Source organism: Cetorhinus maximus, chromosome 18, assembly GCF_964194155.1.
Source record: "Cetorhinus maximus chromosome 18, sCetMax3.hap1.1, whole genome shotgun sequence".
NCBI lineage: Eukaryota > Metazoa > Chordata > Chondrichthyes > Lamniformes > Cetorhinidae > Cetorhinus > Cetorhinus maximus.
In genome coordinates this window covers 45,589,980-45,662,068 of record NC_135896.1, presented here as the reverse complement: position 1 = coordinate 45,662,068, position 72,089 = coordinate 45,589,980, and the positions used below count along the sequence as shown (strand labels likewise).

The following is a 72,089-nucleotide window of genomic DNA, read 5'->3' as shown; positions in this document are numbered from 1 at the left end:
AAAGAAAAGACTACTCACCAGACAAGCCACTCTTTGACAGAATCGATTTTTATTTCGTTTCTCTTTCATAGTGAACGAAATTACTGCGGAGGAAAAGCAGAAAGCCATCCTTTCGAGTGTATGTGGTAGCAGTCTCATGTGCAGTCTGATGGCCCCGAACGTGCCCAATTATAAGTCCTTTAATGAATTACTGGACCTCGTGAAAATACTATACCATCTGAAGTCCTGCGTAATAATGCAGAGATTTAAGTTTAATCCCAAAGCTATGGCCCTGGGAGAGACCATTGCAATCTACATAGCAAATTTGAAGCAGTTGACAGAACACTGCAACATCAGAGACACCCTAAGCGATATGTTGTGGATCTGATTAGTTTGTGGAGTTCACAACGACACCATTCAGCGCCATTTACTCACAGAAGTCGACATCGATTTGAAGCGTTCCCTGGAAATAGCACTAGCCATGGAAAGCACTGCGAGAGACTCATAGAAACATAGAAACTAGGAGCAGCAGTAGGCCATTCGGCCCTTCGAGCCTGCTCTGCAATTCATTATGATCATGGCTGATCACCCAACTCAATAGCCTGCTCCCGCTTTCTCCCCATACCCTTTCATCGCCCCAAGAGCTGTATCTAACTCACAAGCTTTACAACACGTATGCTATGACACTGTTTTTCACGTGGGGCAAGAACCTACCGCTGGGCGTGGCACGAGAACCAGAGAACAGCAGCGAAGCAAGGGGCAATGTCCGCTGTTAGAAACACAAAAAGGCCTAGTAGAAACATTTCAGCAGCGACTCCAAGGTTAATCTCTTATAGATGTGAGGGTGTCCACGTACGGACACCTGCAGATACAAGGAGGCAGAATGTCATTACTGCCATAAGAAAGGTCACATAGTAAAACAATGCAGGGCGAAGTTGAAACAGCCCAAAAGCAGCAAACCAACATGATTGAATAATACAGCAGAACCTGAAGCTGCCGATACCGACATCTATTCCCTGTACACCGTGACAGCTGTAAAAACTGAATGTATCACTGTCACAATCCAAGTTAAAGGGAAGCCACTAATAATAGAGGTAGATACAGGAGCCTCAGCAAAGTGGTGGGAGAGCACACATTTAAATGTCTAAATGAAGGTACCCAGCCACTGAATCTGGAACGGGCAACTGCTCAATTGAAGACATACACTGGAGAATCTATACAGGTAAAGGGCATCACCACAGTACCAGTGTCTTATAGGCAACAGGCGGCTCAGCTTCCAGTGATCATAGTGACAGGTGAAGGACCTAATCTTTTGAGCTGACACTGCAGAAAATCAAACTTAACTGGTCTGAAATATTTCACTTGAGAACGGGAGGAGTTCCTGAACTGCTAAGGAAATACGACAGTATATCTCAGGATGAGTTAGGAGAATTGAAGAACCTTCACATGCTGGAAGGATCCTTCAGGTCAGAGTTGATTCCTCTGGAAAATCATGAAGAGCAACAAAATGAATTTATTGCCACTCTGAACGAACTGAAGAAACAGCAGGCAGAGAAGACTCAACAATGTTCAATGTTCCAGGAGGAAGCCAAGAGATACAAGAAAGAGACTGAACAGCTGAAGAGCCAGCTGAATGAAACAAAAGAGGCATTAAAAGGAAAAGTCGTGGAACTTTCCAAGATGTGAGAGAATAATGAAGCCATGGGTAGCTCAACTGCCGAACTGAACCAAGTTAAGATTTCACCAGAGAGAAATTTGGCTGACTGTGAAATCAAAATGAAGGACAAGACAAAACTCTGCGGCGAACAGAAAAAGAAAAGACAGAAATTGGATCAGAAAGGCCAATTGGCTATGTCTTGAGAACCCTCTCCACAGACGAGAAGGGTTATTCCCAGCTAGAAAAGGAAGATTTATCAGTGGTATTTGGAGTGAAGAAATTCCACCAGTATCTGCATGGATGACATTTCACCATAGTCTCGACCATAAACCATTAATGGATTTATTCAGTGAGGATAAGGCCATTCCGCTAATAGCCTCAGCAAGAATTCAAAGTTGGGCTTTGATATTATCTGCGTATGAGTATACCTTTATGCTCCATCCTGGCTTCTGTTTTGCAAATGCAGACGTGCTCAGTTGTCTCCCGTTACTAGATAGCATTGTACATGCTCCAATGCCACAAGAAATTGTGATTGTACTGAATTTCTTGGATTCTTCACCTGTGCGTGCGAAGCAAATTAGAAATTGGATGAACCGAGATCCAATTTTGTCAAAAGTCAGTGACCTTGTATTGCAAGGGTGGTTGAATTCACCAGTGTCTGAAGAAATGAGACCATTCAATGCCCAAAAAACAGAGTTAAATGGAATCTTGTGGCAGGAATCAAAGGTTGTCGTCCCGTTGCAAGGAAGAGCACCACTTTTGACAGAGCTTCACAGTGCGCATCCAGGCATATCGAAGAAGAAAATGCTTGCACGAGGCTATGGCTGGTGGCCAGGCATAGACAGTGACATTGAAAGCATAGTCAAGCACTGTCTCCATTATCGGCCACAACAGAAGTTGCCTATTTAAGCTCCACTACATCTGTGGGAGAGGCCTGGTCGACCCTGGGTTAGACTACATATTGATTATGCAGGACCATTCTTAGGTACCATGTTTTTATCGATCATTGATGCACAATCGAAATGGATGTATGTGTATGAAGTCAGATCACCGACATCGAGCGCAACTATTGAAAAGCTGCATCAATGTTTTAGTAAACGTGGCCTACCGGAAGTCATCGTTCCTGATAACAGTGCAGACTTTACCAGCACAGAGTTTCAGAGATTCATGAGTTTAAATGGATTCAGACATATTAAAACAGCACCATGCCAATCCTCGTCAAATGGCTTAGCTGAGAGAGCTGTGCAAATTTTCAAATCTGGAATGAAGAGGTTATCAGAAGGTGCTGTAAAAACTTGACTTTCCTGCTTTCTTCGCATTCAACTATGGGTTCAATGCCGTTTGAATTATTGATGAAATGCCACCTATGTACAAAGTTAAGTCTGGTGTTTCCAAATGTAGAAGGGAAGGTAGAGAAGAATCAGAGTAATCAAAAATTGAATCACAATATTCATAGCAAAGCTTGCAGATTCACTGTAGGAGACACAGTTTTTGTGCGGAATTTTGGAAGTGGACCTTGTTGGGTTCCTGGAACAATTGTCTCAGAAATTGGTCCCTTATCCTTCCAGGTGGAAGTGGAAGACCGAATTGTTCAAAAACATGTGGACCACTTTCAGGATAGAGTGACATACCAACAGCCAGCTATTGTGCCTGTGGTTAACATCGGACCATCAATCCCTAAGGTGACAGATCAACCTAGAATAGACATGCCCGATGTCTCTGTAGTGTTGTTTAACCCTGAACTGCCACTTTCTAATGATGTATCTGGTACTGCAGTTCATGATCATGTTCATACTGTGGAAGAACCTCAAGTGGTAGAGCTACACTGCTCTAACCAAATAAGGAAAGCACATCAGCGACTTAGGCAAGAATTTTGACGTCGGCGTGCGGAAGCGGGCCCGGCAAGCCAACACATAAAACGACGCACAGTGACGTTGGGCGTGTGTCCCGACATCACCGCGCGTCATTTAGATCTTTCGTTCGGTGGGCACACGCCAGAGGCGGCTGCACGCCCGCCAAGCTGACAAAGGCCATGAGGTAAGTAATTAAGATAATTAGCAGCGCTGCCCGTACAACCTTAAGGCTGACGGGGAGGCGGAGAGCCCAAGCGGCCTTCACGTTTTTCAGGAAACCTCATTCACGGGTGGGATGAGGTTTCCTGTAGATTTAATAAAATCAATAAATAATTTCTATAAATTGACAAACTTGTCCCAGCTCATGTGACACTGTCATGTGTAAATAATTTTTATCTTTCTTTATTAAAAAATTTCAAAATGAACTTAATCTCCCTGAGGCAGCTTTATGCCTCAGGGAGATTTTGGTGGTCTTTTGCGTGCGCACGATAGAGCGCAGGCCCCAACTTTCCCTCCCCCCCCCCGCCCACACAGGACATGCAGGGCGGGCCTTAACTGGCCCGCCCACGTAAAATGGTGGCGGGCAACCGATCGCGGGTGGCAATCGGCTCTGTGCCTGCCCACGCCCGCTCCTGACTGACCCACCCGACATTCAGAAAATTCTCCCCTTAATCTTTAATTACCTGAGTTGTATATATGTATATGTTGTTAGATATTCTTTAAATAGAAACTGTAAAAAAAAGCTAAAGGGGGAGGAAAAGTAGTAACTGAAGATGTAGCTTCTCCTACTGTCTATCAGGGTCACGTGATTGTTCTTGGAAGCTCTGACCAATGAGCCCTAAGTGGGAGGGGCAGGGGTGTGTGTCCTGTCGAGGACCTGGTTCAAGCATGTAGCATCTGAAAAGCTCTCTATAATAAAGTTTATCTGTTTCATGCTGAAACCTGTCTGGTACGTCAAGGCATTACAAACAAAATGGTAAAAGTGGTCAAAATCAAATTATTTATGCTGAGTTTTAACATAAGAGCACATGAAATGGGAACTGGATTGCCTGCTCCTCCATCTAATAAGATCACCACTGAACTTCTATAATTATTTCCCCACAGTATACCTTGATTCCCTTTGTACACGAAAATCTATCGATCTTAGTCTTGAATATACGCATTGACTACGCATCCATGATAGAGAATTCTGAGTGAAATTTCTCCTCATTTCAGTCCTAACAGGCCGACCCTTATTCCAGCACTATAATTCTGAGTTCTAGACACTCCAGCCAAGAGAAACAGCCACTCAGCATTTACTCTACCAAGCCCTCTAAGAATTCTCCATTCTTCAATGAGATCACCTCTCATTCTTCCAAACTGCGGAAAATATTCACCCATTCTACTCAGTCCCTCCTCATAGGACAACCCTCTTAACCCAGGAATTAATCTAACAAACATTCATTGTCCCCTCATTAAAGCAAGTATATCCTTCATCAAGTAAGGAGTTCTCTGGGGGGGGGTGTGGTTTCACCAAAACCTGTGATGGGTACAAGGACCCCAAATCTCTATCAATATTAATTTTACTAGACTCTCACCTTTAAAAAAAAATTCTGCTCATTCATTCTTCCTACCAAAGTGGATAATTTCACACTTCCCCATTGGATATCCACCATCTTCTTGCTTAATCAATTAAGCAACCTCTTTACATCCCACTCACAGCATTTCTTTCCCACTAGATTTGTATCATCAGCATGCTTGGATATGTTGTACTTGGCCACTTCACCACTAATCCTTCCAGTGCTGCAATTTCCTAGTTTTAGCCTATAATTTGCCTTGGTTATTATTTACTGTTTCACCTCTCCCAGAACAGGAAATTGGTGCTGCAGTCCTTCCAGAAGGTCCTGCTCTTCACCAGCTGTTTTTGTGTTTATGTTCTGACATACATATGCAATTACACCAACAATTTATAATAGAATGCAAAATATACAAGCAAAAGTGGAAAATTCATTTGTCACATTGACAGATCTGAAATGGGCTCCTTGCTTTAAGCCCAACATAGAGTTGAGTGCGAAGTGAATTGAAGTGAAATCACGTAGGAATCTGGATCCAGTCAGAATGCCAACATTCAATCCAATTTGATGTGAAGATAAGCACAAATGCAGTGCTGATGGACTGGTGCCTGTTTTCTGCTGCATCATTCTATGATTCTAGGCACAGTACATGGATTAAGAAACCCAGTTCAACATTAAATTGAGGGGCATTCAGCTCAGAAAATCCTAGCTGCTAGACAGCTCTTGGAATTCAGATCAATCTTGTTACTTTAACCCTAGGTGACAACAAGGCCAATTACTCCATGGCTGTGATCAGTTAACTCAGCACAGACTGGGAGATTGAACCTGGGACATTGCTGCTGCATTGGATTCAATCATTATTCCTTATTGGTTTCACCACTATAGCCAGCTGTTTACAATCATCATCTAGGCATGTGTAGCAAAAAAAAAGATGAAATAAGGGCCTTTAATGGAGGAACAGAAATATCTTAGCAATTTAGAATTTATTTCACAAAAATAAAAATTCCATGAAAATAAAAATAGAAAACTACCTTTCTTTGATGAAACTCAAATAAGCATAGAAATCACATAGAGCAATTTGACAACAGACCATCCAGTTGCTTTCTAAATCAATAAGTGAGCTGATTATTTTATTTTGTATATTGTGAAATAATAAGAAGCTGAGAGCTGGAAATAGTAAGGTCGTCTGACATATTCCCACTGTGATTGTGGCAAATGAACCACGAATTACGTTGAGGTTCAGTATGCTGAATCCTACCATTCCCTTAGGGTGACTCTGAAGCCTTGTAAGGGCAAGGATTTCGAGCACTACCAGGGGGTGGAAACGAAGGCAGCGGAGGCCCGAAAATATTGGCGACAGTCAGCGTGTTGGTTTCCCATTGCTGTTTCTGACATTGGACATTTTAGCACAGGCATGATCAGGGTTGCCTGCCTCCAACAAGTGGGTAGCCAAAGGGGCTCATCAAAAGCCTTGTTAACTCCAATTAAATGAGGTCAACTGGAATTGAAGATGTCTGAAGGTGGGCACCCTTTGCTAGGTTGGGGGCCAGCATTCCAGGCAGGCCTAGAGGCTCACCCTGCCTGCTTGGGTGAGAGACCATCAACATGCTGTCTTACTGAGGGCCTCCCACCTTTGCCATTCCCCCGCCCAACAATAGTGGTTGATTGCAAGATTAATTTTTTAATTAAAAAAACTGGTGAGAGGCCAGCTCCATGATGAAGTACCCTCTCTCTTACTTATCTGCCACCACAGCTGGCTGCTCCTCTCAAGCTGATCAGCTTCTGATTGGTCCTCTAGCTTTGGAAACCCACCCACTGCCCTTCATTTGACAGGAAACCTGTCTCCGGGCTAATTAAGGGACCTCTTCTGTGAAAATCCCAATGAGTGACTGTTTCCCCAGGGGAAGGGGTTGGGGGGGCGGGGGCAGGGTCAGGCCCCAAAACCAGTTCTGATTCCTATTTCCAGGCCCTGGAGGGAAAATCTAGTGCAGAGTCTCTGCCAACTCCAAACCAGCCTATGATAATATAATTGGGTGTGTCTGGCAAAGAACTGGTGGGTTGGAACACTGTGAGTCCAGGCCTACCAGGAGCCTATGTTGGAGTTAAGCTTGAATTTTGGCCTAGACCCCAAATATACCAGGTAATTATTCTTTCCATCTTTTTGTCTCCTTTACAAAAGATACATTGTGCACTTTGCTCGTGCAGAATTCAGCAGCTCCCCTCAGAACTGGCATCGTCCTGTCCCCTGGCACTCCCTATCACTCTCTGTGGCCTTGAGATGCACCCTTAAGAAGATTAGCATTCACTTTAGATACTTAATTTGAGTGACCTCCCAGAAACCCACAAACTGAGATGCATGTGGGACATCTGGCACTTAACACGTGGGAATTTTAGGGCTGTGGAGTTTACGTCTCTGCTTATTTGTGGCAAAGGAAATTTATGCTTGTCTCAGCATAGCTTTAGATGTGCTGACCAGGCAGGACACTGATAGTTCAAATAATGAAATATTTCCACAGTCCACAAAGAATTTGAATATTTTGTGTATTTTGACTAAGTGGGCTGCCTGCTTGAAATATTGTAGACTCCACCAGCCAGCACAAAATTTGAAAACAGATACTTTAGTCATTCTGGGTAAGGAAATTTTATCATAACACTATTCTTCCACACCCTCTAGAGGCCAAGACTAGCATAATGAATTAATTTCTGAATAAAAAACACAATTTGGAACAAGTTTGTAGATTTTTAATCAATTGTACCATAAATAGCAATCTTTGTTAATCTTGGTCAATTTCCTGAACATATTTTTAAAATTAAATGTATAGCTTCACCATAATTTATTTTCCTTTGTTGCAGATTTTGCATTTGGGAATTATTTTTTGAATTACAAAATGATTCTAGAATTACTGAGCAAAGAAATCCGAGTGATGCTATTAACAAAGAAATACATTTGCAGAGTTGATTTCAGAAGTTTATAAATCACTTTTTTAAAAATGGCAAACAAATGAAACCCAATAACTTGAGAAAGATCACCTTGTGGTCTGATCCAAAAAAATAATGGACCATGAGCACTGTTGTTTTTATGTAGCTCTCTTCTCGGTTCCATCTGTCCCACCTAAACCGCACCACCACCTTGCTTGACCCATCCAGCGCATGCCTATTGACAAATTTCTTGTCCCATATCCAGTCCTGGATGAACCACAGTAACATACAGTTAAACACTGGGAACACCAAAGCCATCATCTTCAGTGCCACCACATAGTCCATGCTCTCGCCACCAACTCCATCTCTCTTCAGACACTCCCTTTGGTTGAAACAGAGGCCAGAGTGGGCCCGAGAACAGTTGCAAAGTCGACCACCGCCCGCCATCGGTCCCCGACGTTGATTTCACGCTAGCTGGCCCAATTAATGGCTAGCCAGCGTGAAACGCGTGCTGCAGCGCTGCTGAGGTGGGGGGCAGGAGGAGGGTGAGTGCAGATGTTCGCACATGCGCATGGCACAGAGCTGCCTCAGGGAGCTGAAGATTTATAAACTTAGAAATTAAAAACTTAAGCAATGTTAAAAACATGTCCCCCCCCATGTGACTCTGTCACCTGAGCAGGGACATGTTATGAATGAAATTTAAAAATTTTTATTTATATTTTTATTTGTCATTGGAAACCTCATCCCGCCTAAAAAATCCAAAGGCTGCTTGGCGTTTTCACCTGCCCGCCAACAGTAAGGTTGGACGGGCAGCGAAAAATTTCATTTAATTGTTACTCTAATGGCCTTAATCGGCCTATTAAATGTTGGCGGGCACGCTGCCGATTCCCGCAAGCACCTGCCAACCGAAATATTGCACAAGTGCACAGTGCCATCGGGACACTCGCCCAATGTCATCGCGCATCATTTTATGCTTGAGTGGGCCAGACGCGCGCCCGCCCGCTCAGCGCAAATTTCTTCCTAGAATGCTCACAAACAAGGGTGGCGATTTTAACTTGACCTGCCTGAAGGTAACTGAGTTGATAGACAGTCAAAATTAGCCAGGCTATTTATCGGCAATAAATCTGCCAGGATACCACAGTAATGAATTTTGACTTGTTTCATTGACCAGGTGGCAAGTTTAAACCAGGTGATCTGAGCAGGGAACCTGCTCAGGCTTTTCAAACAGATGAAGAGGACAGAAAAGGGACCAAAGCCAGAATAGGTCAGAGTAATGGCCCGTGATACTGTTGTGGAGCATGCCTGCTCCTCTTTGCTCCACATTAAGTTAAGTAAAATAAAATAACTTACTTTTTTTGTCAACTGCCACCAGGAATCCCTTCATAGTTCACTGGTTTGCTTGCAGTGGACCTGAAAAAGCTGGTTGTCAGTTTCTGGTGAAACTGGGATTGGGACTATAAAACAGGAGTGAAGCCTGTAATGAGCACAGTCAAGCAGCCTAATGCTTGTTTCAAACAAATACCCTGGAAATCTGAAAGTTGCTGGCTTCCAATTTGACAGTGAGTACACTACTGTACCATACCATCTGTCAGTGACATTTTAACGCAGTCACCTCATTATCATTTTAATTCCTGGTTAGATGTCAATTGCAGGCATGATGTGGATGCACATGACATGATAATTCCAGTGTTAAAGGGCCAATCAAAGATGGAATTTGGAAGAATTGGGAGTTGAAAACAAGAGGAGATGAACTGTGAGAATGGATTCAGGATGGTCAAAGACTGCATCCTGCTTTAATGACACGTCTCTTAATGTATGAATGGGGCTCTGAGGAGTTGGAGAGAGATATCCACCCCAGTAATGGGGAGGAAGAAATCTGCTGCCACAAAGAAAAAGTGGCTGGAGGTGACAGAGGAGGTCATCAGCAGGAGCATTGTACAGTGCTCCTGGATTCAGGACAGGGAGCACTTTAATGACCTAAGCAGGGCAGGGAAAATGAATACTGTTGCACATTTACCTACGCCCTTCTGTGCACATCACCCCATCCCTTTACTCAAACCTGTCAAGCCTATTCCATCGCATCACTCCTCACGCCCTCTTACTTTGCAACCTATCCTTCCCTTTTTATGCACTTCTGCACATTCCCATCTGTCCATCTACCATAGCCAATCCATCTATACCATTACAATCACTCATAGATCCGCCCTTTCCCCCATTGCAGAAGACAGTGCTAAACACAAGGGAGAGAAAGTGAACTGGAGCTGGGTTTCCACGCGGTACACAGTTGGTGAGGAGGAAGTGCTGAGATCAGTGGCATTTCAGTATCCCTGATCATCAGAGATAGGAAGATGAGGCCCTCCCAGCTACATGGTGACAGGTTGCACACTCCAGTCATACAACACTCAGTCATATTAACTTGATCTCAACATGAAGTGAAATATGATCATCTTCATGATGTTGATTTGCGACATTCCTACCTTGTCAGTAGTAATTCATATCTGTGTTGCAGGAGTCCATGGACCCACAAAGCCTCAAAGGAGCTGATTCATTCTGAGGGGTCACTGTTGCAGGACTCAAGCTTAGCATGCACCAGCTCAGATACTTGCACTTCAGTGGGTCCAGTTGGACAGATGCCTTGGGCTCTCACCTGGCAACTCACAGTTCACAAGTGAGGAAGAACAGATAGTAATTGTAGGGACAGCTTTGGAGAGTACACATTGGAGGGTCCAGCACCCTCCAAGTTCTGCTCAGCTGGACACACATGCTGTACCCCGAGAGTTGTCAATGAAAATTTTAATCTTTGAGAGGCAGCAGATTTGCTCTCCAGCAGACCACTAGCAATGAAGTGCGGCTGGCCCAGGAGAGAGGTGAAAGGGGTCATGGGAGTGGGGACTCCACTTAAAGAGTTTCCACTCAATAATCAACTTGCTGCCTCCTGTTCTGATAGCTCAGTCTGCCCCTGCACTGCTTCAAAACTTCCAAAATGTAGAAAGTAAACTCCCAACCAAAGTTCTGTGAACAAACCCTTTCCCACAAGCAGGTAAAAAAAGCAACTGTGAGCGCTGAGTAGTTATAGTTTTTCTATGGCTTCTGATCAGCTCTCTGGTTTGCTGTTGTGCTCTCACTGGCAAGTTTCAGGAAACCTGGGAAATCTGTGGATACACCCATTAAATTTGAAAGTCAGTTGAAATGTCTCAATTGAGTGACTACCACAATTCCAAGGCACCATGTGCCCTAGTTAAACTCAGAAATCAGTAGATTGGAAGATGCTTCCTGACATGCTCACATTTTTTGCAGTATTAAAACCCAAACGCACACACTCCTCCCAGTTGAAATTCTTCACTACGTTCCAAATGTTTATAAAGAAGCAGCAAAAGTCAGATGTTGAGTAAAATAGATTTTATTCTTATTCCCTATTGTCAGCCTATGCGCTATTTTGAAGTGTCCTAATTCCCCTCTGCCAAACTTAGCTTATTCTTGCATTGAAGATTTGGCCTCTCACCTTCTCAACTCTGCATAGCTCATTCTTGGAACTCCCTCTCAAATTTCTGTATCTAGTAGACAGAGTCAGCCTGCTTCCTGTAGCACAGACCTTCTTCAGAAATTTTAACAGATCTGGCTAAGGCTTCTCTGCCTTGTATAAGACATCCATGGCTAAGTGCCCCTCCTCTTCCAGCTTTTGAACGTTCACAATGAATCACAAGACTGAATTTTACCATCTCCGGGGCCACAGCATTCCAGGTAGAGGGGGAGTGGGCCGTAACTTAGTGGGAGAACATGTCGGAATGGAATCCCAACATGTGCCTGCCGCTGGCCAATTTTTCTGGAGGCAGTCTAGCGACAAGATTGGGAGCACGCGTGGTGATGGCCAGGCAACTAAGCCTGTTAAGAAACCAATTGATTGCTATTTTGAGCTACTTTTTAAATTTACTCGGACTTAGGAAGATCGTTTGTGTAGTCGTAATGTCACTGGAATAGAAATCCAGAGACCCAGGCTAATGTTCTGGCGACATGGGTTCAAATGTCACCACGGCAGCTGGTGGAATTTGAATTCAGTAAATAAATCTGGAATATAAAGCTGGTCTCAGTAATGGTGACCATGAAACTATCATCGATTGTTGTACAAACCCATCTGGTTCATTTGTGTTCTTTAGGGAGGGAAATCTGCCATCCTTACCTGGTCTGACCTATAGATGTCTCCAGACCCACAGCAATGTGGTTGACTCTTAATTGCCGTCTGAAATGGCCTAACAAGCCACACAGTTCAAAGGCAATTAGGGATGGGCAACAAACACTGGCCTTGCCGGTGACCCCCCACATCTAATGTAATTAAAAAAACACATGATCCACGAACCTTTAGTGTCCCGCCAGTTATAAGGAGATGAGAGCTCAGCATTTAGGTGAGTGGTGGCTGCAGCTGGAAGCCACTGAGAGCAGCAGTGTTTCAATCCAGAGTGGGAGGAAATAAAGCACAGGAGGGAGAAACTGGAGGCGTTGTCAAGCGAGCACACACATTGGAGGAAGATTTTAGGAAGGGTGTCTCCAAAGTGCAACTCATATGTGCAGAGTTAGGGGATTGAGAGGTTTTCAAATTTGAGCACAGCAATGGGTCTTGTGCACTCAGATTTAGTGTCCTCCAATGAAGAGGAGAAAGAGAGACAGAGAGCGAGATACAAGTGCAGGCACAGGGAACAAATACTGCAACACCCAGAGTAGCAGCAGTCTCATGAGGGTGATAGTGGACACAGAAGAGATGGGTGGAGACGGCTGCAATTGGAGGTGTATGGTCACTGAATGCACTACCCTGCTGAAAGAGTTTACTGGCAAAGACACTGCTACTCGGAGATGTTGCACCACCAGTGTCTGTGAAGACTGTGGCTGTCCAGGCTGGTGTCGGAGCTGTGTGCACTGCTGGAGGAGGATTTGAGGCCATGGGGAAGTGGTGGCCATCCACTGCCTATGGTGCTGAAGGTTACTGTGGCTTCCAACTTTTACACTTATGATCATTCCAGGAATCCTCTGGGGACAATTTTATGATCTCCCAGTCAGCGGCCTATCATTGCATCAAGCTGGTCACAGATGCCTTATACCTGAGGCAGGCCAATACATAATGATTTCACATGGATCAGGCCAGTCAGGCTCAGAGGGCAGTGGATTCAAAGCCATCACTGGATTCCACCCCCCTCCCCCACCCTGCCACCCTTGCCAAATGCAGGGGGTAATCAACTGCATGTACATGCCCTGCGGGAGCCTTTGTCAGTAGAAGGGTGTCCATTTGCTGAATGGATTGTTGGCATGCGACCACCACAAAGTAATCCTGTAGGTGTGTGCAAGGTTCCCAGGAAGCTATTGTGACTCTTACATCCTGAGACACCTCAGACACCCCAGTATTTCAGATCACCCTCTGCCATTGCAGCTTCATGAAGCATTAGTATCACCATCAAGGGGCCAAGGTTCCACCATCAATGCCAGGAGCTCCATGAGAGGGCCCCCAAGAGCTCCTGGCAGCTGCTCCTCCACCCTTTCTAGTCTAGCCTGTACTTCCCTAGGCGTCTGAAGTGACTGAGGCCCTGGCAGAGAGTCCAGGTGTTTCGGGTCCATCTCGCTCAGTCATCATTTCACACCGATCATAGATAAGGCGACGGTAGAAGGTCAGTACCCACCTCCTGCATCTACAACATGTTTTACTGCGTGTGGTTCTCCATAAGGATAATCACCCTCATAATGGAGTACATCATGTGCTTATAAGGCGGAAACATGGCTTCGTTCATGGCATGGATGGACTCCTCCATTGTCTGCACCTGGGTGCAAACAGCCTCTGGGAACTCTTACAAATGCCCACACATTTCATGGCACAGCTCCAGCATCTGCCACTTTGTAACATCCAGTGCTGTGAGCGTGGTATAATGAGGTCTACTCACCTTGTCAGTTCTCAGCAGGAAATTGAATTGAGTACAGCATTGCGGCCATGTTCATGTAACCACCCAGTGGCTACTTAGCTCATCTGCATCCTTAAGCCACCCCCTCTTGGTGAGGCCTTCCCTTGCCACCTGAATGCCCACCTCCAGGGAAACATCACGAAACCTGGCAGCTGTTCTTCCTCTAAACTGCAGCCATTTGTTGCATTCAAACTTCATTTTCTCTTCCAAATATAGGCTAGTGCCTATATTTGTGACACCTTTAAACTGAGTGCTGCCATTTCTTTAAATATGATGACTGCTTTTCAGCTGCCTGAAAATTAGTCCCATGCTCCTGATTTTTCCCCAAACCTCTGAAAAGTTTTTCTTTCCATATACTTATCCAACTCCCTTTTGAAAGTTACTATTGAATCTGCATCCGCCATCTTTTGAGGCAGTGCTCTCCTGGTCATAACGTCATTGGCATCCTTCCATCCATGTGAGATGTTGACCATGCAGCAAATCCTTTGGCGGTAGGATTATTTCACATGGTGCATGCATGTATGCTTTTACTAATGTTGAGCCTGGCGCGACCTCTGTCATGGGGAAGCCATGTTCCTCAATAGACACAGCCCAACCAGTGGCAAAAAGAGAAGGGTCTCTATAGAGTGGATATATTAAGTTGACAGAGTAGTTATATAAAGTCTCTACTGACTTTCCCACTCTCTGCCCACATTCCTTGGCTACCTTGTTGTCCAAAATTTATCATCTCAGTCTTCATTATACAAAACAACAGAGCATTCACTGCCATCTAGGTCGAGAATTCCAAAGATTCACAATCCTCAAGGTGAAGAAATATCACCTCATTTCAGTCATAAATAGCCGATTGCTGATTGTGGAACTGCAGCTCCTAGTTCTAAACTCTCCAGTCAGGAGAAACAGCCTCTCAGTGTCTACTCAACAAGTCCACTAGAAAGTTTATACAGTTCAATGAGGTCACTGCTTCGTTGTCAAAACTCTGGAGAATATAGGCCCATTCTACTCAGCCTTGCTTCATAGGACAATCTTCTCATCCCAGGAATCAATCCAGTGAACCTATTTTGCATTTCAATCTAAGGGCAAATATATCCTTCCTTAGGTAAGGACACTAAAACTGTACATAGTTCTCCAGCTGTGGTCTTACCACAGCCCTTTATAATTTCATCAAGACTTCTTTACTCTTAACCTCCGCCCCTTTGCAATAAAGGATAACATAACATTTACCTTCCTAATTGCTTGCTGCACCTCGATGTTAACTTTCTGCGTTTCATGTAAAAGTATACCCAAACCCATCTGAATGCCAACATTTACTAGTTAGTCACTCACCTTTTAAATAATATTCTTCTCTTCCATCCTTCCTTTCAAAGTGGGTGATTTCACTTCACAAAGTCACAATGACTTCCTTGCTCAAGCCACTGGTAAAAAAAATACAGTCAGGTCCCATGCCAATGATGCCATTGGAGCCAGTTCTGCTTCTTTGAAGAAGGACATTGCTGGTTTCAAGTAGACACCCTTGCAACCTGCTCAGAAGAGCAATTTAAAATTGAAAACTGCAGGAAGATAACAGGGCATCAGTGGTTAAGTTTCCCAGTTTATTATAACTACCTACATAATTTAAATTTAATTTAACCCAAGACTTCAGTGTGCATTACTGGAGAAAATATTATAGAAATGGAACTGTGTTCAATATGTGATAGTGTCATGTGCAAAAATGCAGTGGTTTCATGTTTATTTTAATAGCAGCAAATTTTATTTTTCTATGATTCTATACAAGGTAATATAAACAACTTTATTTTTAACCCTCCTGCTTTGTGAGGTGAGCTTAAAGTCCCAATGATTGGCCTTAACTGGGTCAAATCAAGCAAAAATGTATATGTTTAAAAAGGAAGTCATAACTTGTGGTTCATAAACAGTTCCTGTCAACTTAGAGGTGTGACTGATATCATTCCTGTAATGTGGTAAAAGGTAATTGAATCTACTTACGGCTTGGTGATATCCAGTATGTACAAATGAATTAAGAATTCACAATAAAACAAAATGTGACCTGAATTCAACACTGCTGCACCCATCTTCAATATGTGGAACAGGCTCAGCAGAATCGATATCAGGGCACAGATGCACACTTGAACTGCAGGGATGTTTGGTCCATTGCTAACTAAGTCATGGCCTTAAATTTCACAGCCTCCAGAAACAAGCATGGGCCTCAATTCATTGGTCAGTGGCATCACAGAGCAAAGAATGACAGTCTGTCTTGGAAAACCTGTGAGAGTGCTTCATTCAAAGGGCAGAATTTAATTTCCTCCCCTGTGGCAAGTTTTGTGGCAGGGTAGCATTTAATAAGGCAGGAGGGTGGTGTGTGAGGACCCCACCTCCTTCCTACTTTAACCCTGATTAAGTGCATGGAGGGAAGGCCAGTGGACAGCCTTCCTACCCCACTGCCAATTGAGGCCTGTAAGCGGGAAATTAATGCCCACTCAAGGGCCTCATCCCTCTGCAGCTGGTATTAACCCAGTGGCAGGCAGGGGTCACACCATGCAGGAAACATGATTTGCAACCCATACAGGGTTGCCAGCTCCCAGATGATGCCCCTTGGTCCAAGGCACTCAGTGCCTGATTGAGGGACCCAGCACCAGAAAGGAGGGGGGTCACTGAGAGCTACCCCCAGCCCTTGCTGCCAATCCCTCAAATCCCTCCTTCGCAATCCCCACCCTACAAACTCACTTCCGTCATCACTCCTCTGTGGCCTGAGTCTATCCATGATCCTAGGCCTTAGGTGGGTGTCATAGCAGTAGCTGCCGCCACTTCCCAGTGGCCCTGCTGCTCAATAGAGCTGCTGGCCTCTGATTGACAAGCATGTCTCAGTGGGCGGGACTACCCCCCCCAACCCCCCACCAGCCCCAGAGTCCTTGATCCTGGGGAAGGCCCCCTGCTGTCCTGTCAGTGACATTTGATGCAATGAGCCTTCCCTAAAAGCAGCACCAGGGGAGATCTTGCCGACTCTCCAGCCAACGGACATGATCCCCATCGCCTCCATTGAATATCGCCCAAGGCGTTTATTCCAGCAATGTTAGCTGCCACTCTGCAAGCCACTGATGTCCTTTGTAACTTGTTTTGATGCTGAAATAAGCTCCTAACTTGTCGCAGTCCCTCGGATACCTTGCAGGTCATGAGAATGTTCTGCAATTTGTTGAATGTGCCAGTGCTGAATTTGTCCCATTTATCCATCATCTTTTGCATGAGAACTGTCTCCATTTCCCCATAAGATTGACGCTCCAGAATGATTGGGCAAAACATCATCGGCTGTCCCATGATTTGAGGATGCCGTCTACTCAGAGTTGCGAGTTTCGTGTCTTCATGTGAATAGGCCAATTTTTGTACCCACAGATCTTTGGGACATGATGTACAATGACACAGTGGAATCCAGAGTGCAGGATTTGCTTCTTTTTCTTTCCTTCTCTGCTGTCACTCTGCCTTATCATTAAGGTGTTGTGACTTAAAGCGTGGTGCAGCTTGATGGACAAGCTGCTGCCATGTTGAATGATTGGTAGTAAGCTCCTCCCAGCCATTAATGTCAATGCTGCCATGCTTAAGGAGAGCTTCAGGGTGTCTTTGAAGCATATTCTTTGTCCTCCGCTGGAATGTTGGCCATTTGAGAGTTGAGAAAACAGGACCTGGCTTTTTGGCCACCCAGATACAGTGCCCAGTCCATCAAAGTTGATGTTGCAGAAGTTTTGCCTGAATAGTTGTGGAACTGATTTCAAGAAGGAGACTTGTGCTTCCCATTGAACTCTGAGGATGTAGTGGAGCCATTGCTGCTGGAATTTCTCTAGCGTTCTTATGTGTCACTGATATACAGTCCAAATCTAACTGCAGTACAGGAGTGTGGTGATGACAACTGTTTTGAACACCTTGAGTTCTGTTTATTTGCAGAGGTCTTTGTTGTCAAACACTTGCTACTGTAATTTGTAGAAAGCTGGATCTCCTCATCAGTGGTGGCTTTTTGAGAGAGGTGGCTGCCAAGCTATGGGAAATGCTCAACATATTCCAGAGCCTTTCCTTCAACATATATGGGAGGTGGAATATTTGGCTGACCAGGTGTGAGTTGATATATGCGTTTTGTTTTGACAACATTCAAGGACAACATTCAAGCATGCAGGTGCAGCAAGCAGTTCGGAAGGAAAATGGTATGTTGGCATTTATTGCAAGAGGATTTGAGTATAGGAGCAAGGGTGTCTCACTGCAGCTGTACAGGGCCTTGGTGAAACCATACCTGGAGTATTGTGTGCAGTTTTGGCCTCCTTACTTAAGAAAGGATACACTTGCCACAGAGGGAGCGCAGCAGATGTTCACCAGACTGATTCGTGGGATGGCAGGATTGTTATATGAGGAGACATTGGGCCAACTAGGTCGGTATTCACTGGAGTTTAAAAGAATGAGAGGAGATCTCATTGAAACGTATAAAATTCTGACAGGGCTGGTCAGACTGGATGCAGGGATAATGTTTCCCCTGGCTGGAGAGGGGTCACAATCTCAGGATACAGGGTAGGCCATTTAGGACTGAGATGAGGAGGAATTTCGTCACTCAGAGGGTGGTGAACCTATGAGATTCTCTTCTACAGAGGGCTGTGGAGGCCAAATCACTGAATATATTTAAGCAGGAAATAGATAGAGTTCTATACACTAAAGAAGTCAAGGGGTATGGGGAGAGAGTGGGAGTTTGGCGTTATGATAGATGATCAGCCATTATCATATTGAATGGTGGAGCAGGCTCAAGGGCCAAATGACCTACTTCTGCTCCTATTTTCTATGGGGGGAATTTTCCCCCCGTTAGGGGGGTTGTGTGGGAGTGGGCAGGGGGCGGGCGTGGACCCGGTCGGTGCCCCCGCTTGGCTCCGGGCTGCCACGCGCGCGATAGATCACAGAAATTTCCCTGAGGCACCTCTGTGCCTCAGGGAGATTAGTTTAAGTTTTAAAAACCTAAATAAGGAAAAGGAAAAAATTGAAGACATGTCGCCTCATGTGACCGTCTCACATGAGCTGGGACATGTCAATGAATTTTTATAAAAAATGTTATTCAATTTACAAATATTTCATGAAACCTCACCCCGCCCATGGATGAGATTCCATGAAAAATGCGAAGGCCGCTTGGGCTCTTCGCCTGCCCACCAACCTAAAGGTTGGATGGGCAGCTCAGTTTATTAGTTTAATTAGTTTTTAAATGGCCTTAATAGGCCTTTGACAGTTCGGCGCGCGCGCAGCTGACTTGACTGCACGCCCGCCAAACTGAAAATCTAAATGATACGCGGTGATGTCGGGACGCATGCCCAATGTCACCCTGTGTCATTTTATGCCTTGGCGAGTGGGCCACGCCCCTGCTTGCCTAACCAAAAATTCTGGCCTAGTTTCCATGTTTCTATGTCTCTTGTATTCAGAATTGAAGAGATTGAGAGTGGTTTGCAAATCTGGTGCAGAATGGGCAACAACACTGCAGTCTTTTGCAAATTGTGGGTCACGTATACCCATGGTGGTCAGTTTATTTTTGGCATAGGGGTGACTGAGGTTAAAGTACTTCCCATCTACATGGTGTATAGTACAGGCACCACAAAGTGGTTGACCTTTGATGTAACTAGCCACTGTCAGTTAGATTGTGAATAGTATGAGGATTGTCACACAGCATCTCTTGGCCCCAGTCCAGATTTTGAAGGCGTCTTTTTCAGATCTCCCACTGAAGGCAGTTGCATAGTATCATTATGAAGCAATAGTAGGGTTATGGTTACTATTCTTGGACATCCAAATCTTTGGAGCACAATCCACAGAGCCTTGTGGTTTACTGAGGCAAATGCTTTGGTCAGGCCAATGAATGCAATAAAGAGTTCCTGGTATTTTCTTGACATTTTTCTTGGATTTATCTGTCAACAAAAACCATGGTGAGGATTTTATGGAGCTCACAAGAACAGGAAACACAGCGTGCAAGATGACTTTATTAGGTGTGGTGTGAAATTTTGATTTCCTGATGGCAGGTTGAGGTGCAAAGATAAAGTCAGAATCATGCTTGCAGCGTGTTGAGTCTCACACCAGCCCCTGGCGGTGTCATACTTGTAATACATTTGCGTGACATGAATACTCATTAGCGTAAAACTTTTAAAAAATTGCGCTCTACCTTCAAGATAAAGTCAGCAGCGTATGAGAATGTCATCACACCTGGTTCAGGTTTGTTTATAGGTGGGGTGCACCAGTTGGCTATGTGCGGTGTGTCTGAGGTCAGTGCTTTTCCTTGTTTAACTCTATGGCACAAGGGAGGGGAGCAGGAGAATAGCAGCTTGCATGGAGGTTTAGAACCAGGAAGGGTGAGTTCGGGGACGGGGGGTGAGGTGGGGTATGGGGGAGGGAAGCTGGTGGGAAGGAGTGGAGTAGGGTCAGGGGCAGGAGCAGTGGAAGTAGGATCCAAGGGAAGACAGAAGGTGGGGTCAGGGGAATGGCGGAGTAAAGTGGGAAGGGCCTGGTGGTGGGGAGGGTGGTGGAACAGTTAATCAAGGTAAGACAATGAGGGCCCTATAGGATGGGGTCAGCACTGTCCAAATGTGTATCCATCTTAGGGTGTTGGCTGGCAAAGTTCTTACAGGGCCTTGTGTTCACTTACAACATTTCCAATTATCCCCACTGAGAGTGATCTTGGACAATGTCCTTTACAATGTGTAGAAGGGAGGGCCAGCTGAGCCTGCAAGTTCAGCCATGTCCCACAGAGTGACGAGTACAACACTGGATAATAACATGAACATTCAATAAAGAGTGAACAAAAAAAACCACGTTGTTTATTCCTCAAGATTTCCCTGTAATCATCAATGTGTGCCAACCACAAGACATGCCAGTACATTTGGCTCTGGCTAAGCTAGTCTCAACAAATAATGATGAACAAATGTAAAGTGAAATATTTATGAGAGCTTTAATCTTGAGAAAATGCCCACGCCAACTTTATGCTTCCAATAAGTCTTATGTTAATGGCAATGGACTTGGGCAGGAAAGTTTTGGCCATGATGAAGAGCCCCACTGTTTGCCCAGGAGGCTCTCTTATAGCCCACCTGTAGCTGCAGCACTGTCAGCTGATGATGGGTTTTGCCACTGAAAAGCTTCCCCCACTGCGGAATCGCACATGTTTCCCCTGCACATCACCAGCACAGTAAAGTTTAATTGTAATTGCTTGAGAAATGGGAAAACGCAAGAGAGCGCAAGTGGCACACACTTCTGGTTGACCATATCCAACGCTGCCCCACCACCACCTTCCCAACCACTGGCTTACTCCAGAAGGTCATGGCACAGGCCTGTAACATTTATCAAAATCTAATGGAAAAATTTCATTGAGACTGAATTTTGCAAGCCCTCTGGGGATGAGTTGAGAAGCGTGGGGGTGGGAAGTGGGTGCAATAAAATGGTGAGGGAAGAGGAGTAGTGGAGTGCCCAATTTCTTCCTGTTGCTGTGCTATTTGCCAGCAACAAGGAAGGTGGCGGGCAGCCCTACAGCCCAGAAGTCAATTGAGCCACTTATGTAGCCAATTAAAGGTCTCTTCCTGCCTCAATTGACATTTTACCAGTGGTAGGATGTATTCCTCCACAAGTTGGGGAAACTGCCAGGTAGATCTTAGAGGCCTCCCAGTGGGGGGATGGTGCATTCTCTTTGGGCACTATTTTGTCCATGGAGGGGCACCTGGCTCCAATGGCCATCCCTGTAACAACAGCATTGCCTACCCTCACCAATCTGCCCTCCCCCACCCTATGCCAGAGCCTGCCTGACTGATTCCAGTATCCCTAGATCCAACTAACATGATTGGGAGGGGTGGCATCCTTCTATGGTGCCTTCTTCTTCTTCCAGGTGCAGACCTAACCACCTTTCCTGGCGGCTGCTCAGATTGTGAGCTGCCAACCCACCAATTGGCCAGTAGCTCCTTGGGGGTGGGTGGAACGGCAGTCCTGATGGCAATCAATTAGTTTCCTGACCCCTGTAAAATGTGGCACTCAACCTGAGAACCACCAAGGCAGGGTCGCCCCCTGACCCCACCCCTCAACTGGCTTTCGGATGGCAGACTTATCACCAGGACCACCACTGCAGGAATACAATTTCTGCCATTGTACAACCATCCGCCTCATTGGCTGAAATGGTTTCTCTATTTCCAGTTTGCATTTTTCTCTTTCTCCTTCCCCAGTTTGTGTTTCTCTCTCTTCCTCATGCAGTTTGTGTATGTCTCATTCTCCTCCAATTTGTGTTTCTCTCTCTCCTTCTCTCCCCTAGTTTGTGTTTCTTACCCTTTCTCCCCCAGTTTGTCTTTCTCCCCAAGTCTGTATTTTTCTCTTTCCCCCTCTCCCCCAGTTTATGTTTCTTTCTCTCTTCCACTTTGTCATTAAGATATTAATGTATATAATGTTACTAGAAATTATTTTAAATTGGATTTGTAGTAGGGTCGGTGTCTGTGAGTGTGAGTGAGTCTTAACTGGATTAAAGCTAGTCTGGGTGTTTTGATGTATAATAGTGTTGAGATGTTAAACAGTAAGATAACGGGTACATTTGCATTTTGTTGGATAAACCATCCAAAGAATGGGGGTGAAATCTTTCACCTAGCTAGGAGACATCAAGCAATATGTTTATATTACTAATAAAATTGGTACTATGAAAGGGGCTTTATTGTTAGAAGAGCTGGAGTCCAAAGGGCCTGGAGATACAGTGAGAATTTGCATTCAAAGGGAAGGTTAGGAATATACAGAAAAGAGTTTTGTGTGTGTAGGTCAGAGGCATGTAATATCTAAGTAACCCATAAGCTCTACCACTGTGTCTGCGAAGGAACCAAATTGGTAGGAACCTCATTTTGAATTCGTAAGATAAAAAGTGCTTTGCCTGGTGTCCATTTAAGTCTATGGGTTGTTGTTGCCTTGGTGAAGGTTTACCTAGGAGTGGTTAATTTGGGGATTTGTTTAAAAGTTATTATGGTAGTAATTTGTAGACATGTGTATGTGTTTAAATTTTTTGTTAAATGAAATGTTTAATTTAATTTATATAAAAAAAACCTCTCGAGGCTTGATGGTTTTTATTCCTGAATTCAGAGCTGCATCTCAAACATACCAATTGAAAATATAGGCTAATGTTAAAATGTTAAAAGTTTCCCCTCTCAGATTTTAAATAACTCAACCTTTACCAACTGCTGTGTCATAACAATTGGGGGCTCTTGACGGGATAATATTTGTAATTCCATGATTGGTTTGGAATTGATGAATCTTAGGGTTATGTGTACGAGAAGCACTTTGAATTCAAGAGTTGGTAAGGTTTTTTAGAAGTGGTGAGACTGCAAGATGGATTTGGCAATTGCTAAGACTTGTCTGGGAGTAGAAGATATAGCTCTGATTGGGTTGGAAAAAATAACCAAGTTGGCAGATAAGTTAAAATTGTGGTTATGTGTGGGGGGCTAGGACATCATTATAATGTGGTGAAAAAGGCTATTTTCAGTGCATATGAGTTGGTTCCTGAGGTATACAGACAGAAATTTAGGAATATAAGAAAACAGCCTGGGCAAACCTATATTGAGTTTGAGAGAGTAAAACAAAGTAATTTTGACCAGTGGATACGGGTGTTAAAAATAGAGACAACATATGCAGCTCTTAGAGAAGTAATTCTTTTGGAAGAATTTAAAGATCCAATCTCTTCGGTAGTGAGAACTCATGTGGAGGAACAGAGGGTTCAAACTGTAAGACAAGCAGCAGAGATAGCTGATGATTATGAGTTAGTTCATAGAGTTAAACCTTTTTATTGTCACCCTTTCAAATCGGAGAAGGATAGAAAGTGGGAAGGTGAAAGGAAGGTAGGTAGTCAGGGAAGGGAAAGAGTGGCTGGGAATTCCCAGGAAGCTTTTTTTCAGAATAAAAAGGAAGGTGCTGAGGGTATGAGTGACATTTGAAAATTGAGGTGTTTTCATTGTAAAAAGTGGGGCACACGAAGTCAGTGTTTTGGAAATTACTGGGACAATCTGTTGGAATTATTGGGGTACAGAAAAGTTCTGGAAGTAAAAGTACTGTGTGTTCTGAGGTTCAGGCACAGGAAAAGCCAGTGGTTTGTGTGCAGGTAAAACAGGGAGAATCAATAATAGGTAAAGAGGTGAGAATATGTTCATAATTTACCCAAGAGAATTCCAAGGAGCAGGTTGCAGAAATGTTTAAATACTTTGTGTGTGAAGGGAAAGTCTTTCCATGTGGACAGGGTGGAGTAGGTAAAGATGTTAAAATTTTAAGAGATACAGGGGTTAGTCAATCTTTAATGTTGTGAGGTAGTGATATTTGTTGTTCAGAGCGAGTATTGCAGGAGCGGGTGATAATAAGTGGAGTTCATGAAGATGCTAAATCTATTCCATTGTGGAAGGTAAATTTAAAGAGTAAATGGAGGACAGGTGAGCTACTATTGGAGTAGTGGAAAAATTGCCCATTGCAGGAGTTCAATTTATTCTGGGTGATGATATAGCTGGATCACAATTGTGGGTGATACCTAGGATAATTGAGCTGCCTGTAGAAGTGTTCTCAACAGAGATGTTACAGAGGGAGCATCCTTGATTGTTTCTAGATTGTATGGTAATGAGGTCACAGGCACACAGACTGAAACGAGAAAAACAAAAAGGGCAAGCAGTTTAAAGGCAAGAAGAAGGTGTCGAAACCCAATTAGCTGGCACTATGTTTGATAACATTGTTCAGGAGGAAAGACTACAGGGCAATTCAGCTGAAGTGTTTAACTCAAGGAGGTAAGTGGAGTTACAGAAAAATGATTTGCAATTAAAGCAGTTATATCAGAAAGCTTATTGAGAAACAGAAGCAAAATGTATTCCTGTGTGTTATTGCCTTAAGGGAGATATTTTAATTGGAAAATGGAGGCCGCATCATGTCTCAGCAAATTAAAGCTGGAGGGAGATGCATCAGATTGTTATCCCATTAGGGTATGGAAATGAGGTTCTGAAGATTGCTTATGAAATTCCAATGAAATTCCATTTAGGAATTAGGAAGACACAGGAAAAGATGCAGAGGTTTTTTTTGGCCAGGGTTGCACAGGGATGTAATCAAATTCTGTAGAACCTGTCATACATATCAAGTAACATGGAAATCACAAGCACTGATTAAGTCAATGCCCTTAACCCCAATATCAACCTTTGAAGAACCTTTTACTAGGGTCATGATTGACAAATTTCAACACAAAAGTGCAAGACTTTTCAGGTGGAGCCTATTATTATTTAACCTATGGATTATACATGTTGCTGGTAGAGACAATCTGTTCACAGATGCATTATCAAGAGTTTAAAACTTAAAGGAAAATTAGACATTTAAAAAAACCTGGGAGAGAATTTTCTCCCTGTCATGTGGGCTGGGCAGGAGCGGGTACGTGCCACCATTTTACGTGGGTGGGCCAATTAAGGCCTGCCCAGCGTAACGTGCATCCAGAAGCGCTCAGCGCTACCTGTGTGGGTGGGGGGAGGAGGGAGAGTCGGGGCCTGCACTCTTTCGTGCATGCACGTGAAAGAGCACAGAAATCTCCCTGAGGCACAGGGGGATTCATCTGATTGTGTAAACTTGAAATAAAGAATTTTTAAAAATTAGTCAGACATGTACCCTCATGTGACAGCATCACATGAGCTGAGACATATCTATGAATTTTATAAAAAATTTTTATTAAAGTTATAAAGTCTTCATGAAACCTCACCCTGCCTGTGGATGAGGTACCATGAAAAATGCGAAGGCCGCTTGGGCTCTTCGCCTGCCCGTCAATTTAAGGTTGAGTCTCAATTAGTTGATTAATGGCCTTAATAGGCTTTTGACAGTTCGGCGGGTGCGCACCGGAGTCGGCTGTGCGCCCGCCGAACTGAGACCTGAATGACATGCGGTGACGTTGGGACGCATACCCGACATCACCGTGCGTCATTTTATGCGTTGGTGAGCGGGGCCCACCTCTGCACGCTGACCAGAAGATTCAGGCCCAGGACACTGAACTGGAGTGATTTCTGTTGATACCAAGGACTTGTGTATAGATATTGTTATGCTAAGGCACGCATCTTATAGTCTAATAAGTATAGGATGCGAGTCCCTGAAGTTTCCCTCTGGAATTTTAAATAACTCAGCCTTTACCAACTGCTGTGTCATAACACTCTCTCTCCCAGTTTGTGTTTCCCCCTCTACCCTAGTCATTGTTTTTCTTTTTCTATCTCTCCCCAGTTTGTGTTTTCCTCTCTCTCCCTTTCTCCCCCACTTTGTGTTATCTCTCTTGCTTCCTTTCTGCCTGTTTGGGTTTCTTTCTCTCTTCCGCTCTCTCCCAGTTTATGGTTTTCTCTCCTCTTCTCTCTCCCAGATAGTGGGCGGAATTTTATGTGCCCGCTGGCAGCGGGCGTGATAGGTGGCGGGCACGGACAAAATGGCGTGATCTGGTTCATGACAGCGGGAAGGCAGGTCGCAATTGTCCACTCAGCCCGCCAACGGCGTTTCCTGCCAACGGTCGGTGGGGAGCTCATTATAATACATCAGCATATCATTAAAAGGCCAACCCGCCAGGCTCTGGACACCCGCCAGATCGTCGGTCCATGTCGGCGGGAAAGAGCGTCGATGTGCTTCACAATGGCACACAGGCAATGTGCACTTGGCGGCCTTCACTTTGGGGGAACTGAGGTGATTGAACAGCATCGTTTTCCACCGCTCTCCAGGGTCACCTGTCACTCTGCAGGCTTCAGGGGTGCCGGGGGGCCTGGGTGAAGTGCTGCCTGGGCCCGGAGATGACTATAGTCAGGGGGGGCAGGGAGGGGGGAGTGGGGGGTGGATTCCGGGTGCAACTGCTGCCCTGGCATTGGATCCAGCGGACAAGCAATTGAGGCAGGGGGCAGGGTAGGCGAAGGAAGTGGCCACGGAGTAGGGACACCTGTATAAACTGACCGTTCCTCTGTAACTGACACAGCTGACAAGCGCAGCCGCAGTGACATGACTGAGGTCGGGCTCCTAGTCTGCCCACCCACGCAAGCAACAGTGGGGTGATGGCGGGAGGGCGAATGAGAGCCCACGCGCCGTGGAAACTGTGTGTTTCCCAGGAATGCGTAAATAATGGTGTGGGTTTGGCTGGCCTCGTCCATACGGTAATGAATAAGAATCAGTACCCTTACGTCACATCAACAATTTCCAGTTCCCTGGCCCCAACTGCTTCCTCTTCACCATGGACGTCCAATCCCTCTACACCTCCATCCCCCACCAGGATGGTCTGAGGGCCCTTAGCTTCTTCCTTGAACAGAGGCCCGAACAATCCCCATCCACCACTACTCTCCTCCATCTGGCTGAACTTGTTCTCACACTGAACAATTTCTCCCTTAACTCCTCTCACTTCCTCCAAATAAAAGGTGTGGCTATGGGTACCCGCATGGGCCCCAGCTATGCCTGTCTCTTTATGGAGTATGTGGAACATTCCTTGTTCCAGTCCTACTCCGGCCCCCTCCCACAACTCTTTCTCCGGTACATCGATGATTACTTCGGTGCTGCTTCATGCTCTCGTCGGGACCCGGAAAAATTTATTAATTTTGCTTCCAATCTCCACCCCTCCATCATTTTCACATGGTCCATCTCTGACACTTCTCTTCCCTTCCTTGACCTCTCTGTCTCAATTTCTGGTGATAGACTGTCCACCAATATCCATTACAAGCCTACCGACTCCCACAGCTACCTCGACTACAGCTCCTCACACCCCGCTTCCTGTAAGGACTCCATCCCATTCTCTCAGTTCCTTCGCCTCCGTCGCATCTGTTCTGATGATGCTACCTTCAAAAACAGTTCCTCTGACATGTCCTCCTTCTTCCTTAATCGAGGTTTTCCACCCACGGTGGTTGACAGGGCCCTCAACCGTGTCCGGCCCATCTCCCGCGCATCCGCCCTCATGCCTTCTCCTCCCTCCCAGAAACATGATAGGGTCCCCCTTGTCCTCACTTATCACCCCACCAGCCTCCGCATTCAAAGGATCATCCTCCGCCATTTCCGCCAACTCCAGCATGATGCCACCACCAAACACATCTTCCCTTCACCCCCTCGGCAGCATTCCACAGGGATCGTTCCCTCCGGGACACCCTGGTCCACTCCTCCATCACCCCCTACTCCTCAACCCACACCTATGGCACCTCCCCATGCCCAAGCAGAAGGTGCAACACCTGCCCCTTCACTTCCTCTCTCCTCACTGTCCAAGGGCCCAAACACTCCTTTCAAGTGAAGCAGCATTTCACTTGCATTTCCCCTAACATAGTCTACTGCATTCGTTGCTCCCAATGCGGTCTCCTCTACATTGGAGAGACCAAACGCAAACTGGGCGACCGCTTTGCAGAACACCTGCGGTCGGTCCGCAAGAAAGACCCAAACCTCCCTGTCGCTTGCCATTTTAACACTCCACCCTGTTCTCTTGCCCACATGTCTGTCCTTGGCTTGCTGCATTGTTCCAGTGAAGCCCAACGCAAACTGGAGGAACAGCACCTCATCTTCCGACTAGGCACTTTACAGCCTTCCGGGCTGAATATTGAATTCAACAACTTTAGATCTTAAACTCCCTCTCCCCATCCCCACCCCGTTTCTTCCCCCTCCCTTTTGTTTTTTTCCATAATTTATATAAATTTTTCTTTTCCCACCTATTTCCATTATTTTTAAATCTACAACTAATACCTTGTCAGTCTTTCCACCCCACCCCCACTAGAGCTGTACCTTGAGTGTCCTGCCATCCATTCTTAATTAGCACATTTTCTTAGATAATATCACCACCTTCAACACCTCTTTGATCCTTTTGTCTGTGACATATTTTGATTATCTGCTCCTATCACTGCTTGCTTGTCCGTACAACCACCCCACCTTCAACTTCTCTCCCCCCGCCCCCCACCTTAAACCAGCTTATATTTCACCTCTCTCCTAACTATACTCAGTTCTGTTGAAGGGTCATGTGGACTCGAAACGTCGACTCTTTTCTTCTCCACCGATGCTGCCAGACCTGCTGAGCTTTTCCAGGTAATTCTGTTTTTGTGTTAAGAATCAGTACCTGTCTGAACAGAGCTTCTGTCACCAGCTTAATGGCAACTGTGGATAACTGATTGGGACACTCCACACAGATCCCCCACTGACCCCTCGGAAGAGCTGGAGGCATAGAAGTTGAAGGCCACTGTGACCTTCAGCGCTGCTGGCATGGGCTGATCTCAGGCCCAATCATCTGACAAATTGAGGTCATGGTCTCTCTTGAGAGGCGGAGCCTCCTCCGGCATTGCACCTTGGACATATTGAGGTAGCTGCATTGCCACCTGTAAACCCTGGCAGCAGGATACAGGCGCTTCTATGCCCCTTCCGCCTTAGACTTCCTGCTGGCCCTGCGCCCCTAGTGCCTGCGCCTCTTCTCCCACAGGTCCCTCCCCTGGAGTCTGCATTGGGACACCTGGCCTCCTCTCCCTCCTGCCCCTCTCTTCTTCCTCAGAGGAGGTACCACCAGTGGAGACCACAGTCCCCATTAACAGGGTTATGGAAGGCTGTCTGATACCTGGAAGGGTCCACACAGTCTAGATCCTCTGGGGGCCTTGAAGAAACAAATGAGTTCTGAAATGGAGCATGGAAATGCTAACTATGAAGCCCTGAACAGAGATGAAGCTGTCAAAAACCAATAAGCAACCAGCTGCAAACTGTCTCCTAAATTACTCATTACTCACACTGGCAATGCTGCTGACCCTTTTTATCCCGCCCTTGGATGAGGTTTAGCAAATTATCAGATGCCCGCCTGCCCGTTTTGCCTGGGCAATGAGTGTGAAATCGCATGGGCAACATAAAATCTAGCTTAATTGCCTTTTAATGGCCTTAACTGGCCTTGTAATTGATGGCAGACGCGGTTCTGACTCCTGCATGCGCCTGCCGACTGAAATATCACGTGAGTGTGCGATGAACTCGGGACACTCGCCCGACATCATCATGCACTATTTTACACTCAGGCGGGTCGGGCGCACGCCCGTCCGCTCAGCAAAAATTTCTGCCCATGGGAGTTTTCAGCTGATTTTCTTTCGCCTCGATGCTTCTTGGTACACAGCCAATGTCTCACATGTGTAGGGTAGAGCAGGCAGAACTATTGCTCTGTAGGCTTGCAGTTTGGTACACAGACTTACTTGTGTTCATTCTCAGGCCACACTTGCTTTGGCAATTCTCATATATGTCTCATCATCGAAGACAGCTCGAGAGAGTGTACTGCCGAGATAAATGAACTTACCCACTGCTGACAGGTTCTGGTCATGGACTAAAACCTTGGGCTTGAGATAGGCCTTTCCAGGAGCAGGTTGGTGCATTACTTTAGTTTCTGTGCTGATCATAAGGCCAAAGTTGTCAAGTGCATTGGAGAACAATTGGTGTGTATTGGGTGTAAGAGATCACCATGATCTGGTGTTGTTTGAGTACAGGTTTCCCTGCTTGACACCCATTGTATTTTGCGCTAAACAGGTGGCCATGAGTTAAAAATAGTTTTTGTATTGCACCTCAAAGTTTACACACAAGTTATTTGAACATGCATGTGTATTTATTCATCTTTGTAATTATACATTTGTTTGTTCAGCAAATTTGGATTGCTCAATTTACCAGCTAACTCAATTCTGAAGCATAGATTACCTATATTACAAAGGGTATTTACACATGCAATAAACATGCATTTTATTATCTATATTTAAAAAAAAGTAAACCTTGAGGCAAACCTGCGGAGGAGTATATATTTCAGTCTCTGATACATTTTCAAAGGCTGGTAAGTACATATCTCCGAGACAGGTGACATGTTTACATTAAGATATTTCTTCCCAGCTAATGTTATAGCATGATAGAAGTAAACTCATAGTGGTTTCTGACTGGGTTTCACATTTCATATCACATTACACATACAAATGTCATAAAATCATTAATGTCACTCAAAGCATGCTGCTCAGATTTCAGTTATAAAACTATTAGCTTAGCAGGCTCCCGAATGCTTCAATGGTTTAAATTTGCCACATTCTATAACATAGTGTTCAGTCCTTGGTCTTGTGTCCAGTTAGGCTATCTCAGCTGGAGTGATAATGGGGAACCTCCAATATCCCTTACTGTACACAGACTCAGCGAGGAGAATAAATTATCTCAAGTTCCTTCTTTTGTTCACAAAATAATGCTGTCTGTTGGAAAATATCAATGTTGTTTGAGTACAGGTTTCCCTTCTGCTGCAATTCCCCCAGACCCAATATGATTTGGGCACCTGAAGAATGGCCACCTTGGTAAGGTACTGGAAAGTTATTGGTAGCCAATTTTATCCCAGCATGACTCAAAGCCTTCAGGAAGGAAAGATATGGCAGGGAAATTGGAGACAGAAAACAAATGTGTAAGTATAGTTCATGCAATGCATAATACTGGCAAATGTTCCACAGAAGTTTGGAACGTTTTGAGATAAGATTGGATCTTTAAATCACATGCAAGGAAGATCATTGTTATTAATTCATAGAATGTCGTGTTCACAGATGTGTCTAAATGAACAATTTAAACATCAACCTACATTAAATTCAATAATAAGGTAACTGATACAAATATTTTGAACATTGGGATGATCGAAGATATCCAAGTGTCTGACTACAACTACTGAAAATTGAAGTTCTTGTGACAGAGGATAACAATCCAAGAAACTGTGTTTTATTCTCTTTGCACCCTGATTTGGGGTCCAGCTGGGGCAGTAAAAGACTGAGAAATTTTGCAGAAACCTGTTTTGCTGTATTTCCACTGCTTTTAGTCCCCAGTGAATCTTCTAGATGGGCACATAAAACTATTCTGTCTTAGGCAGTCCCTCGGGATCGAGGATGACTTGCTTCCACTCTGGTTCCTTGGGAGATGGCTGATAAATCCAGTGCAAGATCTGCAGACTACCATATGCGGGGCAGGTGGTGCTTGGAGGGTTGAGTTATCGGGTGGTTTCTGGGTCTCTACAATGCCTCACATTCACCTTTGTGTGTTCCCGACAAAGTCTATCAATGTGCTCAGTGCCTTCTCAAATGAACATTCTCCATTTTGATTGGTTACAAGCCAGGGTCTCCCTTGAGTTGGTGGGGATATTTGGCCTCTTCAGTGATGCTTTGAGGACATCCCTAAGGTGTTTCCATTGTCTTCCTGGAAGTCTCCTGCCCTGACTGAGTTCTGAATTGAGCAGCTGCTTCAAGAGTTAGAAGCAGACAAGAGCTTCAATTTTGTATACAGTGTGAATCATTATGTAAATGAGCTTAGGACAGAAAATTGAGTACTATTTGCACTTGAAATTCAGGCTGACTGAATACTAACCAATTCAGATTCACTTTACACATAAAGGCAAATTCAACCCCTAAATAGCATATTCTGGTCAGAAATTATACAACTCCATGCACTTAGTGGCAACAATCATACATATAACAGGCATATAAACATATCAGAAAGCATAACATCGCTTGTGATTTCCAAGTAATGTGCAACAAAGATATAAATTAATCTGCATCCTATGTTTCTCTGCTCCAGTTCCAACAGGAAAAGTACCATTCAGAACATTAAGGGTTTTTCTTTAGGTTACCCAGAATTTCTTTAACATCTTCAAAAGCAATACCCATTATTATTGAGTTTTGTCGTTCATCTTTTGATTGGTAGAAATCATAGGAAGGACAAGACAGTAAAATACTTAATCTAACTCAGCCATTACTTTTCAGCAGGCCAACATTCCAAGTCCAGTGTTGGGGTGAAACCGTTGCAGCACATAGAAGTTAAATTCCGAAATACAGAAGTTCTGAAAATTATGAAAACCCACGGGTCAACAATTGAATTCACTGATGCAAGCCTTAGAGCATTCAAATCTTCAATATCTTTGTTGTCAGGAGCAAATGCACCGATATACGCACGGATCTATAAAGATTAAAAGAGGTATTATTTAAGGTAATTTTCAGACTTTCATTATATTACACATCAAAGTTAAATATGTTTGTTCACAGAAAATACCCTTGATGCTGCTGTCTTTCAGGTCTTATGAAAAGCTGGATTCTGAAGCATTCTTAAATAACTGAGCAAAATGCAACTCATTGTCACAAACAGAGAAGGGTCACAGATTCAGAACAGGCTTGCAGTGATGTAGGGTAATAGCAAGATTGAGTGTTTTACTTATTAACCAACTAGCCTTGAAACAGCTCTCCATTCTACAAGTGTTACAAGGGAGATGAAGCACATTGACTTTCTAGAACAATTCTAAAGAGTATTTACTTTCTTCCTCCCTGGTGTCTGTTTTTGTCTTTCTTTCTCTACCTCCATTGTGCAAAAAGATGCAGCCAAATATTATTAAAAACAAGACCTTGGTTAGACCATGTTTAGAAGACTGCAACCAGATGGGTGATATTGAGGCCTGAAAAAAATTCAGAGGAGGGCTATAAAAAAAAACATGCTCAGCTTAAAAAACCTTTGTAACACAGAGGGGCTTAAAAAAGCTGGATCTGTTCACTTTAGAAAAGCATAAACTTAGATAGGGATTAGATTTGATAGAGGCATATAAAATAAAGGACTAAATTATGTTCATATTGATAGATTATTGCCATTTAATAGATTGAAAAAGATCAGGAAATCATGTTATACAAGGGTAGCGCTAGGTTAGATGTTAGGCAGTATGTCTTTTCCAGGGGATAGCAGATGCACAACTTTGGAACAAGTTGCTAGCTTGTGTGGTAAGTGCTGCACCCCTTCAAAAGAGAGCTGAATCATTTACAATGTAAGATCTCACTTGAGCAAAGTACCTTTTTGGGTCATAGTTCCCTCATTTCCTGGTTCATCAGTTTCAGTGTTGCATCATCAAAACTGGCAGCTTAGGTTGCAACCTTTCATTTAAATTTTGCAACACAAATCTACCCATCTCATCTCAGGTGATACTCCAGCGCAAACACTGTTCAACTTTGCAGTTACTCCATTGACTAGCCAGCTGTACTGTTAGGAGCTCACTTGAAATACCAGTGCTACCCAACTGATAAATATTGGGAGTTTAACAACCATGTGTATCCAAAAGCAATTTGCAATACAATATTAAACTGTGAATGGTACAAGAATGGGAATTCCCAAATCAAAAGTGGCAACTACAGGAGCCTGTTCAGGAGTCTTAAAAGAGGTGGCTAATGAGGTGGTAGATGCGTTAGTGTTAATTTTCCAAAATTTGCAAGATTCTGGAAAGGTTCTATCAGGCTGGAAACTAGCATATATAACCCCTCTATTCAAGAAGGGAGGGAGGCAGAAAACAGGAAACTATAGGCCAGTTAGCTTGACATCTGCAGTGGGGAAGGTATTAGAATCGATCATTAAGGAGGATACAGTTGGGCACGTAGCAAAACTCACAGTAATCGGGAAGAGTCAGCATGGTTTTGTGAAAGGGAAATCATGTTTAACCAATTTATTGGAGTTCTTTGAAGGAGCAACATGTGCTGTGGATAAAGGGGAGCCTGTGGATGTGCTCTACTTGAATTTCCAGAAGGCATTCGATAAAGTGCCATATCAAAAGTTATTGTGGAAAATAAAAGCTCATGGTGTAGGGGGTAACATATTAACATGGATAGAAGATTGGCTGGCTGGCAGAAAAGAGACAGCATGCATAAATGGGTCATTTTCTGATTGGCAGGATGTGACTAGTGGAGTCCCACAGGGGCCTGTGCTGGGCCCTCAACTTTTTACAATTTATATCAATGACTTAGATGAGGGGAGTAAAGGTATGGTAGCTAAATTTGAAGATAGGTGGGAAAGTTTGTGAAGAGGACATAAAGTGATTGCAGACAGATATAGATAAGTTGAGTGAACGGGCAAAAATTTGGCAGTTGGAGTATAATGTGGGAAAATGTGAAGTTGTTCACTTTGGCAGGAAGAATAAAAAAGCAGAGTATTACTTAAACAGAGAGCGGCTGCAGAATTCCGAGGTGCAGAGGGATCTAGGTGCTTTAGTGCATGTGTCACAAAAAAGTTAGTATGCAGGTATGGCAAGTAATTAAGAAGGTTTATGGAATGCTATGGATCCCAAGAAAAGGAATTTGTGGAATGTCTACGAGATGGCTTTTTGGAGCAGCTTGTGGTGGAGCCCACTAGGGAACAGGCAATTCTAGATTTAGTGATGTGTAATGAGGCAGATTTGATATGGAGCTTAAGGTGAAGGAACCCTTAGGAGGAAGTGACCACAATATGATAGAATTTACCTTGCAATTTGAGAGGAAAAAGCTGGAATCAGATGTAACGGTATTACAGTTGAATAATGGTAACTACAGAGGCATGAGGGAGGAGCTGGCCAGAATTGACTGGGAGATGAGCCTAGCAGGAAAGACAGTGGAACAGCAATGGCAGGAGTTTCTGGGAGTAATTTGGGAGACACAGCAAAAATTCATCCCTTGGAAGAAGAAGCATACTAAAGGGAGGACGAGGCAACCATGGCTGACAAGGGAAGTCAGGGACAGCATAAAAGCTAAAGAGAAAGCATATAATGCGGCGAAGAACAGTGGGAAGCCAGGGGATTGGGAAGCCTACAAAGACCAACAGAGGACAACTAAAAAAGAAATAAGGAGGGAGAAGATTAAGTATGAGGGTAAACTAGCCAGTAATATAAAAGAAGATTGCAAGAGTTTTTTTAGGTATGTAAAGGGTAAGAGAGAGGCAAAAGTGGATATTGGGCCACTGGAAAATGACGTTGGAGAAGTAATAATGGGGAACAAAGAAATGGCAGAGGAACTGAATAGGTACTTTGTGTCAGTCTTCACAGTGGAAGACACGAGTAACATCCCCAAAATTCAAGAGAGTCTGGGGGGCAGAGGTGAGTATGGTGGCCATTACCAAGGAGAAGGTGCTAGGAAAACTGAAAGGTCTGAAGGTGGATAAATCACCTGAACCAAATGGATTACACCCCAGAGTTCTGAAGAAGATAGCTGAAGAGATAGTGGAGGCGTTAGTGGTGATCTTTCAGGAATCACTGGAGTCAGGGAGGGTCCCAGAGGACTGGAAAGTTGCTAATGTAACCCCCTTGTTTAAGAAGGGAGTGAGGCAAAAGATGGGAAATTACAGGCCGATTAGCCTGACCTCGGTCGTTGGTAAGATTTTAGAGTCCGTTATTAAGGATGAGATTTCAGAATACTTAGAAATGCATGATAAAATAGGGCAAAGTCAGCATGGTTTCATCAAGGGGAGGTCATGCCTGACAAATCTATTAGAATTCTTTGAGGAGGTAACGAGCAGGTTAGACAAAGGAGAGCCAATGGATGTTATCTACTTGGACATCCAGAAGGCCTTTGACAAGGTGCCACACAGGAGGCTGCTCAGTAAGATAAGAGCCCATGGTGTTAGAGGCAAGGTACTAACATGGAAAGACTAGTGGAGTTCCGCAAGGGTCAGCGTTAGGACCACAACTTTTCACTTTGTACATTAATGATCTAACTGAAGGAACTGAGGGCATTCTGGCTAAGTTTGCAGATGATACAAAGATAGGTGGAGGGATAGGTAGTATTGAGGAGGCGGGGAGGCTGCAGAAGGATTTAGACAGGTTAGGAGAATGGGCAAAGAAGTGGCAGATGGAATACAACGTGGGGAAGTGTGAGGTCATGCACTTTGGTAGGAAGAATAGAGGCATAGACTATTTTCTAAATGGGGAGAGAGTTCAGAAATCTGGAGTGCAAAGGGACTTGGGAGTCCTAGCCCAGGATTCTCTTAATGTTAACTTGTAGGTTGAGTCGGTAGTTAGGAAGGCAAATGCAATGTTGGCATTTATTTCGAGAGGACTAGAATATAAAAGCAGGGATGTGCTACTGAGGCTTTATAAGTCTCTGGTCAGACCACATTTAGAATATTGTGAGCAATTTTGGGCCCCGTATCTCAGGAAGGATATGCTGGTCCTGGAGATGGTCCAGAGGAGGTTCACGAGAACGATCCCAGGAATGAAAGGCTTAACATATGAGGAACGTTTGAGGACTCTGGGTCTATACTTGATGGAGTTTAGAAGGATGAGGGGGGATCTGATTGAAACTTACAGAATACTGAAAGGCCTGGATAGAGTGGACGTGGGGAAGATGTTTCCATTAGTAGGAGAGACTAGGACCCAAGGGCACAGCCTCAGAGTAAAGGGAAAACCTTTTAGAACAGGGATGAGGAGAAACTTCTTTAACCAGAGAGTGGCGAATCTATGGAATTCATTGCCACAGAAGGCTGTGGAGGCCAGGTCATTGAGTGTATTTAAGACTGAGATAGATAGGTTCTTGATTGGTAAGGGGATCAAAGGTTACAAGGAGAGGGCGGGAGATGGGGTTGAGAAACTTATCAACCATGATTGAAGCAGACTCGATGGGCCGAATGGCCTAATTTCTGCTCCTATGTCTTATGTCTTATGTCTTATTGTGAGAGGAATTGAACATAAAAGTAAGGATGTCATGCTTCAGTTATACAAGGCATTGGTGAGACCACGTCTTAAATATTGTGCGCAGTTTCTGTCTCCTTATTTAAAGAAGGATGTAAATGCGTTGGAGGCGGTTCAGAGAAGGTTTACTAGATCGGTAGCTGGAATGAGCAGGTTGTCATATGAGGAAAGGTTAGACAGACGGGGCTTGTTTCCACTGATTTTAGAAGAGTGAGGGGTGACTTGATTGACATATATAAGATCCTGAATGATCTTGACATGGTGGAGGTGGAAAGGATGTTTCCTCTAGTGGGTGAGTCCAGAACTAGGGGGCACTGTTTTAAAATTAGGGGTTGCCCTTTAAGGATATGGATGAAGAGAATTTTTTTCTCTCAGAGGGTTGTGTGACTATGGAACTCTCTGCCTCAGAAGGCAGTGGAGGCGGAGTCATTGAATATTTTTAAGGCAGAGGTAGATAGATTATTGTTAGGCAAGGGAATCAAAGGCTATCGGGATAGATAGGAAGGTGGAATTTGAAACACAAACAGATCAGCCTTGGTATTATTGAATTATTGGCTAGAGGGGCCAAATGGCCTACTTCTGCTCCTATTTCGTATGTTTGTATGTTCAGGTGCAAATCATGAAGCTTCAAGGATACAAATGTAGCCTGGTATTATATTCATCAGGTCCTAGGAAATATATCCTACTATATTTGATTGGAATGTCTGTCTTAATGTTTTATATCTGCTGACACAATAACAAAATCCTATTCACAAGCATCAGAAGGGCATTTCCAAGGTGGTTCATGACATTCTCCAATGTCCTGGTTATTTCCTGCCCTCACATAGAGAAGCTTTTAGGAATACAGTTTAAATACCTATGAGACTAGCTGCTCTATCATTAGCTAAACATGCTAGCATACTCAGAAAAGAAAGACTTTCATTTAGTGCCTTTCATACACTCAGATGTCTCAAAGCATTCAGAGACAATTTGCATACAGCTGATCCCACAAACAGAAATATGGGGCGGGAATTTTTGCTTGGCGTGCGGGTGGTGCCCGAGCATAAAATAGTGCACGATGATGTCGGGCAAGCGTCCTGACGTCATCGCGCACTCACGTTATATCTCAGTCAGCGGCACGCACGACAGTCAGCAGTGCGCCTGCCGAGAACTAACAGGCCTATTAAGGCCATTAATGTACTAATTAACATGGATTTTTCACTGCCTGTCCAACGTTACGGTTGGTTGATAGGCTCCCCACCTGAGAGTCTGTGAACAGTGACAGTGAAACCTCTTGGCAGATGTGCATCCTTCATTAGCAGTAAGAGTGGATCTATTCCAGGCTGTGTCTTCAATGGAGGTGTTCTCACTCGCAGCTCAAAGTGAGCTCCAGACAATGCTGTTCCTCCCGAGCTCAAGGGGCTCAGCTGAAATGTGCCTGCATCAGATGATCCCTGATGTTGATGGCATCCTGATGAGATCCTCGAGCACCAGGCTCGACTGCATCCCTGTCCAACTGGGGCACTTCAGTGATCTGCATCTTTCCCCTCACCCTCCTCTTCCACATCCTGCTCCCCCTCTTCCTCCGATGAGCTGTGCTCATCCAGGTGATCACCCTCTTCAAGGTTCAAGGAGGGTCATGTTATGGAGAGTATAGCAGACCATCACTATGTGTGAGATCCTTGCAGGAATGTACTGACAAGTCCAGGCACCAGAACCACACATTCAAAAGCCTAATGGCCTGCTCAGGTGGTCTTGGTAAGCAGATGGCTGCAGTTGTAGGCCTGTGATTCCTGCGGAGAATGTTGCTCCTCATCGCCACCAGACCCAAAATCTGAGAGTCATCCTCCTATTACCAGCTGTTGCCTTCCATGTGCTCAGGTGGCCTCCTAATTGTGTTTGGAAGCCTTGACCCATCCTTATGTGGCCCCGTGATGCCAGGAGGGTGACAACACTTTGCATTTCCTGAGCGCCTACTGAACACACCTCCCACAACCTGCACAGGCCGGATGGGACCTGTGTGCCAATGGCTGTGGCCCTCTCAGTCAATCTCCCTTTGATGCACTTAGCTAACTTGTTGGGGTGGCCTTGACTGGCTCCCCAATGTGTATCCACCTCCATGTCACTGACCCAGTGTGCAGCTTGCCCAGGTCCACCAAAATCTCAACACATTCGTCAATGAGTTCTCAATGAGCTCTTAAACTCACTCATTAATGGATCAGATGGGTTCTCAGGGCTAGCCCCGCCCCCCACAACACCTTGTGATAAAATAAATAATAGGTGGCCAGTAAGCTGTAGTTTCAGTTTGTTCATGGTTTCAGGTGCTTAGGCAAGTAAATTACTGGCCACATCATCACCTGTCAAGTCTACCTTTTTGGAAGTTAGAGACCTAAGGGGGAATCATCCCAGATTTGCACTAAGTGCGGCAGCAGGCGGGAAAAGCAATGGCGGCTTTTCACACAGTATCATCCCATTCCCAGCATGTCCCGCCTCATTAACAATTCACTCCCAGGAAACATGCTGGGTTGATGGCGGGCGGCCTCTGATTCGCCCGCTCCACCATCACCAGGCGCCATATTTAAATGGCGCCTCTGCAGAGCTAGCAGGGATAGGTAGCTGCTGGGAATTGATGCCTGCCAAAGGAAGGAAACATGCTGCCCCCAGATTTAGTGACGCCTCCCTTGATTCAGTGGAGGCCCGCCGCAATGTCCCCTATCCCAAGTCAGGTCGAAGACCAGCAAGCAAGGTCACCAATCCAGCATGGGAGGCGGTGGCAATGGTGGTCAGCGCCAACACCCTGCATAAGAGGACAGCCGCCCAGTGTCAAAAAAGGATGAATGATCTCATCCATTCTGCCAGGGTAAGTCACTCCTCTCATCACTCTCAACTCACATTCACAAACCCATCACACGTTCACAATGATCTCATACCTCAAGGGACAACACCACTAACTCTCACACACACCCTCACATCTCCATCAGGCTCATATCCTCTGGAGCTCGCCTCCTCATCCTGTTCATGGTTCAATTCACCACACAAACTTTCCAGGCAGTGCCATGTGTTCTACTCACACTCTCTCCATCTGTTTTCATGCAGGAGAAGCCTGCTCACAACAGCAGGGAGAGGTCCAGACCGGGGTTGGAGAGGCCACATTAGGCCCCTCACTCATTTTGTGGAGTGTTCCATCGCATTGACTGGTGTGGACATGGACCGTACCTGCAGCGACAGTGAGGTCAGTGGCGAACATCCATGAGGATCCTGCACCACATCATCCCTCTCTCAACGCAGCTGTGAGTGCTCTCTCTCCTGCTTTTGACTTTTTTTTATTCATTCATGGAATGTGGGCTTTGCTGGCTGGGCCAGCATTTATTGCCCATCCCTAGTTGCTCTTGAGAAGGTGGTGGTGAGCTGTCTTCTTGAAGCACTGCAGTCCATGTGGTATAGGTACAACCACAGTGCTGTTAGGAAGAGAGTTCCAGGATTTTGACCCAGCGACAGTGAAGGAACGGCGATATATTTCCAAGTCAGGATGGTGAGTGACTTGGAGGGGAACTTCCAGGTGGTGGTGTTCCCATCTACCTGCTGCCCTTGTCCTTCTAGATGGTAGTGGTTGTGGGTTTGGAAGGTGCTGTCAAAGAAGCCTTGGTGAATTCCTGCAGTGCATCGTGTAGATGGTACACACTGCTGCTACAATGCGCCGATGGTGGAGGGAGTGAATGTTTGTGAATGTGGTGCCAATCAAGTGGGCTGCTTTGTCCTGGACAGTGTCCAACTTCTTGAGTGTTGTGGGAGCTGCACTCATCCAGGCAAGTGAGGAGTATTCCATCACACTCCTGACTTGTGCCTTGTAGATGATGGACAAGCTTTGGGGAGTTAGGAGGTGAGTTACCCGTTGCACAATTCTTAGCCTCTAACCTGATTTTGTAGCCAGAGTATTTATATGGCTAGTCCAGATCAGTTTCTGGTCAATGGTAACCACCAGGATGTTGATAGTGGGGGATTCAGTGATGGTAATGCCATTGAACATCAAGGGGCGATGGTTAGATTCTGTCTTGTTGGAGATGGTCATTGCCTGACACTTGTGTGATGTGAATGTTACTTGCCACTTGTCAGCCCAAGCCTGGATATTGTCCAGGTCTTGCTGCATTTGGACATGGATTGCTTCAGTATCTGAGGAGTTGAGAATGGTGCTGAACATTGTGCAATCATCAGTGAACATCCCACTTCTGACCTTAGGATGGAAAGAAGGTCATTGATGAAGTAGCTGAAGATGGTTGGGCAGGTACCCTGAGTAACTCCTGCAGCGATGTCCTGGAGCTGAGATGACTGACCTCCAACAACCACAACCATCTTCCTTTGTACTATGTATGACTTCAACCAGCAGAGAGTTTTCCCCTTGATTCCCATTGACTCCAGTTTTGATAGGCCTCCTTGATGCCACACTCAGTCAAATGATGCCTTGATGACAAGGGCAGTCACTCTCACCTCACCTCAGGAATTCAGCTCTTTTGTCCATGTTTAAACCAAGGCTGTAATGAGGTCAGGAGCTGAGTGGCCCTGGTGGAGCCCAAACTGGGCATCAGTGAGCAGGTTATTGCTAAGCAAGTGCTGCTTGATGGCACTGTTAATGACCCCTTCGATTACTTTACTGATGATCGAGAGTAGGCTGATGGAGTGGTAATTGGCCGGGTTGGATTTGTCCTGCTTTTTGTGTACAGGACTTACCTGGGCAATTTTCCCACATAGCCGAATAGATGCCAGTGTTGTAGCTGTACTGGAACAGCTTTGCTAGGGGCGCGGCAATTTCTGAAGCACAAGTCTTCAGAACTATTGCCAGAATATTGTCAGGGCCCATCGCCTTTCAGCATCCAGTGCCTTCAGTCGTTTCTTGATATCACACGGAGTGAAATGAATTGGTTGAAGACCGGCATCTGTGATGCTGGGGACCTCCAGAGGGGGCCGAGATGGGTCACCCACTCGGCACTTCTTGCTGAAGATTGTAGCAACTGCTTCAGCAATATCTTTTGCACTACTGTGCTGGGCTCCTCCATCATTGAGGATGGGGATATTTACAGAGCCGCCTCCTCCAGTGAGTTGCTTAATTGTCCACCAGCATTCTCGACTGGATCTGTGCGGCAGGACTGCAGAGCTTAGATCTGATTTGTTGATTGTGGGATCGCTTAGCTCTGTCTATTACTTGCTTATGCTGTTTGGCATGCAAGTAGTCCTGTATTATAGCTTCACCAGGTTGACACCTCATTTTTATGTATATCTGGTACTGCTCCTGGCATGCCCTCCTGCACTCTTCATCGAACCAGGGTTGATTCCCTGGCTTGATGATAATGGGAGAGTGGGGGATATGTTGGTACAAGAGGTTACAGATTGTGTTCGAGTTCAATTCTGCTGCTGCTGATGGCCCACAGCACCTCATTGTTGCCCAGTCTTGAGTTGCTAGATCTGTTCGCAATCTATCCCATTTAGCACAGTGGTAGTGCCACACAACATGATGGAGGGTATCCTCAATGTGAAGGTGGGACTTCATCTCCACAATGACTGTGGGGTGGTCACTACTACCAATACTGTCCTGGACAGATGCATCTGTGGCAGGCAGGTTGGTAAGGATGAGGTCTCTGCTGCCATGCACTAATCATCTCTACTTTGGCTAGTAGGGAGCTCTACTAAGTGACTGACACCCTCAGCCTGCCAGTCCCTCAGACCCATCCCAGGTCCTCAACTTCAGCCAAGAGGACACCTCCTCCATTGAAGAGCTGGAAATAAGCAGCCTGGAAGACCTGTCACAGCGCTTACCCACACCCTGCACCAGTCGGAGGGGTGCATCCGCCTGCTTTCTGATGAAGTGGTGCCCAGATGTGCACGTATGGAGATATCCATGAGGAGGATGGCAAACTCCATGGAGGCCCTGGTCCAGCAGAATGCGGAGATGTGCACAGACCTGTACTCCATTGTGGTAGCCATGGGTGAATTCCTGCAGTGGCAACGTCCCTCCAGGTGCTCCTTCCCCCTCAAGAATCAGGCCAGGGCCCTCAGGCACCCAAAGGGAGGAGGATAGGCAGCTGGACACCTCTGGGTCATCCACTCAGGAATCTCAGAGGCTGTCCTCTCCCTCCAAATCCCCTTTGTCTGTGACCCCCTCAACCTCGTCCTCTGTCACCACAGCGGGAGCAGCTGGCCCACAGGTGGACAGCCAAAGCAAGCCTCATCTCTCCAGAGGACCAATGCTGAAGTCATCAAAGGCAACAGGGCAGCCATTGCACAGGCTGTCTCCACCCCTCCTGCAGATGTCAGGGCAGCACCTAGAAGAAGTGTTTGGCCCAGAAAAGTTAAGAATTTCTGATCACAAGCGGATGCATGGGGAACACATTTTGTCACTTTATAATCTGAAAATATATTCACTTTCACTGAATAATGTGTAATGTTGTCTTTCAGCTTCGTTTGCACATCTTTTTCTAAGCAAAAGCAACTAGTTTTGCAGTTTTTAATTGAATAGCTTAACATATAAAAATGTATTGAAAGGCCCCCAAATTCTACATTCTCATGCCATTGAAATTATTTGGGGTTGCCACAGAAACTGACCTTGAACTTGAGGCGCCTTAAGGGTATGGTTTCTGTATCTATGTGCTCATTACAATGCCTCTCCTGCTGGATGCTGTATATCAGAAAGTCACACAGATTTAGCTCTAAAAATTAATGGACTGATAATAAAGGACTGCACCTTTGTGATTTTCAGAGCTACCATTCCACAAGTTTCTGAGTGAAACTCCATGCCGGAGGCAGAAAAGAACGTGCACATTTCAGTTCCATGAATTGCTTCATAACACACACTTTCCAACCTCAACGTAGGTTGCAGGTCTTTGGTCAAAATTACTGGGTCTAATATTAATGCAGATTGATGTAAAAGATGAGCATACAATCATAAAATAATACAACACATACATTCAATCCATCGTGCCTGCACCAACATGTTGAGCTATCCTATCCATCCCACTCTCTTCTCTTTCCCCATAAGCCTTTTCCTTTTCAAATATATATCAAATCCCCTTTTGATAGTTACTATTGAATTGATTCCACTACTCATCCAGGCAGTACAGATTGTAACAACTTGCGCTGCATATAAAGAAAACTCGCCTCCCCTAGATCTTTTGTCAATTATCCTAAATCTACATCCTCAGGTTACTGACTCTCCTGCCAATGAAAACTGTTTCTCCTTAGTCGCTCTTATCAAAAGACCTCATAACCTTATCTTTGTTAAATCTCCCCTTAACCTTCCCTGTTCTGAGGAGAAGAAGAATTCCAGCTTCTCTAGTCTCCACATAACTGAAGCCCCTGTGTGGTCTATGGCCCCACAGTAGAGATGGATCAACATTACCCCTAAAGTGGTCACTTAAAATGAAAACTGGGCACACCCCTTTCCTTGTGATATTTCCCTGTTGCTCTCTGCCTTGCTTTTGTTTTTATTCATTCATACGAAGGAACTCAATCCTTTTCAATTCTGACAAATAACTTTTACCCACAAGGTTAGGTTATTGTTTCTCCCATGACAGGAGCTGAAACCGGAAAATTACCTCATGTGCAGTCATGTATTTGTATGAAAATAACCCTGTTCCAATTGATTTGTTGTTTTAATCTTAGAATTCCACACCTAGATTGGCATTTGTAATCATTTAATCTATACAGGAAAAACCAGTTCCAAGCTGAATTCCATTCGCTGTTTAGTACACACAGTTTAGTTTGTAATGTTACATTATTAACTTATTTGTGTTCAGTCTCAGAAGCAGAACTAAAGGTTGCAAAATGTAACTCTGTGTCCAATGCTGGTTTCAGTGTTATGGGAGCTGGGAAATAAAGGTCCAATCTTGATGACTTCTGACCTAGAAAGACCAACAGCATGAGCGCCCACGTGTGTGAAGGAAGTATGATTGTGACAGTAATCAGCATCTAACACTGAATTAGCACACAACTTTCTATTTTGGATCACACAGGTTTTGTTAATGTCCTCTCAATCTTGCACGGCTGAACATGCGTTCAGCTGCATGAGGAAACTGCCCTACCCCAACCTCAGCCCTGACCAGGGCCATTCAAAGGCATTACTGTGAAACTTTCAGCTGAAGTGTTTTTTGATTTTGTTTTGCTGCTGCTGAGTTCATGGAAGTGCTGTGTACTTTGTGGTTGGAGGAGTCGACAAAAATTATTTCTGTCGGGTGCAGATGGTGCTGAATCATTGAAGGAGTGGTATGGATTTGAAAAGGCTCTGGGCAGGAAACTTGCTGTCAGTCATTGGGGCTATAGTTCCTCTTGGGCTGCAGCATGACAGGGAGATGGAACAGAGATAGCAGAGAGGAGATGCTGCTTGCAGAGGGAGGAGGGCTTTCAACTGGAGACATTAACAGCCTAGTGTCTTCAGAGAGCACTTCTTCCGCCTCCACCTCAGCCAGCTATAGTCTGTGAGATGGTTACATTTCACCAAGGAGGTAGTTGCATGAACTGTGTCACCTCCTTGAACCAGACCTGCAATAGCAGAGGAAGGTGAAGACGGTGCTGCCATCAAGGTCACCACGGCCTCCAATTTCTACGACAGTAGATCCTTCTAGTTTTGAGTCAGCACCAACATTTCTCAGTTGACTGTGCATCCAGGGTGACTAACTGTCCCAAATTTTATGGGATTGTCTCGTCGTTAGGCTGGTTGTCTCATGTCATTGGTTGTTTGAGGCCAGGACGCAGTTTTACCCGTATTTGTGATGTTCGAGCTTTGCACATGCCCAGTTGGTATCTGTACATGTGCACTGCACTTTCCCCTTCGATCTTCTTTCCAGCAGCTTGTTAAGCTCCAGCAAACCCCATTCGCTCAGTGCCATCACACCTCCACCCTTCAGCCACCGCCCCAACCTTTCTTACAGGTTCATGCCAATGCCAAAGTGTCCCTTAAATTTTTCGCCAGTAGTTGGTCACCCTGTGTCCTCTACATAAGGAAAGGAGTCTTCATTGAAAGAGTCTTCAGCTTTGAAGAAGAGTTGTGTGGACTCAAAATGCCAACTCTGTTTCTCTCTCTACAGGTGCGGTCAGATGCTGAACTTTTCCAGCATTTTCTGTTTTTATTTCATATTTCCAGCATATGCAGTATTTTGCTTTTATCTTAAGGAGTCTTCATCTGAAGGGTGCAATCTCCAGGCAGGGAGAAGCAGGAAGAGTGGGCATGTGGCTTTGGCAGGATAGCTGGTTTGCCCATGGTGTAGGGAGCCATTGACTGCCCATAAAGGGCTCTGCAGGTGCCACACGTCAATGGGAAGGATGTACCACGATCGCAAAGGGTCCCACTTCCTGAATATGCAGTTGGTGTGTGACCACGCACAGACCATCCTGTTAGTGAGTTCCCGCTATCCTGGCAGCAGCCATGATGTTTTTATCCTGAGCCAGTCAGCTGCCCTTTCATCTTTCAGCCACCATAATAAACCAGTGGGTGGCTGCACAGTGATACAGGCTTCCTGCTGTACCCGTGGATAATGATTGAACTGACACCCGAGCACATGTGAACTGTGCTCCAACAATGACATCCATGCTACAACTAGCACCCTAACGGAGCAGACCATTGGCCTCCTGGAACAACAATTCTGCTGCCTGTTCTGTTCAGTGGGAACCCTCCAGTACTTGATGGATCATGTATGTCTCATGCTAGGTGGTCTGCTGCATACTCCCTGACACGAGGGCACAGCCCTTCCCACCAAGCATTTGTGCCCACCTCATGGGCAGGAGGAAAAAGAATGGAAGAGGAGGAGGAAGATGAGGAAAATGAGGAGATATCTGGGACATCATTGTTCCAGACAGGCTATCTGTGAGTATCCGATCAGACTCTGATTTCCCTGAAAAAGTCCCCAGAACATGGTTGCTCCACAATTACCCAGCTTTCCATCACCTTATTGTTGACTATCGTAGCATTCTCTTGGGAAAAATCCTGAAATAAAGGTCACAATATATCAACCATTCTATGTAAACGTAATCTAATAATAGCTCCAATAATCATACAGTATTCAACAATCACCCTTGTACATTCCCTTATACAACACTTCACCCACACACCCCTTTCAATCATGCCAGTTTTCACACATGCTTCTACACGCCTCTGCAAACCTACAGCTATCAGAAACATCACCTAACACTTACAGTCATGGACATTCTGCCCTCGCCTCTGCAGGAGAAAATCACTCACAACAGGAAAGTGACCTAAAGGACAGGCAAAGGAGCATCACGAATCCATTCCCTGAGCACCCTTGAGCAGATGGTCCACAGGATAATGGACGCCAGTGCCACAGATCCAGTGACACCGGGCTCTGCTGAGGCCATCCAGGATGACGCTAAGTTACCTTCTTGTACACCTTTTTCACTCACTCCTCACCCTCATCCTGAAAGGTGCCATGAAATGGAAACTGCAGATGGGGTGACAATGGGCACTCTGCTTTCCTCCCCAGCCAACTTGCCCTCAGCCTTGCTCTCCCCTTATGATTTTCAGATAGTCAAGAACTGCAATCTGGTCAACCACTGCAGCCTCTGGCAGAGGGGTGAGAGGAGAAAGAGAGATCTGAGGAAGAAACACCATCACTTGACCTTAAACTTGCAGACGCCAGCTGAGATCCTGACACTGTGAACTTTAGGGTCTCGTATAAAGACGGGATCGGCACGTGGTGAGTCACCTGGTATGAGTGGCCTGCAGCCAGGATAGGGGAAAGGTCAAATAATGTCCAAACTCCCTGGGGCACTAGGTTGCACTCCAGTTCTGCTGCAGGGGCTCAGATGAGGACCTCATTGAGGAAGACTACAGGAGAATGCTGTGAACATGCAAACCAAGATGCTTGGTTAATTGGCAGGCCTGCCAGATAGTCTCCAGACACTTGATAGGAGCATGGAAGGGTTCTACTCACTGTGGCACAGGGCATCACACAGATTGGAGACCACCCTTTCCACCATGGAAGTGGTGGGAACCTCCAACATTGCCAGACTGACCCACGATGGAGCGTCTGTTGGCTGCTGTCTCACCATCCACTGCAATACAGGTGGAGGCCTAGTGATGTGGCAGTGCTGCAGTGGAACTTCAGACAGAGATCTTGAGAGCCCTGGCTACCAGCATGTAGGCTCAGTCTGCAGTCATCATCGATGTGAATCTCAGTGCTCAGCAGGGCATGCAGGCTCTTGCAGCAATTCAGCTGATTAGTAAGGTTTCACTCAGTGGGAGTGCCTGTGTCTCCATGGAGCATGAACCTGCTGTCCCCTCTCATGATGACAGAATTTGTCCTCCACGTGCACTTTCCATTTTATTGCACCCTTCAGATGAGGGCAAGCAGTGAGTGAAAAAGGTGCTCAAGACAGCAACTCATCATCATCCTGGATGCCTCAGCAGAGCTCTGACTCTGGCATCCATTATCATGTAGACCATCTGTTCAAGGGTGCTCAGCAGTTGGATTTGTGATAATCCTTCGAGTCACTGATCTTCTCCTGCCCTCTCCTTTGCAGAATGTCAGTTACCGTTTTTTTTTTTCTCTTTATTCTTTCCTGGGATGTGGATGAAAGAGGACCATAGGTTGCTCTCTCATCAGAGAGAGTCGACTGGTGGTGAGTTTAACCTGAGGGCCACCACACTTCAGGCGAGGGGTGAGGTTGAGAAGGCAGTGCCTTCATGGATGACCTCAGCCAGTATAGGAACTGAACCTGTGCCATTAGCATCACAAACCAGCTGTCCAGCCAACTGAGCTAACCGACCCCACCAGAAACATAGCCTTCTTCTGGCTTCTACCTCTTGGCAAGTGCATCCAGGGTGGCATCATTGAAGCGAGGAGCCCTCTCTTTTCCCTGGTATGCCATCATCCTTTCCCTCACTGACAAAAAATGATTATCCATCAGCTTACAGGACATTACTGCAACTTCTCTTCCATAGAGATTGTGCCTTTAGAAAGGGAAGGCTGCCTGGAGCACATGTATTTTCCATAATTCTATTTAACCCCTTTCAAAGTAAAGAGGATGTCAGCAGTACAATGGAGACCGAGGATGTGCAGGAGCTGCTTGTGGCCAACCATTATCAGGGAAATGAGGTGGATAGATGAACTTTGTGTCTTGCCCACCTTGTTTCCAGTGGGTATGGGTATGCCACAAATTGCGAGTCCCGTGCCCAAAAATTAGGCCAAGTGAATTTTGCAACCCAAGTATTTCGAATTTTAAAAGTTCCAGTTGAAATGAACTGTTGTGGTTGATGTACTAAGAATTAACAAAGTGCAGTATTTATTACAAATTCTATCTTCATGATCATATATATCTATATAATTGCATTTGTTATTATTAAAAATATTAACCATGTTTTGTAGATAAAAATGAGAACAGCTGTTAACATCAACATCATTGTAGCAAGGAAATCATGGATTGTGTCCATAGCCTTATCTTGCTTTAGACAAACTGGCTATTCTCTGTGATTGGAATAACAAGGGACCTGAGTAACAAAGATGCTGCACCCAAGGAAAAAACTGCAATGTTCCGCTAGTTCAGCTAATTGCAAGTTCCTAGCTTTTCATTGGTCAGCTCATCAGTCACAGTATCTGTATTCACAACCACCCTAGACACTCCCAAACATCTGCAGCACAATTATGACATTCTTCCACACTAAGTAAAAGAACTGGCATGTCAGGTATGTTGTGTGATCTGTGATTGCGTCAGTCAGTTGAACATGGCTCTGCATCTTTTTATTATTTACACCAGCCTTTTCTGCCTTAAAACTTTTTTCTATAAATCAAAGAACTTATTGCCATGGTACATTTTTTACAGTTTCTTCCTCCTTTTATTCTTTAGTTAATGTAATATGACCATACTTTGTCTTTCTAGGTTTCAAAGTAGAAATTAAGTTGTCCAGAAGCCATGGAGGAGTTTTCTCAGGGGCAGTGTCATCATTGGAAATGGGTTAGGGTGGCCTCCTGATTCCAGTTCCCAACCCCTCACTGAGACCCACGACTTACCATGGCTCCTAATGTAGGAAGAGGCTAAAGCTGTTTCTCCTCTGTCCCCAGTGACTTGGCAATAGCTGGCAAATGTAGCCCATTAGGGAAAAGTATCAATGCCAGGGAGACTGGAAGCTACAATCAGGCATCCTCATCTACAGCCAAATGCCCTGCATTGCCTACTTACCTTTGTACAATAAGAAACTATTTTGAAGCGATGTTAGCATTATATTAAAATCAAACGATCTACTAACCTGGACTTCAGGAACTTATCCAGAAAAATGACAGATAGGAAAAAAATTTAACGTGTCATCATATATTCCAAGAATGTGTAACCCGCACATAATTATCTTTTCTTCCTCTTTTTTGTGCCAGCTTTCTCCTTTCCTCTCCTGGAGGTGCTGATTTACACTGAGGTAGGGTTCCCTGTATGCAGAATATATTCCACTATCTCAATCAAATGGCCATTGTTTATGTGTGAACCTAGGTAGTGGGCTTCATCGGCTCTTCAACCCCAGAAGGACTTTGCGATAAGCGTGACCCTGTCATCATTCAACATTCACACTCATTCATTTCCAGGAAGGGTCACTGAAGAGCAATCAAGGGCAAGAAAATCTATCAGCCTTCTCCCCTCAGGGACACTGAGTCCAATTATCTTGTAAATCAACTAATTAAGCATGGACCAAAAATCAAAACTGTAATCCACTGGGCAGTATAGCTCAACTGTTCAATGCTTTAGTCAGCTGAGTCACCAGGAAAACTAATATCATCTTGCGGTGTCTCAGCATTCAGGTTCTGTGTTATAATTGGGATTTTAAAATCATTCTGATGCTGCTAACTCATCAGAATGTTAATTCTTCCCCTCAGATGTTTACTCGATAGGAAATGGACCTGTATCTGCTAGATGTCTTTTAATATAAATGAATGCAGTATCACATACAAGGATAATGTCAATATACTGTGGTATATACCATATACTATACTTGGTGCAGGGTTAACATGAATATACAAAGATAGGAATAGGAGTGGGCTATTAAGCGCCTTGTTCCTGTTCCACCATTCAAATAGATCATGGTTAATCTATTTCTTAATTCTTTCTAACTGCCTTGTTTGCATAACTTTTAATATATTTGCCTAACAGAATTCTGTCAAACTCAGTATTGAAATTTTCAATTAATCCAGCTTCAACAGATTTCGCAGGGAGAGTGTTCCAGATTTCCACTACCCTTTGTGTGAAGAAGTATTTTCTAACTTCACCCCTGAATGACCTAGCACTAATTTTAAGATTATGCTCCGATGTTCTGGATTCCCCTACCAGAGAAGATATTTTCTCACCATCTATCCCACCAACCCCTATAATCATCTTAAACAGCACAATTGGATAATTCCTTAATTTGCTATATTCAAATGGTTACAATCTTAGTTTATGCAACCTGTGTCCATAATTTAACCCTTAAGCATCCTTCCTGAGGTGCAATGCCCAGAAGTGATTCCAGGAATTGAGATGTGGTCTGTCTATTCAGTTGTAATATAATGTACACTCATTTGTATTCCTGTCCTCTTGAGATAAAGGCTAATGTCATTAACCTTTTAAATTATTTTCTGTAGCTGTCCACTAGCTTTTATGCAAGTTCACTACTTGAACCCTTAACTCTCTTTGCTCATCAGCAGTCCCTAGATTCTTATCATTGGAACCTACTCAGAATCATATAATCACGGAATGATTACGGCACAGAAGGAGGCCATTTGGCCCATCATGTCTGTGCTGGCCCTCTGACAGAGCAATTCACTTAATGCCACTCCCCTGCCCCCCCCCCACCCCCCCCACCCCCACCCCCCACCCCTACCCACCCCTCCCCAGCCCTGCAGGTTTTTCATTTTCAGTTAATGGTTCAATTTCCTTTTAAAAGCCTCAATTGACCCTGCCTCCACCAAACTCTCAGGCTGCTCATTCAAGATCCCAGCCTCTAGCTGCTTGCAAAAGCTTTTCCTCATGTCATCATTTCTTCTGTAGCCAATTATCTTAAATCTGTGCTCTCTTGTTCTTGGTCCTTCCACCAATGGAAACAGTTATCTACTTTGATCTATTATTCTTCAATCCAAAATGGATGGTGTCACACTTTCATACATTGAACACAATTTGCCACAGTTTTGCACATTCATTTAATCTATCAATGTCCCTTTGCAACATTCTGCTCCGGTCTACACAATTTATTCTACCACTTAACTTGATGGCTTCAGCAAAATTAGATGTACAGTTCTCTATTCCTTCAAAGTACTTATAAATATAGTGAACAGCTGATATCCGAGGTTATATCCTTGGGGGACACCAATTTGAGTACATACCCATTCTCCTCATTCTCTGTCTCCCACCTCCTAACTAATTCCTTATTCAAGCTAAAAGGTTTCCTTATATTCACCGTGCTCTCAATCTTGTTAATTGTCTCTTATGCGGAACCTTGTCTTTTGACAATCCATGTAAATAACGCACATAGGCACTCCCTTATCCACCATGTTCATTACCTCATTAAACGATTCCACTAGGTTCATTAGACATATTTACCCTTTATAAATCCATGCTGGCTCGCTCTGTTCGGTTCATATTTGTCCAAATTCTCAGTCAATCTATCCTTCATAAATTCAATTACCTCGCCACAACAAATGTTAGACAAATAGGCCTGTAAGTTCCCAGTCTATGTTACTACCCTGAGTGGGAAAGAGATCCAGGCATTACAATACGCTTGTTTCTGAAGGGGTACAATCAGTGCCACAAGGCTATTGATAAGGCAAGTAAATTCAAAGTATGAAGACGCATAGCTAGGGCAATTAGTATAAATGTAAAAGAACTATAGTATTGTACAAAAACTGATTGAGGCTTCATTTGGGATGCTGTGTCCAATTTTGGTCCTCATATGGCGGGTGATAGTGAAGCCCCGGAAAAAGTTCAAAGGAGCGCTGCTAGAATGACTACTAGCTTAAAAATCCTTAATTATAAAGACAGAGCTTGCATTTATAGTTGGATAGACTATTTTGAATAATTCAAAAATACACGCTTTCGGCTATTACATTAGATACCCTACAAAATGTGTTACATTGGAGGAGTGCCTTATTTCAAGAGTCATCTTGTCTTGCCATTCTAGGTACATTTATTAACCTGCTTGCACACTATCCTGATGTTACATGTCAAAACACATATGTCAGGAAAAGTGCAAACGTAAAGAGATTCAGTGTTAACAGATTGACTAGTTCTTGCTCACTTCACTGTAAAATTTTCTACTTCAAATCTTCGTTCAAGTCCCTTTTGAAAGTTTTTATTGAATCTGCTCCCATAACCCATCCAGGCAGTGCAATCCGCCTGAAGACAACTTGCTGCCTCAAGTTTCCTCAAGTTGCCTCTAGTTCTTTTGCCAATACCTTAAATCGAAACCCTTTAGTTATTGACTTTTCCGCCACTGGAAAACAGTTTCTCCTGACTTACTCTATCAAAACCGTTTTGAATACCTTTATCAAATTTCCCCATAGCCTATTCCACATTCAGGAGAATAGTCCATTTCTTCATTCTCTCTTAGTAACTAGAGACTTAAATACTGTTCAATTAAATCTGCTCTTCTCCCTCTCCAATGCCTGGGCAGCCTTCCTAAAGTGTGATGCCCATAACTGCCCATAATATTCTAGCTGAGTCCTCATCGGTGTTTTAGAAAGGTTTAGCATAATTTGCTCGCTTTAGTACTCGGCCTCTATTAAAAAGCCAAGGGCCCCAAATACCTTAAAAAAAGACTTATCCTGCGGTCTTCAAAGAGCTGTGTAGATCCACCTCCAGGTTTCCCTTATAGTTCCTTTAACATCCTACCACTGAGTTTATACTGTTTTCCCCTCACTCTTCACAGCAAAATGAGCCACTGTATCCGCCCGGTTGCTGAGCGTCCACCACTTCATATCCTCCTGAAGTCTGTTACCACACACTCTGTTACCTCACTGTTTCCGAGTTTCGGAGCGTCTTCACATTTTGAAGTTGTACTTTGCATTTCTAAGCCATCGTCATTAATATACTGCATTTTAAAAACTGTGCAGCGTTTATGTTAGCGTTTCTGCCTGGCGTGGAGCAAGCAACCTGCCGTCCGTCCAACAATAACAGGCTCAATTCACAAGCAACAAGCGCCAGCCTGAGTTGTTTCTGCTCCTTTCTAGTACTCATTTTTTAAAAAAATAAGCGGGATCAAAAAGAGAAAAGGAGAACTTACTGTGAGAGGTAGAGAACAAATCAGGAAGAGGATACTCATTAGAACCAGCAAAATGAGATGTTCCACCTCTGCAGTGTGAATGAAGCGCTTGCGGGTTCGGACACGGCTATTCAGGGTCGCGTTACTCATTCGCCTTTGCCTCTGGTACATTTTGGTCAAGTTTACGGCAACCGACGCATTGCACAGCATCACGGCGAAGACCAGAATCGCCATGAGAGTCGCGTAAAGCACCGAGAAAGACAGAGTCCTCTCCTCCTTGGCCATGTTAAGGAAGCACCATGTCCCTGGGCAGTACTGCTTGTTCCTTCCAAAACCCATCAGGGGCATCGAGCAAAACAAAAGGCAGCAAATATAAACCACTGGGAAAATAAGCACCACCCGGCGCTTGGTGAACTGCTCCTGGTAAAGGAAAGGATGGCTTATTGACACCCAGCACTCTAGGGCCATGGCGAACAGGATAAACATTGAGGCTAAGCCGAAGAAGGACATGGAGAAGGAGAAATAGTCACATAGGGTGTTGTTTTTTGCCAGTGCTGTCAGGGAGAGGTTGGAGGCGTAAGAAGCGAACACCACTGGACTGATAACGCATTTCCCGAAAAGGTCGGTCAGTACCAAGCCGGTGACTAAAATGTAAAAGACCGACACCTGATGCTTGCTATCCCGCTTGTGTTTGCCCAGAATGGCCAGGGCGATGATGTTGCCGATTAGTCCGGTGGTGAAGAGCAAGATGCTGCTCAGTACTTTGCCATCCTGATGTACATAGGTGAGGTTCTCACAAGATGTCATCGTCTAAACTAGGTTTATGACTTGGCTGGGGCAGGAATCAGCAATTGCAAAGTCTTTAAGAACAAGCTATAGAGATCTCTGCTGCAGTCCGCCTCCAGCTGCTGCCAGGTTCCGGTGCTTCTCAAGCTGAGAGTGTGTGAGCCGGGCTGCTGACACGGCTAGTTCATCAGCTGTGAAAGCAGCGCTCAGCCGGACCAACCCTTTTTATAGATCGAAGCCGCTTTCGATTGCGCGTCAATTCCCGTCAGTCAGACCCAACAATCAGGGACTGAGTGGAGTATCCAGACTTTTCTTTCCTGGATGGAAAAGCACCCTCCCCAGTTACTGATGGGCGTACAATAGGAGAGAAAGTACTTGCAGTGCCACACACTACCATGCCTTGTTATGCCCTGTTCGGTGGTGTCAGATCCAACTTTTCTTCAAATCGTATAAGTCTTTCGCCTTTTACTGAAGATTTCCGTGGAGAGAATGGGTTCAGAGTTTGAAGCAATTTTTGAATGCCTGACCTCAGTCAGGTTTCTTGTCCAAACTCTGAGGTTCAGAGTTTTGTTTTCAATTCATTTACGAGATGTGGCATTTTGATGAGCACTTGAAACGCCATAGCATACAGGGCTAAGGGCCAAGTGCTGGAAAATTGGATTAGAATAGATAGCTGCTTGGTGGCCAGCACAGATACGATGGGCCAAAAGACCTGTTTCTGTGCTAAATAACTTTATGACCCTATGGATGTGGCTCCATTGCTAATTGCTTGCAGGGTTGTCTCAGCGGGCATTTAGGAGGCAATAAATTGTTGTGGGTCTCCAGCCACATGCAAGTCAGGCTGATTAAACACAGATTTCCTCCCCTAGTGAACTAGTTGGGTTTTTGCAACAATCTGATGAGAAATCAACACTATGATTGATAGTTGCTATTTATTACAAAGTTATTTATTAACTGAATTAAAACTCCACAGCTGTGGTTTTGAGGACTTGAAATCTTGGCACGAGACAATTACAGTAAAGTCCCACCATTTATATCCCCGCCAGTTACAAATTTGTTTATCTGCATAAAACATTATGTGCACCATTTCGCCAATAGCAGGTCCAATGTTTGTTTATCCGCAGATTTCAGAGATAAAAACTAGAATGTTGGAGAAAATGTCATAAAATAAAAAATGCCTAAATGCATATTAAAAAGATATGATATGGGAGATGTCCATGATGTATTTCCTAGATTAGTAGGTGAGTACTGCGTGTGCATCGTCTGCCTTGTTTCTTACCGGAGTGTTTGCATGTGGGTGTTCATAATTGTTACAATTTCACTTGTGTCTACAGTATAGTATCCGGGTAAACGTTAAGTCACCATCATTGAAAAATGAGTGAATCTGAACCAAGCAGTAAATACCCTAGAAAACTGGTGACACTTGCCAAAAAAGTGACAATATTAGATAGACTGAAGACCGACACTTGTGCTGCCATGTTGGCCAGGGAATACAATGTTAATGAATCTACAATTAAGTACTTTAGGCAGTCTGAAGAAAAAATAAGGGCTGATGTTAATGTTTCTGGTAGTCGTACTGTCAGGATAACTGCCAGGTAAGTAGGAGAGATTTGCACTTAGAAGAAATTGAGAAGTTGTTAATGTGTGTTTAGAGCACCAGCAACAATAAACATCCCAGTTAATGGTCCAATTATCAGAAAAGAGGCACTTGAATTGTACCAGCACATAAACAGTAAAGAGGGTTGTGGTGGTGCTACTGCTGGCGATGAAGAAGGGGCCTCTCCTTCACATTCGTGAGGATTCTCAGCCAGCACAGGATGGTTCAATCGCTTTAAAAAGCATTTTGGTCTTCGTAATGTGAAGTTGGTGGGGGAGGCTACATCAGCTGACCATGCAGCTACAGCAGGGTTTCCCAAGGCACTACAGAATACATTGTGGAGCGAGGGTACCTGCCAGAGTAGATCTTAACACAGATGAAACTGGCCTGTTCTGGAAGAAAATCCCAAATAGGACTAACAAATCCAAAGAAGAAAGGACTGCTCCTGGTTTTAAAGCTGCAAAGGATAGGCTAAGGCTCTTACTATGTGCCAATGTGGCTGATTTTGAGTGTAAACCAATGCTGATTTATAGGTCAGAAAACCCTCGAGCTCTTAAAGAAAAAATACCAGTTTTTTGAGAGACACGGCAGTGCCTGGGTTACAGCAGCTGTGTTTGAAGGCTGGTTCGAAAATTACTTTCTGCATGAGGCCAGGACTTATTTGAGGAAAAAGACCTTGTCCTTCAAGTTCCTACTTATCCTTGTTAATGCTCCTGGACATCCATCCTCTCTTGCAGAAAACCTTCCAGACACTGACATTTTGTTACCCCCAAATATAACCTCATTCATCCAGCTGATGGAGCAAGGGGTCATTGCAACCTTCAAAGTTCACTGCACCCATAGAAGTTTAAGCCACAAACATTTAAACCACAGTCCTAATTGCAGAAGGGAATTCAACATCTTAACATCATTAGGGATAATGATCATGGAATGAGGTTAAAGAATCAACCATAAATGCCCGCTGGAAAAAAGTTTGGCCTGAGGCTGTGAATGATTTCACAGTGTTCCCTGTGATGCTGAAGTGGCAAAACAAAGTTGGGAGGAATTTGAAGATCTGACCACAGATGCTTCAGTATCAAGCGGAGCTCTCTGTGAAATAATTGCAACTGATGGAATCAAGTGAATTTAAAGAGGAAGAGGAAGAAGAAGGCTCAATGTACACCTAAGATGATGGCAGACCCCACAAGATCAGCTGAAGAATTGAAAAACAGGTGACAGGCTATGACACAAAGATGGAAAGAAGCATTGTCCTTTGTAAAGTGATTGACACTGCAATTGCTCCTTACCAAGAACTTTACAAAATTGAAAAACAAAAGGCAAAGCAGTCAACAATAACATTGCTTTTTTTAAATCTACTGCCACATCAACACCTACATCAGCTGCCTCACCCACTCACTCCACCTTCAAGTAAACCTCCACCAACTTCACCTCCAAGCCCATCACATTCTGCTGGAGAGCCTTATAATAAGGGTAAGTGTGACTAATATATATTTCTTATTTTGTTAAACAGCAGGACATCTTTATATTTATTAAAAACATTGTTTTTATTGTCTTTTATTCTCTATAGGTATCAAAATTTTGAATGGTTGGAACCTTTCTAATTGACTCCCATTATAAAATACATGCATTGTTTGCGAATTTGCCATTGTGAGGTTTTCCAAGAACATAACCGTTGCGAACAGCGGGACTGTACTGTAGTCCAGGCCTCTGCCATTGCTATTCCCTACATCCCCAAGCCCAACTTGATAGCAAGAGATCTGTGAGATTACACTCTTCACATTGATTGTGTTACTTACTTTAGTTTGTACCACTTTCCGGTTTGCTGCAAATATCAACATACTCATAACACCCTCCCTAGTTGCATGGTCTCTCCAAGTTACACTAAGATGCCCGAGTTACATTTTCAACTGCACAAGTTACATTTTCAACACAAGTTAAATTATGCCCCCAAGTTAAATTCTCACCCCCAAGATACTTTATCACAAGTTGTATCGTACTCTCTAAGTTACATTCTCACCCCCCGCCCCAAGATACATGCTCACCCCTAAGTTACATTCTCACGCCAATTTTTTTAATCAACTCATGAGTTACATTATCCCCTCAACTTAGACAGGCCTGAACTTCCGTGGAGTGGCAATCAGAGTCAGATTGCTGGTCTGCTCCTTGTTTCTCAACTCAAAATCCAGCTGACCCTTTCTTGTCTGACCTTCCGACTCAGGCTGGGTGAGAACTGTATAGGGCAATGTGCTCCTAAGTCCTTCAGGCCCGGGCTGCAGAGTTGGAGGTAGGGAAACCACGCCCCTTTTTTATAGCAGTAGCTGCCGTAAAGCAGCTAAGTTTAAAGGTCCAGCCACTTTTGGAAGCCATAGAGAAGGTAGGGTAAGATGTAAGTAGGATTGGGGGTGGGGGCTTTGTGTCAGGCTGGTGGCAGGGGATTGGGAGTTGGTTGTGGAGGAAGTGGGTGTCAGGTGGTCAGTGCGGGGAGTCAGTTGGTGGGGTGATTGTTCGGGAGGGGTCAGTCAGAAGCGTGTTGGCCAGGGGGGGATTTGTCAGTGGGGCAGGAGGTTTGTAAGCAGTAAGCAGTTTGTAAGTGGTCCCACCAATCTACTGTATAGGCATAGCAAGACTTCCCTGCTTTTATACTCCATCCTCCCTGCAATAAAGGTCAACATTGATCAGGGGGGAAGTGGATGTCAGGTGTTGCTTTCCTACCTCCTTGCTATACTTGCATGCTAACTTTGTGTGTTGCATGTATGAGGACCCCCAGATCTCTCTGTACCTCAGCATCCTGTAGTCTCTCTCCTTTCAAATAATATTTTGTTTTTCTGTTCTCCCTCCCAAGCAGATAATCTCTCATTTTCCCATATTTGTGCCCAATGACTTAAACTATTTATATAGCTTTGCAACTCTTTGTACCATCCTCACAACTTGCTTTCCAACCTATCATTGTATCATCAGCAAATCTGACTACAATACATTCAGTGCCTTCATCAAGATCATTATTATAGATTGTAAATACTTACAGTGATCACTGTGGCACTCCACTAGTTACAATTTGCTGACCTGAAGATGACCCATTTATCCTGACTTGACTCTCTGTCTCCTGTTCATTAGCCAATCCTCCATCCATGTGAACATATTACCCCAACACCATGAGCTCTTACCTCGTGCAGAAAACTTTTATGTGGCACCTTATCAAATGCCTTTTGGAAATCCAAATACACGACATTTACTGGTACGCCCTTATCCACTCTGCTTGTTACATGCTGAAAGAACTCTAATAAATTTGTTAAATATGATTTCCCTTTCATAAAACCATGTTGCTTGATTGTATTATGATTTTCTAAATGCCTTGCCACTACTTCCTTAATAAGAATTCTAGCATTTTCACAGTGATAGATGTTAGGCTAACCGGCCTATAGTTTCCTGCCTTTTGTCTCCCTCCTTTCTTGAATAGGGGCACTACATTTGTGGTTTTCCAGTCCACTGGGACCTTTCCAGAATCCAGAAAATTTTGGTATATTATAATGAATGCATCCATTTTCTCTGCAGCCACTTCTTTTAAGACCCTTAGATTCAAGCATTCAGGTCCTGGGGACTTGTTAGTCTTGGTCCCAAAAATTGCCTGGCACTTTTTCTGTAGTGAAAATGATAGCTTGAAGTTCTTCACCTCTTTGCCCCCCTGCAATTTCCTACTACTACTGGATGTTTTTAGTGTCTTCTACTGTGAAGGCAGATACAAAATTTTTGTTCAAGGGCCTTGCCATTTCCTTGTTTCCCTTATTAATTCCCCAGTCTCGTCTTCTAAGGACCAATATTTACCTTAGCTAATCTCTTCCTTTTCATATGCTAGTCGAAACACTTATTTATTTATATTTCCTGCTAGTTCACTCCCATAATCTATTTTCTCCCTCTTTATTTTTTTAGCCATCCTTTTCTGGTTTCTAAAATTTCCCCAAACTTCTGGCCTACCAGTAATCTTTTCAATTTGATATCATCTTTAACTTTCTGAGTTAGCCACAGATGATTCATACTTCTTGTGGATCTTTTTTCTTTCTCAGTGGAATATGTTTCTGTTGAGAATTATGAAATAGCGCCTTAAATTTCTACCACTGCTTACCTTACTCTACTTACCCTACTACTGCCTTACCTTTTATCTATTTTCCCAGTTTACTTAAGCCTTTTCCATCTTCATGCTTTTGTAATTCCCTTTATTTAAGTTTAAGACACTAATTTCAACCCAAGTTTCTCACTGTCAAACTGAATGTGAAATTCTCCCATTATGATCAATCTTCCCTAGGTGACCTTTTACTATAAGATCATTCATTAATTTTGTCTTGTTACATATTGCCAGATCAAAAATAGCCTGTTCCTGTGGTTGGTTCCACGTTGTATTATTCCAAGAAACTGTCATCCTCAAGACTACCTTTACCAATTTGATTTGTCCAATTTATATGAAGATTAAAGTCACCCACAATTATTCTTACAAGGCCCCATTATTTTTTATTTATATTCTGTCCTACAGTGTAGCTACTGTTAGGGGATCTATAAACTACTCCCACTAGTGATTTCTTTCTCTTCCAATTTCTTATTTCCACACAAAATTCCTTAGGTTTGAGGACAGACCCATTAGATTGGAAGTTGGTAAATGTTACACCACGTTTCAAGAAAGGAACAAAATAAAAAACAGGGAACTACAGGCCAGTTAGCCTAACATTAATTGTTGGGAAAATGCTGGAATCTATTATTAAGTAAGTCTTAACAATGCACTGAGAAAAGCATAGTATGATTAGAACAAGTCAACATGGTTTTATTTAAGGGTAATCCTATTTGACAAATTTACTACAGTTTTTTGATGATGTAACTAGTAGGGTAGATAAAGGGGAACCAGTAGATGTAGTACATCTGGATTTACAAAAGGTCTTCGATAAGGTGCCACACAAAAGGTTAATAGGCAAGATAAGGGCTCATTGAGTCAGGGGTAGTATTTTAGCATTACTAGAGGATTGATTGACAATTAGAAAGCAGAGTAGGCATAAATGGGGCTTTTTCAAGTTGTAAGGCTGCGAATAGTGGAGTGCCACAAGGATCTGTGCTGGGGCCTCAGCTATTTACAATCTATATTAGTGACTAGATGAAGAGACAGAGAGTGATGTATAAAAGTCTGCTGATGATACCAAACTTGGTGGGAAGGTAAGCTGTGGGGAGGACACAAAGAGATATGGACAAGTTAAGTGACTGGGTGACAAGATGGCAGATGGAGTAGATGGTATAATGTAGTGAAGTATGAAGTTATTCACTTTGGTCATAAGGATAGAAAAGCAGAATATTTTTTTTAAAGGTGTGAAACTTGTAAGTGTTGATGTTCAGACAGACTTGGGTACACTCGTATAAGGAACACAGAAAGTTAGCATGCAGGTGTAGCAAGCAATTCAGAAGGCAAATGGCATGTTGGCCTTTATTGCGAGGGGATTGGAGTACAAGAATGTAAAAGATACCATGGTGTTGTTTTGCAGGGGAGTTATCACCAGTGTCCTAGCCAATGTTTATCCCTCAATGAACATTACAAAGGCCAGATTATCTGGTCATTATCACATTGCTGTTTTTGAGAGTTTGCTGAGTGCAAATTAGCTGCAGGGTTTCCTATATCACAACAGTGGCTACACTTCATTGGCTGTAAAGCACTTTGAGATGTCTGGTGGTTATAAAATGTGTTAGATAAGTGCAAGCCTTTTTTCTCTAATTTACTGTTGCAAGTGCCTCATAAAACCATTTATTCCACATCAATCTTTGAGCCACACATTCAACTCTATGATATTGTTAACCCTAGAGAAAATTTTCTCCCCATCAGGCAGGCTGGTCGGGAACGGGCAGGGGCGGGTGTGGGCGCGGAGCCCATCGCCGCCTGCAATTGGCTGTGTGCCGCCATTTTGCGTGGGCGGGCCAATTAAGGCCCACCCAGCATGACGTGCGCCCGGAAGCACTCAGCGCATGCGCGCAAAAGAGCGCAGCAATCTCCCTGAGGCACAGAGCTGCCTCAGAGAGATTAGTTTCATAATGTGAACTTTAAATAAAGAACCTAAAAAATCATTTATACATGTCCCCTCATCTGACAGCATCACATGTTCTTCAAATGTTCCAAAAATATTTATTAATGTAATAAACCCTTCATGAAACCTCATCCCGCCCGTGGATGAGGTTTCATGAAAAATGCGAAGGCCGCTTGGGCTCTAAGCCTGCCCGCCAACCTTAAGGTTGGACGGGCAGCTTTCTCAATTGGCTTAATTGTTTGATTAAGGGCCTTAACAGGCCTTTGACAGTTCGGTGGGCATGCAACTGACTCTAGTGCGCGCCCGCTGAACAGAAGATCAGAATGACGCGCTGTAATGTCGGGACGCACGCCCGACGTCGCCGTGTGTCATTTCACGCGCCGGCATGAGGGGCCCGCCCCCACACGCCAAACAGAAGATTCTGCTCTATGTCACAAAAACAAAAATTGCTGGAAAAACTCAGCAGGTCCAACAGCATCTGTGGAGAGGAAGACAGAGTTAACGTTTCGAGTCCATATGACTCTTCATCAGAACTAAAGTGAAATAGAAATGTGGTGAAATATAAGCTGTTTAAGGGGGGTGTGGCAGGTGGAGCTGGATAGAGGGCCAGTGATAGGTGGAGGCAAAGGAGAGATTGCCAAAGATGTCATAAACAAAAGATCAAAGGGGTGTTGACGGTGGTGATATTGTCTAAGGAATGTGCTAATGGTAGAAAGCAGGATGAGCAAGTGACAGATAGCCCTAGTGGGGGTGGGGTGGGGGCAAGGGATAGAAATAGGCTAAAAGGTGGAGATAAAACAATGGATGGAAATAAATTTTAAAAATAATAATAGAAATAGGTGGGAAAAGAAAAATATATATATAAAAGAATATATAATAATTATTAGAAAAAAGAGGGGATCAAAAAGGGGGTGAGGATGGAGGAGCGAGTTCATGGTCTGAAGCTGTTGAACTCAATATTCAGTCCGGAAGGCTGTAAAGTGCCTAGTCGGAAGATGAGGTGCTGTTCCTCCAGTTTGCGTTGAGCTTCGCTGGAACAATGCAGCAGTCCAAGGACGGACATGTGGGCATGAGAGCAAGGTGGTGTGTTGAAATGGCAAGCGACAGGGAGGTCTGGGTCATGCTTGTGGACAGACCGAAGGTGTTCCGCAAAGCGGTCACCCAGTCTGCGTTTGGTCTCTCCAATGTAGAGGAAACCGCATTGGGAGCAGCTTTGGACATGTTTGCTACAGACCATCATCCATAAGTGAATGACAAGGGCATTCAAGAATTTTCGAGACTGGAGTCTTTACTTCAGTACATGGACAATCTGCTTCTGGCCACCATCACTGTAGATGAACATTTATCCCTCCTCAATGAGGTACTGACAGCCTGATTCAAAGAGGCCTTAAGGTCAACCTAAATGAGGCTCAGTTGCTGAAGGAACAAGTAATTTTTCTGGTAGTGTCCATCTCATTGGATGGGAAGGCCCCAAACAGTGACAAGGTAGAATGATCTCTCCTGTGTCCAAAATGGCACTCCACTTATTTCTGGGACGGGTAGGGATTCTGAGGAACTTCAATCTGGGAAATTGCTGTATAATTGTTGAAAGGAAAGGATGACAATATCCGCTCTGTCTGGACAGAGCTCTACAATGACTCAGTGACCAAATTTAAAATAGCTGTCAGTGACTTGCTTTGTTATTCCAGGCATGGCTCAAACCTTTCACCTTGAGGTAGCTGTGACTAATCAGAGTATTACTGATGTTCTCTGCCAGGAATGGGATTGTAACTGATCATCTACGCCTCTTGGATGCTTAGAGGTTCTGAAAGAACTTACACCTCTTGTGAATGGCACGCACTTGCAACATTTTTGGCAGTGCGTAACAATACGTACATTACTGGCCTACAAGGCTTAATCTTACATTCTCCTCATTCACTGTTGAACCTGTTAATTGGCACTGTGCCTGGGACTTACTGGTCTCTTCACAATGGATCAGCAAATGGACTCTCACATTGTTACATAGAGATATTGACATCTTGCTGTTGCCTCAACTCTTATCACATGAAGGAGACCCCCATAAGCGCCCACTTCCCCTGATAGGCTTTGAATCACATCCAGCCCAGAAGGAACCAATTGCCAATGGTCCAGACATATATATATATTATATGTATACAGATGGATCCTTGTATCATGTACATGGTTCACCCCACACCGACTTTGCAGTTGTCTTACCGGAATGAGTGATTCAATGCAAATGCAGATGTCATTTGTCACAGTATGCAGAGATTGCCACACTCTTAACTGCTATAATGGAACCTCCAACTGGGCTGTCGTAATTCAGTCTGACCGTGCCTATGCCATCAATGCCATGTTGTCCCTTCCTCTGTATCATAAGAAAGCATGTTGCACTATAGGTAGCAAACCCCTCATCCATGGGCCATTATTTGGGTTACTCTGCACAACCTTGTTTCATTGGTAAAGTTTGAGCCCACAGGAAGGGAGGTGTCCATAGTGCAGGGAATGCCAAGGCCAATCGGGCAGCAAAGGAGGCAGTCCTATCGGATGACCCCTGTGACTCTCTGGACAAGTACCAAGCTCGCATTGCCAATTGTACCCCCGCTTATCCTACTGATCTGGTAACATCACAACAACAGTACCCACTGTATGCTATGGTGATCTCGTGGCACAAACAGGGCAGGCTCCAACTAGTCCACGTCAAAGGCCTCGGGTACCATTTTGGCCCCTAACTAGCCCATACCACTAATCCTGGCACTCAACTATTAATGTTTCAAAGTCAACTGACACCTTTCTGGTGGCATTGTGCTCTACCAGTGGAAGGGGATGAACTATTATTCCTTTTCCACACTCACTCAGTGGGCGGCCACTATTCAGCTGATGCAACTTGATAAAAGTTCGCTAAGGTAGCATGGTGGACTGACATGAAGGGTACTGTGGATGCCACTGTCTTGTAGTACTTGGTGTGCCTGCAACATAATCCATCCACTAACATGAACCAGACTCCTTTTTAAAGTGCCCCACTGCCAGAGGTACCATAGACACATTAGCAAATTGACTTAACCAGTGCTATGCCCAAAAATCAAGGGAATGACAGGTCGTGGTCGTGGTGAACCAATTCACTGAATGGATTGAGGCGTTTCCCTGCTGTTCCAATACTGCAATGGCTGCTGCCAAAATTTTATTAAGTGAGGGCCTACAGGTGGGAATGCCATTGCATGTCAATAGTGATCAGAGATCATTCTTCACTGGAAAAGTTTTCACGTATCTGCAAGACATAATGGGGATAATACATAATTTATACATCCTCCACAAACCCCAGTCTTTGGGAGTGGTGGAAAGGAGCAATAGGACCCTGAAAATGATGTTGAAGAAATTATGTGCAGGTCACCGCTTTCATTGGGCTAGTATGCTGCCAATGTGTTTAATGGTGGTCCACTCAACCCCACACAAAACAACAGGAGTATCACCATATCAGGCTATGACCAGGAAACTAATGAGAGCCCCAGGACTCCTGACACTGCCATGCATGAACCCTCTGCTACAGGGCCATGTAGCTATAGGTGGTTGGTACAGGTGAAAGAGTATATTAATCAGATGGTCTGGTGGCTCTCCTCTTCTTCCTCGAACAGAGGCCCGAACAATCCCCATCCACCACTACTCTCCTCCATCTGGCTGAACTTGTTCTCACACTGAACAATTTCTCCTTAAACTCCTCTCACTTCCTCCAAATAAGAGGTGTGGCTATGGGTACCCACATGGGCCCCAGTTATGCCTGTCTCTTTATGGGGAATGTGGAACATTCCTTGTTCCAGTCCTACTCCGGCCCCCTCCCACAATTCTTTCTCCGGTACATCGATGACTGCTTCGGTGCCACTTCTTGCTCACGTCTGGATCTGGAAAAGTTTATTAATTTTGCTTCCAATTTCCACCCCTCCATCATTTTCATGTGGTCCATCACTAACACTTCCCTTCCCTTCCTTGACCTCTCAGTCTCAATTTCTGGTGATAGACTGTCCACCAATATTCATTACAAGCCTACCGACTCCCACAGCTACCTCGACTACAGCTCCTCACACCCCGCTTCCTGTAAGGACTCCATCCCATTCTCTCAGTTCCTTCGACTCCGTCGCATCTGTTCTGATGATGCCACTTTCCAAAACAGTTCCTCTGACATGTCTTCCTTCTTCCTTAACCAAGGTTTGCCACCCACGATAGTTGACAGGGCCCTCAACCGTGTCCGGCCCATCTCCCGCGCAACCGCCCTCACACCTTCCTCTCCCTCCCAGAACCATGATAGGGTCCCCCTTGTCCTCACTTATCACCCCACCAGCCTCCGCGTTCAAAGGATCATCCTCCGCCATTTCTGCCAACTCCAGCATGATGCCACTATCAAACACATCTTCCCTTCACCCCCGCCCCCGGCGGCTTTCCGCAGGGATCGTTCCCTCCAGAACACCCTGGTCCACTCCTCCATCACCCCCTACACCTCAACCCCCTTCCATGGCACCTTCCCATGCAACCGCAGAAGGTGCAACACCTGCCCCTTTACTTCCCCCCTCCTCACCGTCCAAGGGCCCAAACACTCCTTTCAAGTGAAGCAGCACTTCACTTGCACTTCCCTCAATTTAGTCTACTGCATTCGCTGCTCCCAATGCGGTCTCCTCTACATTGGAGAGACCAAACGCAGACTGGGTGACCACTTTGCAGAACCTTCGGTCTGTCCGCAAGCATGACCCAGACCTCCCTGTCGCTTGCCATTTCAACATACCACCCTGCTCTCATGCCCACATGTCCGTCCTTGGCCTGCTGCATTGTTCCAGTGAAGCTCAATGCAAACTGGAGGAACAGCACCTCATCTTCCGACTAGGCACTTTGCAGCCTTCCGGCTTAATATTGAGTTCAACAATTTCAGATAACGAACTCTCTCCTCTATCCCCACCCCCTTTCCGATCCCCCCTTTTCCATAATTTATAATTTTTTTTATTATAATTTTTTTTTAAACACACTATTTTTTCTTTTCCCTCCTATTTTTAAATTTATTTCGATCTATTGTTTCTCTCCACCTTTTAGCCCATTTCGATCCCTTCCCCCCACCCCACCCGCACTAGGGCCATCTGCCACTAGCTTGTCCTGTTTGCTACCCTCAATGTCCCCATTAGCACATCTTTTAGATAATACCACCACCGTCAACACTCCTTTGTCCTTTTGTCTATGACATCTTTGGCAGTGTCTTCTTGGCCTCCACCTATCACTGGCCCCCTATCGAGCTCTCCTGTCCCACCCCCTTCTTCCAACTTATATTTCATCTCATTTCTATATGTCTTAGTTCTGATGAAGGGTCATATGGACTCGAAATGTCAACTGTATCCCTCTCCGCAGATGCTGTCAGACCTGCTGAGTTTTTCCAGGTATTTTTGTTTTTGTTCTAGATTTCCAGCATCTGCAGTATTTTGCTTTTATATTAATCAGATGAGTCAGTTTGTAGCACAAAGGCTGGGGAAGTCAAAGAAGCAGATCAGGAAATACTTTGACAAGAAAGTACGACAATTTGAATATGAAGCAGGAGATATGGTTATGTTCCTGAATTATGGTAAAAAGGAGCATGCCTTTGAACCCAAATGGAAGGGGCCATAGCCAATTGTGGACCGCTTGAGTCCTGCAATCTATTTGATTCAGTTCCTGAGAAAAAGGGATTCAAAATACTCAAAATGGTGTAATGTAAACCAGCTGAAAACTCGTATCTGAAATATCTTGCGTGACAATTGTGTCAAAAAAGCACATGGCTTGGATTTGGTGTCTTTTCTTAAAAATAGCCAATGAGGGGCTGATAAGGATATCTCCCCCTCAAAGGGGAAGTTTGTAAGATTATTAACACTGAGTTGTATTAAAACTTCTTTTGTAGTATAGTGATATAAGAAAATGTAGAAATAGGGCACGATATAAATCGATGCCAAGGTAGAAGGACCATGGGAAATGATGTCAGGCTTTAAAACACTTCTAGTGGCTTAAAAGCTAGGTCCTTGTAGAAATTTTAAATTGTTTGTGTAAGCTGAAGATCAGATGTGCTGAGAAAAGAGAACATGGGACTTAGTAGCTCTAATTAACAGAAAGTAGAGCAATGATGAAGATGGAGAACATTACATGATTATGTTCAAGCCAATGCAATTAATGTGGATTGTACATGATTGAACGAGAAAAACATGCACAGGTTACGAGCACCAAGAAGATGATGATGATTGGACACAGGAAGGGATTAATTGGATAAGAGCTAGAATAAACGAGACCCTCCTGAACAAGCCCAGGAAGCGGAAAGGAACCAGAGACCAGAAGACAAGAGATGAAAGAGAGGGAGAAAAACTGAAGACCAAAGATCAAAGCGGCAAGAGGAAACATGCACTTTTCCATGCAGGCTTCGTATAGGTAGTATGGCCCACATTAAACTGTAAATCGCAGCCCGGAGTTATTGTTGTAGTTTGCATAAAACTTAATGAACTTATTTTGACTTTGGCTGGAATTTTGCCTCCCCGTTGGCGTTGGGCTTCATGGCGCGCATGAGCGGACAATATGTCGGAAAGGCCAAAACTCAGTTTCATACCGTCATGAAACCAGTTTGCGATTGTCTGTGGCCGCACGTCGGAAACATTATTTTAATACGTCTACATCTAATTATAAGCCATGCTTGCCAGAATCATCCCCCCCATGTCAAATTTACTGCCCATGTCAGCGGGAAAACATGCCAGCCCAGAACACGTCTTGACAAGTGTGATGTACAGAAATCGGGACTTACCATTAGGGCCTTGCTGACATTGCGGACATCCAAGGAGCAGAACATGCTGGAGCCCAATAGCTACTGGACCCTGGAGGAACACATGCATTGCATGTTGGATGGATTCTGATGGACTTGGCTCTGCTGCAAAGCAGCTCACAGAAGGTGGAAGGTCACCATTGATGTCTGGGGTCTGCTTCAGGACATCAGTGTCTTGACTGTGGTCTACTACGGATGATAATCGAGGGCGTAGAGAGGAAGGCCTAGGTTTGACTGGGAGAGGAAGATGTACCAGGGGATTGGGGTTGTGGGTTCGGAAGGAGGGGAACGATCGTGTCAGGGAGTGAGGGTCAGGTTGCGGGGAGGGGAGGTGTGGTGTGAGTACGGGGGAGGAGGGTGTAACTGAGGGGAATGTGGCAACTGAGGAGGTAGGTGTAAAGGGGGAGGAAGGTGTAAGGGAAGGAGCTTGGAATGGGGAAGGAATTTGGAGGGGGCAGGACTTCGGGGGAGACAGGAGTTAGGTGGGGGGCAGGACTTCTAGTGGGGGAAGGAGTACGGAGGGGAGGAGGGAGGAGGGAGTTCGGAGTGGGGGAAGGACTTCAGTGGGAGGAAGGAGTCCAGGGGGAGGAAGGAATTCAGAGGGAGGAAGAAGTCCGTGGGGTGGAAGGAGTTCAGAGGGGGAAAGGAGTCCGGGGTGAGGAGGGAATTCGGAGGGGGGAAGGACTTCAGCGGGAGGAAGGAGTCCGGGGGGAGGAAGGAGTGCGGAGGGAGGAAGGAGTCCGGGGGCTTGAAGGAGTTCGGAGGAGGGAAGTAGTCTGGGGGGAGGAGGGAGTTCGGGGAGGGGAAGGAGTCCGGGGGTGGAACTAGTCAGGGGGAGGAAGGAGTTTGGATGGGAGAAGGAGTCCAGGGGGTGGATGGAATTCAGATTGGGGAAGGAGTCCAGGGGGAGGAACGAGTCTGGGCTGAGGAAGTAGTAAGGGTGAGGAAGGAGCAGGAGGAGGTATCCAAGTAAACGTGCAAGGACAGGGTTTGTGGAGTCGAAGATGGCCTCCTGGACATGGTAGGAGGGAATGGTGAGTATGAGAAAAGGCAGAGTCAGCCGGTAGGGTGGGAGGGTGAGAGTGTGACTGTAGTGGTAGAAGGGATGGCGAGGGTGGTTGGTGGGGATTCGGAGGCAGACCCAAACCCTGGGGGTGGGAAGGAGGAGATCGGGGAGGTTAATGTGGATGGGGCTGGGAAGCTCGGGAAGTTAGGGAACGTGCACATTCACCTGGACATTCACCTAGAAAGACAAGGATTCCGGTTGGTGAGTGGCAGTGAGGAGGTGGAAGGTGATGCCAGGGTGGTCAACAGTGATGGGGGAAAGGACATGGGTGACTGGGGAGGGGACAGGTCAGGGGAGCTGAAAACATATTTAACAACCACCATGTTTCTAAAATCAGAAGTGGGCGGAGCCTCGTGTTGGGCAGGCACGGGTGCTGCATGGGAGTGTGATCAGTGGGTGGCTGGAGATGCAGGTCAGCTCAGATAGACAACTGAAAGAGAACCCCAGCAGGCAGCATTGACAATTGACAGTGAGATGAGTGTGATGGAGGAAGAATCTGTGTGTGTGCTGAGTGCTAGCATGAGGCTCTGCAAGGTCCTGCCACACACACACACACTTCTCCCTCCAGAGTCACTCATGGTCCAGCTGGTGCAGCTGAACTGCTAGTGGGGCGGGGGGGTGGGTGCGAGGGGTGCAGGGGGAGGACTCGCAAAGCCTGTCGATGAAGCTGACAGGCACCATTATTCAGTGAAAGTGAATATATTTTCAGACCATAAGTGACAAATGTGTTCACCCATGCGACCAATTGTGACCAGAAATTCTTAACTTTTCTATGCCTACCATATCTTCTAGGTGCTGCCCTGACATCCACAGCAGGGATGGAGACAGCCTGTGAAATGGTTGGTCCTGTTGCCTCTGATGACATTTTCCTCTTGTGTTGACACTGCAGGAACTCACCCATGGCTACTGCGATGGAGTGCAGGTCTGTACGCATCTCCCCGTTCTGCTGGACCACAGTCTTCATGTCCTCCGCCATCCTCCCCATGGAGACCTCCATACGCGCACATATAGACACCAGTTCACCAGAGAGCAGGTGGACACACTCCTTCGACTCATGTGCCACTCTGCTGAGTGTTTCCAACAGCTCTGCGCGATGTTCCCCCGCCTTCTGCTGACTCTCCAAGATGAGTTGGAAGGCAGAATCCAGAGGCTCGTCATCTGACTCGGACCTCTCAGATGCCTCTTCCCCAGCAGTCCTCCGAATGCCGGGGAGCTCGGCTGAACCTGCCTCCTCCTGCTGTGGACATGTGTCCATGCGGTGACCACCAGATTGTG

At 44.9% G+C, this 72,089-nt stretch overlaps 1 protein-coding gene and 1 non-coding gene across 2 annotated transcripts; one reads left to right on the top strand and one right to left on the bottom strand.

Annotated features, from left to right (window-relative positions):
• Positions 1-30,439: 30,439 nt before the first annotated feature.
• Positions 30,440-55,508, bottom strand: LOC144693131 (prostaglandin D2 receptor-like). Its single transcript, XM_078562597.1, has 2 exons — positions 54,532-55,508; positions 30,440-32,815 (listed from the first exon to the last, which is right to left on the bottom strand). Exons 1-2 carry the CDS (start codon positions 55,315-55,317, stop codon positions 32,612-32,614), a joined length of 990 nt encoding a protein of 329 aa, XP_078418723.1. The 5' UTR covers positions 55,318-55,508; the 3' UTR covers positions 30,440-32,611.
• A 213-nt stretch (positions 55,509-55,721) lies between these two features.
• On the top strand, positions 55,722-55,835 carry LOC144693581 (U5 spliceosomal RNA). The gene has a single exon (XR_013579565.1). It is a non-coding gene; the product is annotated as a U5 spliceosomal RNA (small nuclear RNA).
• Positions 55,836-72,089: the final 16,254 nt, after the last annotated feature.

Excerpts from the sequence above, each read along its gene's own strand:
- LOC144693131 (XM_078562597.1), bottom strand. The coding sequence starts at position 55,317 with ATGACATCTTGTGAGAACCTCACCTATGTACATCAGGATGGCAAAGTA. Across the intron at positions 32,816-54,531 it reads TTTGTTCTCTACCTCTCACA|ATCCGTGCGTATATCGGTGC; the intron begins GTAAGTTCTCCT and ends TAATCTTTATAG.